This window comes from Sus scrofa, chromosome 15, assembly GCF_000003025.6.
Source record: "Sus scrofa isolate TJ Tabasco breed Duroc chromosome 15, Sscrofa11.1, whole genome shotgun sequence".
Taxonomy (NCBI): domain Eukaryota; kingdom Metazoa; phylum Chordata; class Mammalia; order Artiodactyla; family Suidae; genus Sus; species Sus scrofa.
Window position 1 is genome coordinate 7,360,590 of NC_010457.5, and position 72,089 is coordinate 7,432,678.

A 72,089-nucleotide genomic window follows, 5' to 3' on the forward strand; every position below is an offset into this window, starting at 1 on the left:
AACATATAATTCCTCAGAGTGATCAAATAGGGGAAGTTGCTCTTAACACAAATATTTTAGCTACAAATGTGGATTAAAGGAATTATATTAATAGAATACATTTCCACCTGTAATAAAGATATCCAAGCACTGATTAATAATGGCTACTAATATCAGAAAAAGGAAGACAATGAGGCATTGTTTGACTCCTAAGAGGAATGCAATACACATCTCTGAAGTAAAGTTGCCAAAAAAATATGAATCTAATCATGCCAATAAGTCCCAATTTACAGGAAACAGAAGAGACCAAGAAATATGTCAAAAGATAACACAGAAATGTAATCATTAAAAATCATAAAATTCACAAGAAAAAATGACCCAGTTTCTTCACCAAATAGATGTTAAGGGAAAAAAAGAAAGAACAAAGGAAACCTATGCATTAAAGACATTTAAGGGACATATTCACCAAGAGCTATCTGTGGGCCTGATTAGGATCCAGATCCAAACAAATTGTTTTAAAAATACATATGAGATAATTGGAAAAATCAGAACCCTGACTTGATACTGAATAATATGAAGAAATTTTGTTAAATTTGTAGGTGTCAATAATATTACAGTTGCCTTCTAAATAAAAAAATTAATATCTTAACTTTTAGAGGTATATTTGAAAATACTTAGAGATGAAATTACGTAAGGATTTGCTTCAAAACAATATTATTAAAACAAGATTAAGTGAAGACATAGATAAAATAAGACTGGCCATGAATTGATTGTTGAATTTTGATGGGAACATGGAGATTCATTACATTCTTCACCATGTTTTACATATATATGAAATATATAAAATTCAAATTGATGTACTTGTGAATATAATAAGTTTTAATTTTTTTATTTTTTATTTTTTATTTTTTTTTTTTTATTTTTGTCTTTTGTTTTTTAGGGCAGCACCCATGGCTCATGGAGGTTCCCAGGCTAGGGGCCTAATCAAAACTGTTGCTTCTGGCCTACGCCAGAGCCACATCAATGCCAGATCCAAGACACATTTGCGACCTACACCACAGCTCACAGCAACACTGGATCCTTAACCCACTGAGCAAGGCCAGGGATCAAACCCACAACCTCATAGTTCCTAGTAGGATTTGTTTCCCCTGCTCCATGATAGGAACTCCCTTAAAACTTTTTAAAGTCAAAATTTTCTCTTTCTCTTGTTCCTCTCTGCCGATTTCTGTGAGGGCTCATAGCGACACCCTCCCCCCCCCTTTTTTTTGGCTTTTTAGGGCCACACCTGTCGCATATGGAGGTTCCCAGGCTAGGGGTCAAATCAGAGCTGCAGCTGCGGGCCTACACCACAGCCACAGCAACTCAGGATCCCAGCCATGTCTGCAACCTATATCACAGCTCAAGGCAACACTGGATCTTAACTCACTGAGGAAGGCCAGGGATCGAACCTGCATCCTCATGGATCCTAGTCAGGTTTGTTAACTGCTGAGCCACAAAGGGAACTCCCTTTTAGCTTAGAGTTCTTTTAAAGTCTAGAATTCTTTTAAAGGCTCAGTAGAAAAACAATCTAGATTGTTTAAAAGTCTAGAGTCTAGAGTCTTTTTTAAAAGTCTAGAGTTTTTAAAGTCTAGAGTTCTTTTTTAAAGGCTCAGTAGAAAAACAATCATCCAGAAATTTCCTCCATCAGAGAAAGGGGTCATCTGAGTAGGGGTCACTTTTGCTTAATTCTTTTCCTCTCTCTTTCTCAAGAAGGTGATCCTTAGCCAAAGATGTCATTTGGCCCACTCTGAAATATGCTAGAAGAAGACATATATTTTTCAGCCCTGACCTTACACAGCCTAAAAAAGTGCACACCCTTCAAAACTTTAGATTACACCCTGTCACACCTCTTCCTCATTTTTCAACTTCACTTTTTATCATCCTGCATTTTGACATCATGGACATTTACAGTTATCAGCAAGGACACAGCCTTTCTCCATGGTTACCGTAAATTCACTTTATAGTGTGTCTACAGAAGAATCTAAAATCAGTGGCATTCAAGCTTAAATGGGAACTTAGAGATCTTTGGGTCCAATCCCTTATTTCTAGGGGACAGTAAGTTAGGTTCTGAAAGGGGACAGGACCTGAAAGGAAGTGCCGGATGTAAACATTCTAAAATGACAAACACAGCTTTACTCCCCAATTCTGTATCTCCAAGAACAGAGGATCCCTCAGAACTATGATTTTATGATTCATTTTAGCCAATGTATCCCCAAAACGTACAAGCGTCAGTGACCTAGCTGACTCCCTTCGGGCCACCTCTTCTTCCCAGCCTGGGGTGATGGCACTAATCATCCACAGCAGCAGGTCCCAGGGGAGCAGAAGAGTTCGGGGACTCGAAGGCACCTTCAAAACCTCAAAACAACACATGGCTCTCACTGGTCACCTAACGGATCTCTTTGAAAGCAGTGCAGGGAGGACCACACTTTCTTCTGGACTGGAAAACGCCATGTGTGCTTTGAGCCTATAATGCAGAAGGCTTCTTTTCTCTTGACACTCCTTTAGTCCTTGCCTAGATTCCTTGACTTTATTTCCAGTTTCCAAAAGCATTCTGTTAAAAAAAAAAAAATTACCAGGGCACATTTTAAGCCCTCTCTTTCTCTCACTTGACACTCAACAGATACAAAGATGAATAAAATGAACATCATTAATCAATGCTCTGGCATCAGTCATTTCGGAGTTGAAACAATTGACAGCTGAAACTAATGTTAAAATTTCTCCTGTGCTCATTTCCTACAAATCCATAAAAATGTTCTGATCCCATTCTATAAGTTTTATAGATTTCCAAGAATAATAATTCTTCTTATTGTTTAATAATATATTTAATATCTTATTATTAAAGAATACCAAGAATAATAAATGAATGGCCCATGGTCTCAGATTTGGTGAAGATATTGCCAAGAGTGAAGCCTTGAACTGACCCTAAACCCACTCCTTTCACACAGAAGAGAGAGAAAAAGTACCACAGGGTATCTTTCAGAGGTCAGAGGAGGGATGATCTCCTTGGGAAAGGGCCATCAGGACCTTGAGGCCATTTATTCTTTAATTCCCTTCATGATTCTTCTGTGAAAAGGCCAAAATAAGTTCTGTGTTTTGCAGAGAGGCCTGTAAAATGGCTGTGGGAGAACAGACTCAGAGTAAACCTGATATTGGGTGTGTATAAATGTTCATGACTCTGCTGTTTAGTGTACATGAGTCACCAGAACACGGTGAGGCTCCAACATAAACCATGTCCTCAGGCCTCACCCCGAGTCCCTGCCACAAGCTTATTCACACATGATGTGCTAGCCTGGCACCCAAAACTCCCAAATCATTCCGTGAGTCAGGGCTCATGACGTGGAACACTTCAGACTTGCTATCCGAATGTTTGGCCATCATTTTCTTAATTGAACCTATGAAAAGAACATAGGGAAGGTGAGGGGGGGCAAGCTGTTACTTATGCAGGAGAGGATGTGAAGCAGGACCAAAGCCACCAACAAGAAAACATTCCAAGTTTAGCTTCCCTTGTGGGAGGTCAAAGGCTCTGGAGCCAGACTTCCAAGTCCTGAGTTCCAAGCCCAGCTCTGCCGTTTAGCGTATGTGTGATATTGGACATTTCACCCCTGCCTTATTTCCTCATCGGTAAAATAGAGGTAAAATAGCAGCATTTAACATATAGGGCTTACTCTCTTTAAAACAGTAAGACCAAGAATGTGTATATAAATAAATACTATTATTATTTTGCCTTCAGAACACCTTCCCTTTAAACCATCTACCTTGTGGATATATAAACCATAAAGTTTAACCCATTAACTCCCTGCAGCAAAGGTGATTGGAAAACTGAATTCAAAGAGCTTTAACTGCAAGCTCATTCAATATTTGATATCTGGAGTTGGAGAACAAAATAAGTTGGAAACTAGGAACCAATATAATCCTCAATGAATCTTCAGGGAATTTAAAACAATATCTTTAATCACTGATTTCTTCATGGGATTCTATCTTAGAACTATGTCTAGGTGTCTGTACTTTAACTTTTAGGTTCATGAGCTTATTTATCTTCTCGCTAAAGTTCAAAATCTAATTTCTAACACAGGTTACTTACTGTAATAAACTCTACAAGCTTTAAAATGACAGGTTGAAAGATACAATTTTTTAGAGTTATGAATTAATAGCCATATATGTCAAAGACTTTGAAAGTGCCAACTTTTTCATATTTATAGATATATTATTGAAATGATAAAAAATGAACTGCGGAAAGAGGAAAGAACTGAGAACCACATATAATGAATCAAACATACTTAACAAGACATGTACAGACACTTTGGTGTGCATCTCTTTTATTACGTTACATTAATCAAATACTGCTAAAGACATCCATCTGAGCAAAGTGTCACAATGATATTCTATAAAAACATTCTTTTGAAAAGAGTCTGTCCTGACAGCCATATCAACTATATTGTCTTAAGTGATTGTCAGACTCACATTTCTCAGAAATTAAGACAATTTATGTTCATGCCTCTTGAGGTATCCTTCTCCCTCCACTGGCTTCCTCCCACCCAACCCCCACCAAAGCTAGTTTTTTGAAAGAAAATAATTGAATTGGAGAAAATGCATAAACTCTGATAAGGACTCATAAAAACCTGGGTGTAAATGATTGAAAATTTTCTTTTGAAAGCATGATACCAATTCCTCTAGTTTTCAAGTTTTCACAAATTAAAATTCTGGTTATTTAGCAAAATAACTTATCTGATCTCAAAGGGATTTTTTTCCTAACATAGCAGAGGCCTGACAGTTGCACATAGTTATGATGAGCTAGCTTTTCATTTTCATGCTGATAAACCACCTAAGTATTGCAATTTTTATATGTAATTGTTCATAATGTGTGTTTGGATTTCCCTGGTTAAAGTCTATTAAAGTCCTACTTTATGGAAAACTAAATCTGTCACTTAATGTTCTATTTAATACTGAGATGAACACACATGAGAGCAAGTAGATGAGGAAGATGAGTAACATCTAGATATCTGTAGCCACCAGACTATGTGAAAATCACAGTAAAGTCCTTTCAGTTGTAGTCAGATGTTTCAGAAAAAAATAGCAATGGTCTATTAAAAAATACAACTTATCTTTAAATAGCCCATGTAATTCAAATTATATATCCAGGAAGAAAAATAAATTATAAAAAAAATTATATATCCAGAAATATTTATAGTTTTCTATACCCTGGGTTTGCTTTCGTCCTTTCTAAACTAAACTGGACCTTCAAACAATTTAGGTGCTGAATTATTTTTTACCCTGAAAAAAAGAAACTTCAAGGAACTTCAAAGAAATTAAGAAGTTTATCTTAATTACTATGCAAGTGAACAATCAGAATCCCAAAACTAGAACCAAACAGCAGAATGTGAGACTGATTTTGGTATCTTTATTTTAAAGAGAAACTATATACAAAATTGATGGCAGGTAGAAAGAGGATAAAGATGTCCACAAATTGTTTGGTCTTATATTGGAAAAAAAAATTGTAAAGGGACAAATTATTCCAATTATGTTTTTGCTTTTATATAGATTCAATTTTCTTTTTCAGTCTGAGAATAAAGGTTTTGGTCCTTATATTCTCTTTGCCCCCTTCTAACAAAAAGCAACTACTTTTTCAGTTTATATAGCTAGAAACCACTCTTCTAAAAGCATAGCAAGGATGCCTAGAAAGGAAATCATAAATATAGACATGATAATTTTTAAGACTGAATTGAGGCCCTCTCCAAAATCTGGCTCTTGGGCTACAGACACCTGTGCAAATTCTTTATCTTCTGCTCCTTGGCACATTCAGAGTGATCAGCCCCTTTACTGCTGTCACTCCCACACAAACTTAATAAATTTTCTCTATGCATAACTAATCTCTATTGAAGTTGATCTGCCATATGATACTAATTCATATGTGAGTGAATGATAACCTGGATTTTAAAAAAAAAAAATCATCCTCATCATTTTGTCTAGTAGGCCAAGCCCCAAAATGAAAGCAATATCTCCCTTCATATATTACATCGAAAAGCTAGATTTATTTTACTCTAATCAGCTTTTCAACTTAAAAAAAACCTTATATAGTTGCAAAAGTATTCTAGATGTTGCAAAATGATTTTACATAATACTTTTTAAAAATTTTTCTTTTTTTCAGTAAAGCATGGTTGGTTTACAGTATTGTATCAATTTCTGCTGTACAGCACAGCAACCCAGTCATACATATATACTGTATATAGTTCCCTGGGCTGTACAGTAAGATCTCATTGCTTATCCATGATAAATGTAATAATTTCCATCTACCAACCCCAAGCTCCCTGTCCATCCCACTCCCTACTCCCTCCTCCCTCCCCTTGGCAACAAGTCTGCTCTCCAAGTCTGTGAGTCTGTTTCTGTTTTGTAGATAGCTTCATTTATGCCATATTTTAGATTCCACATGAAAGTGATATATATCATACTGTTTAAGTTGAAAATGAACTTTATTAAGAACATTTACTAGTTTTCTTTAAATATTCTGGAAAAGCATAAAAGGGCTTGAATTCAAATAAATATAAAGTATATTTACAATCTGAATTTTAATGAGAATAAAATATGTATCTGCCTATTGAGTCCCATGACAACAATCTACTCATCTATGTTATATGAAAGATTAATAAAAGGAGTAATTCAACTATTTTTTCTAACCCCAAGCACAGTTCTACAAAGTAAGTACATCACCCTTATTTTACTAGCTAGAAAACCAAGACTGAAGAAATGGAATGGCTTACTTAAGGTCGAGATGATAATGAGTAGGCAGGGCCCAGATCAAACAAAATCCATGCCTTATCAACTCCTCGACTGTGTTTTTGGAGGCTTTGGGACAGCTGGCCTTAGAGAAGTCAGTGGGTTCTTAATAATGACTTGTTAGAACCAGTCAGGGCTCAGAGAGGTGCTTTTAAAAGTAAGTTTGAACGAACCCCACTGGTTTGGCCCAAGGAAACCCTCAAAACATAGGGAAACCTCAAAACCAGGCAGATTTTATGTGAGGCCATTTCCTAAGAAGTTCTTTTCCAAGCATTTGGGTGTAACAATCACGAGAAAATTGTAAGAGCCAAGTAACACTTGTTGTATGTTTGAGTCTGTCTTTGTTTCTGGTTTTTTTCCCCCTTTTTACTAATCTAACAAGATGACAAAAAGAAAAGGTACCAAGAAGAAGTAATTTAAAACAGAAATCATCAACTAGCTGCCTGTGGCCTGAAATCAGGCTGCTGATTTTATTTCACTCAAAGGTTTAAATTTTTTTAATTAGTTTCAATGCCTTAAAAATGAGATATTTTTCCATAAAGTTCCATATTTCTGGTTCCTCAAGACTTTAGGAAAGCTGGCCACTCTGAACCCACATTCTAGCAATTGGCTGGAGCAAAATGGCTGTGGCTCAAGTTTAGAGAGGCCACATACTGTCCAGCTGGCCATTACTTCCTCCCTCCTCCACCCACCTCTCAATATGTTCAACTGCATTACTCTCTTGGACCTTATATGTATTTTTATGCTTTAAGCACTAATCTAAAGCATTTGTGGGATCCTTAGAGAAGTGATCCAGTCTCACTCTTACACAGGCTCCTTGCTCAGCTTTTCTTGCTTCAACCCCAACACCTCCCCATGACACTGGGGAATGATCATGAAAGAGAAAGGAGGCAGTTGTAACAGGGAAGTAAAATCTGGCTTTGAGTAAGTAATTCGTGCTTCTTTTCTAACAAGCTGAGCTGCCATTCTCTCTCCATCTCAGTTTTCTAGTGCGGAGGCTGAAACTAAGAAAGCTGATGTGATTCCAAAACAGCAACAAATTTCTCAACAGGCGCCATCTATCCCAGTAGGAGCAGCAGGCAGGTAGAGTAACCTGCCAATTCTCAATGCCTTTCTAGAGCCACTTGGGGAAGACCTGAGGGTAAAATAAGCAACAGTTGGGGAGAAATTCTGTGCAAAAAGATATTCCCTGGTTGAGTTCCTCCCCCTTTTCTCTGTTTGCCTCCTCATACCCCCCCACCCAAGACTTTCCCACTCACCCCAGGTTCTGAAACAGAGCAAATACTCAGAAAAAAATTGGCAGGTGATTTCAAGTCATTACCTGCCTTCCACGCTAATTACAAGCCATTACCTGCCAGCAGCATGCGGTTTTGTACAGTTAGTGAGACACAGGGAGAGTCTACTTAACTAGGATGGTTTTTCTCAGAATAAGGAATGCCAGCATTGGCAGACCTGGGCCTCCCAGTGTTACGTAACGTTCAGCTGGCATCCATTCTGGAGGGATCATCCTTGAAGAAGAACACATGCACATCTTGTATGGAAAAGGCCAGAAGAGTAGCCATAATTCTCTGCCATTCATCATTATTTGCCTCAAATTTCACATTGTTGTATACTAAGGGAAAAAAAAAACCCACAAATCTCATTTTACAATTCTTCCTACTGTAATGACTTTGAAAACATAGAAAATATGGAGTGAATACAATTTTATCGCTTTAAAAGTTCATGTTATAAAAAATACGCCTTTAGATTGCCATTGCCGTCTCTTACTACCTATCAATAAGATAAAGTCCCATTACAATCTTAATTTCCACTTACAGAATGAGAATCGCTAATGTCTGTAAATTATGCACGTCTCTATTAAATGAAGGTCCATCACAAATTGTCATTTCTAATCCATACTGTGTATAAATTGTGACACAATGGATAATTAAAAATTATAATGCTTTCCAGTTACTTTTTAAATTATAAAGAGCCCAGTTCCGCTGCTTTCATTTTTAAGTTTAATTTTATTTTACTGTTCTCCAATTTAAGCACAAGAAATGTAGAAATTTACCAGCTTTTAATTGCCCTAAGTTAAAAACCCCATTATTTTTCTCTTCTGTATCTTGGCAAGGAAAACAAAACATACCAGGTATGTCACACATTGTATTTTGCCTGAACTTTGAGGATAATTTACAGGATTTTCCAAAATGACACTTCCTTTTTATTCAGCAGCTTGAACATAAAGACAGAACACTCTTCTGACTGCAAATATAGCAATTATACCAAGTTATGCTTTGACACTGTTACCACAGGCAAGTGGCCAAAGAGCATCGGCAGTCAAAATATCTAAGCAAGCTAACAAGCTCCCTTTACTCTCTACAGAGCGGGAGAAGAAAGGGAGTCCAACCCCTGAGAGATGTTAAAATGAAGGAGAAAAAAGGCTGTTGGTGTTTGTTAAAGAAAATGGTGTCAGTGTCTTGGGCTGATCAAGGTGTAGAATCTGAGGCCCTGACAGATGCCCGGGCCTACATTTGACAGGAAGCCTTTTTCCAGGTCAGATCTGCTTGATGATCTCAACTAATGAATGACTCGGGCCTGCAAGACTTTGCGTTGGAACTACACCTTGCTTTCATGGTGTGGTCATACTGGCCTGCCCTCCCTCTCACCTCCCCTCTCCCCGGTCTCTTGCAAGATTGCATTTTGCCTCTTCCTTTTCCAGCTCCATTTTAGAAAATATCACCACATTTACCACACAAAAGACATTGAAACTAATTAAGTCAACTCCAAAGAAATATTATAAATCATTTTGCTTTAGCCAGAGATATCAGATTTAATTAGGGGATCGGTGTGGATAGGGTACAAAAACAAAAGCTATCTCCTGTTTGAAAAGGTTCAGGCCCTATTGAGACCCAGTCTTCCCACTATGACACAAATAATAATTGAGCATTCCTTTTAAAAAAAGACAGGCATGAAAAGAGTTTTCTCGTAGAGACAAAAGCTTTCAACTGAGGTTTGTTTTTTCTTTTTGCCAGGTGATTTAAAAACAAACAAAAAAACCCACACCATCTACAAAGAAATAGCTATAACCTACGTTGATATCACCATGACACAGAATACAAAGTGGTTCTAACAAGCATAATTTTTGCAAGTGATTAATCAAAATCTATTTAGCCAGTCATCTTCAATGATTATCAGCAGACTTGCTTAATAGAACAATGAAAATCTCTCATTTTTCTGCAGGTTACTCATAACAGTTTCTCTTCAGCATATAAAACAAAAGGTTCAAGTTTAAAGTTAATATAGCAGTTAAAAGATCTAAATTTTAAAGTGATAGATTTCTTGTTCATAAGGAAAGTGGAAGAAAAACTGTAGATTCTACTTGGCCTCACTTCAAGCACAGCATTATGGACTAAAGTAAGCCCTGTTTCTACCACTCTCTAGGAAAAAATATGTTACTTTGATATATTGGCAATAAATAACGTAGGGTGGGATAATTTTTTTAATCAATCTTCATCATGAATTAGTTGCCAATCTCCAACATACAGCTATGCTAGATCTTGAAAGAAGTGCTATTCTTTTCAAAGAAAGTTTACTTCTATCAAAATATTTATTGGATTAGAAGGTGAAAATGTGATGCAATTTTTAAATTTTCATATCACTGACTTATGACAGCCAGACTTCTTATGACAGTGGAAATTTATGTCACTTTCATCTTCACTCCTACTCTGACACACATTCACATACAAACACACACATATAGAGATTATAAAGGAAAACAAATACATATTGGTTTCCACACGATAAACAGTGGATCTCTTTTGATTCTAACTGGCGTTTATGGTTTAAATCAGCTCTGAACAATGGTTTTATTACATGCTGTTGTTAAACAATTTTCCTAGAATTTTTACCCAACGAAATGTACATAACTTTATACGATGGAATAGTCTTAAAGCAAGTCTGAAACAGTCATACAAGTTACCAAAAAGGCCAATGCAATATTTCCCAAGTTTAAGTATACCTCAAAATTCCTTTCTTTAGCCCTTAAAATGCTGAAAGGAAAATAATTTTCTACGTTGGCATTTAAATGGTATCGTTCCGTGTGAAAAGAGTTACTGAGACATTTGTTGGAAGTCAACAAAAATAATTTGGACATATTTTGAACTTATTTTATCTGACTCCTCGACATTTAATTTGGTGTGAAAAACGGCAACGGTAGAAAACAGATGTTAAGGGGCCAAGTATACAGCAGAGGTCAAAACAAACATAAAACACCGCTTCCATTTCTAAAAGAGGGGAAAAAAATGATTCCTCCAGCAACAGGTTCTATGTTAAACCTGCTTTTTTATTGTTCTGCTTGGGATATCTGTGGACTGCACAATGCAATGCTGTCTGCCGTGGAGCAATACCTCTCAGCACTGGTAATTTAAGACTTTCTTCTCTGTAATACACTGAACCATCATAACCTGTCTCTTCCCATTTAGTTTAACCTACAACCACCACATACTGATTTGGCTGTGTGTGGCTTTTTCTATTGCCATTTATTACTCTGCTCGACTCCTGAAATTCTGTTTGCAATTTAAGGCCACAAATTAGAAGCGTAAGTCATCTGTTTCCTATAATCCCCCTGTCAGGACTGGAATCGCATTTGGAGCTCAGCACTGAGTCTGGGCCTGGGCCCTTACAGACTTTCTGATTGGCTGGCCTCTCTAAAAGCTGCAGGGAAATAAATAAAATGCTCTGAAAAATAGAGCTTTTTACCAAAAAAAAAAAAAAAAAAAAAAAAGATGAAAAAAAAGAAACTGCGTTTCAAATGTTTTCTTCTCTCTTACATAATTATCAAGTCAATTGTTAAAATGGTAGAGTTCCCGCCTACCCCCGCCCCATGCACAGCAGAACTCAATATTACTTCTTTAAGGACAAAATGCTAAGTATTTAAGATTCGATGTGGGAGAAAAGTATACTCCTGCTTCAATCAGCTATATATTTTTGCTGCATATAGAATATCTTTTTGAAGTCCTGCTATATTTCTTACAAAATATTTTTTTTATTTGTGGATGTAGTAATTAGCGGGGTATATTTAATAGTGTCATAGAGGTTTAACTAAGCCAAATATCTATGAAGTCCTAATCCACTCATTCTACCAGGCTTTCTCTTTTAACGCATTCTGGCAAATTTCACTTAGTACCCTTGGATTTTATAGAAAGGTTTCAAGACAAAAAATACAAAGTCAATTTCTTTTTAAAAGATATTCATCTTTTGAATAACATAAGAATTTCAAAAATTTGAGACTATGACTATTTCTTCTTCTCTTTTTTTCCCTCAGTTCATTTTAATAGAATTCATACTATCCATGCTGTGGCTTTAGACACTTTTAGCATTTCATATTTTTAAATATTTCCATTTTCTTTCCATTACACTTCAAGTGTACAACATATCAGATTATATATATTAAAGACAGACAAATACATAAGAGGAGAGAACTATAGAATAGCCACATCTAAAACATATTCTGAGTTCTCAGTATAAGTGTGAACTGCCATTGGGTTTTTAAAAAACCCTTAGTTAACAGGAATAAAATCCAACAGACTGATTCATATGTATTAATATACTTATACCAGCTATACCTGGGCCAAAGTTTGGAAATAAATGGATCAATATTAGCTGAATGCCCCAAAAGCAGAGTTTGTATTTCAAAAGAAAACAAAGTTTAATGGAGAAAACTATGTATGTGATGCACACTAAATTTTAGGCAAAAAATAATTAAGTTAGAAAAATTAAAATGGTAATATTTTTAGAGACAAATGATTTTGAGAATAACAAAAGAATTTAAAGAAAAGCAAAAGAACCATAATATTAAATCATTTTAAAGGTATGTGATTATTTGCAATACCACTTCTGGAAATGTTTTATGCTTCTGTAACTTAAATTTGCTTTTCTTTTTCTTTTTTTTGCATCAATTTTTGCAGTCTGTTAGTCTATAGTGTGGCCTGTGATCTCTGGTTATTTAAAAGAAACAAAGGAGGAAAACTCGCCAAGACGTTGAGGTTTCAAAACACACACACACACACACACACACACACACACAAATAGCTACTGTATATGCGCACACTGATTATTTTCTAAATTTTTTTTCAACTATACTTTCTGTGTTGCAGATTTATTTAATAAACAAATGCATCTTCTGGGCCCATAATACACAAATGCATGCTACTGTTAATTCATTTACAGAATGCGCCGTGATGGCCCCTGAGCAAAAGAGCAATCTTGTTATAATGAATGTGTACTATTCTTAATAAGCACACTGTAGCAACGACCGGCACTGCACACAAAAGCACACCCAAACCATTTGGTTTGTTCCCAGAGCTCGGACACCAGCGCCACTATTAAATAGCTGTGCGCTGGGAGAGCAATCCAGTATTGGCATGCAAATGAGCGCACGAAGAGGCCAGATGCTGCTCTTTAGAAAGGAAAAGTGCCTCAGCTCAAATTTGGGGGGGGGCGAGAACCTGTGAATGTTACAGGCAGGGCAGACTTGAAATTGTGCTCCATTATCTCCCTGAAAAGGGTGGGACTGCTGTTGGGATGAACCTCGAAGGATGAATAGAACTTTTTGCAAACACGTGAGCATTCAATGGCTCCATATTTCCATGGGTCCACTAGAGACTGCCCACCATGTTTTGGGGTTTGGTTTTTGTTTCATTTTACTTTTTAAATATGTTTGGATTTTTTCTTCTTTTCAGATCCAGAATGTCACCTCAAGTGTTAAAAACTGGAGAGACTTCGTCTCTGCTTTTTAAGTTGAAAGTATCATAATTCATAGGCGTTCAATGATTCTCCAAAGTTTTATCATTGCAAATAAAATATGAAGTTGTTGAAAAGAACATGGATTCTTTTCATGAAAAGAACCAACTCATCATGCATGCTACTCATCTGTGTTCGGTGAGTTTTGTATGTTGCAGTGGGCTTATGACCCATTAGACTCTCTACTTTATCTTATCACAACATTTGACTGCCTTGAAGAGAGAGTAGGAGGGGAGGCCTGTACTCAAGAGACGGAAACTGGTTTTGCGACCACTTTGGTAGAGTGTTCCAATCAGAATCAGGGTACTGTTTTTCCTCTTGGGTCATTTTTCATTTTCTTTTCTTCTCACTATTTAGGGAGTCATTGATTTATTTGATTTCTTAAAGATAGTAGAAGATGATAAGGCTTGAAGTCATGAGTGTGTGTTTTGAGAAAAGGACTAATGAAAATGAAGGAGGAACACTCATACTTAGTAAAATTCACAAGGGGAGATAACAGATTCCTGTGACATAGTTAATTAAAATATATAAGTATAATATGTCCCCTTTAAAATAATGGCATTCTGGGACAGGACCCTCCCCTACCCTCATTACTTATCAAGTAATAATAGAATTTACTATATATCTTATTCCTCTAAACATTTATTGGAAACCTACTATAGGCTGGACAGTGCACAAAGCTCTAGAAAGAGTTGCATGTCACAAAATTAAAATAGCACATAGTAGTGACCGAATCTACACATTAAACCTCCTGATCATGGATTATTAATTATAAACCTCACAATCAATATATCTTTCATGCAGAAATACTGATTTCAGTAAAATTAGAAATGGATATGTGTGTGAGTATGTATGTGTATACACGCTATCTATATAATATATAGGGGGATTGTGTCAGGTTGTTTTTTTTCTAATTGATCACAGCAGTGTCTCTACATTTCTGAGCAGCCTTTTTCCATCAATTGGTCCATAAAATATATCCATACATTTAGTAAATATTTACTGAGCACCATATTAGTTTCCTAGAGCTACCTACATGACAAAGTATCACAAATTGAGTGGACTAGAACAACAGAAATGCATTCTCTCACAGTTGTGGAGCCTCGAAATCCAAAATCAATGTGTTGGCAGGGTCACGCTCTCTCTGAAAGCTCTAAAGGAGGATGCCTCCTTGTCTCTTGCAGCTTCTGATAGGTACAGGCATCCGTGGCATGTGGCAGCACAACACCAATCTCGGCCTCTGTCTCCACATGGCTGTCTTCCCTCTGTATCTATGTGTCCCTTCTCTTTTTAGAGATACCAGTCATACCGGATTGGGGCCCACTCTAATTCAGTATGACTTCATTTTATCTTGATTATATTTGTAAAGACCCTGTTTCCAAATAAAGTAACCCTCATAAGTAGTGGGGTTAGGATTTCAACAAATTTTCGGGGGACACAATTCATTACATGCTTTTCCTAAGGACCAGGCAGTTGTACTTGGGAATTTTACCACTTTCTCATGGAAAAACCCTATGAAATCTGTTGTGGAATTCTCTATAAAAATGTTGTAGAATAGATTGTTAGTTCATTATAGAGAGTCTTCCCTATTAAAAACCTCAGGGAAAAAATGTTCTCAGGACTCAGTATGAGGAATTATTGGGTTTTCCTCTCCAATTGTCTTTTTGACATTTTTTGACATTTTAGCTGAATTGGCACCTAGCGAGTTCAGAATCAATTTGGACTTATCATCAATAAGTGTATAATAACCTCATAAATGTATTTTATACAATGATTTTCTCCAGTTCTGTCTTACTTTTATTTTTTTTGTTCTTTCTTTTTTTTGCTTTTCAGGGCTGCACCTGTGGCATATGGAAGTTCCCAGCCTAGGGGTCGAACTGGAGGTACAGCTGCTAGCCTATGCCACAGCCACAGCAATGCAGGATCCAAGCTGCATCTGTAACCTATACCACAGCTCATAGCAACAGCAGATCCTCAACCCACTGAGTGAGGCCAGAGATCGAATCTGCATCCTCATGGATACTAGGAAGGTTCTTAACCCACTAAGCCACAACGGGAACTCTGATAGTTCCATGTTTTTTATCTTATCAATGTATTATTGGAAATGGCATTAAATGACTAATTCTGGAGCAAAGCCAGCTACAAGTAAATGTTTAAATTAATTAGGATAAACCCAAATTAATTAGATTCCCCTAAAACAAACAAAAAAAATTTAATGAAATATACTGTGAAAAAGAATACATTCTGAATACTAATTTGTTTATGCTCAATGAGTGGGAATAATCAAATATAACAATATAACATAAGACATCTTTATTTAAGCTAGGTTGAATCCTCATGAAATCTGAAAGACTGAGGGACATATTTGAAGCAACAAAGTTTCTGAAAATTTCCATATGCTCATAATGAATGAAAAAGATCGCTTGCTTCAGATATCTATCTGAACACTGTCAAAGAGCAGAAGGAATAGACATTGTATTCTTAGAGTCAAGATTAATATCAATTGGTACAGAATATTTCAAGATAGAGTGAGATCTAATAACCCACCATGATCAGTACTGAGAAAGGATGTCTCATTTTCAACTCTCCATTATTAAAAGTATTCAAGCAATAGCATATCATGAGTCAAAGATCTGAAATCATGAATCCCAGCATTTGAAAAGAAGTTGGCCCTGAGAACTACATTTCTTTCCATCCAACTCCTAAATACTTAGATCAGTGATTCTACAGATGGTTTATTTTTATTTTTTAAAATACTGCATTTAGTTTATTATAATTGGACCCATTTAAACAGTTCCAAAATTTATAATAATTCCACATTTAGAAGAGTTGGACATAGTAATGGGTCTCCCTAGGCACCAGCTATACACAAAAACTTTCTTTCTACAATCTTACTAAAGAACAGAGCCACAAAACCTAGAATTTGGAAAAGCAAGCCATATTTCATTTCATTAATTAAAAAAATAAACAACTGAAATTTAGAGAAAATTATGTGTCCAATGACATACAGCAAGTCCACAGCATAACCAGAATTACAAGTTAACAGTCCTGAGATTGTGTGTGGAGATGTAGCCATACTATTCTCCAAAGAATCAGAATATTATGACAACCATTTACCTAACACTCAATTCGAGCTCTCTGTGGCCTCTCCTTGTGCAATCTCCAGTCACCTAAGTTTTGAATCCAGTCACTAAAAGGTATACAGCAACCCTGTGACTCTTTGGGTGAAAATGGTGGATGTGGTTCCAGAGCGTCATAACTTTCAGACCATATCCATTCACCTTGGTCATGACTCAGCTTTTCTCCAACTTACATACCCTTGGGTCAAATTTCTATATGATAGAAGGGCAGTATTTTGCCAATTATCTCCCTATAAACTGTCTACTAGGTTGTGCTGCCCTTTTGATTCTTAGGTTTTTCTTTCAAATGCATGTACACTCAGTTTAGTAGATGAAAGCATTATTCCATATGCCCTTTCCTTGATAAATGAGAGACTGCTGGAGTTTCCGTCGTGGCTCAGTGGTTAACGAATCCGACTAGGAACAATGAGGCCTTGCTCAGGGGGTTAAGGATCTGGTGTTGCCATGGGCTGTGCGGTGTAGGTCGCAGACGCGGCTCGGATCCCACATTGCTGTGGCTCTGGCGTAGGCCAATGGCTGCAGCTCCAATTAGACTCCTAGTCTGAGAACCTCCATATGCCATAGGCGTGGCCCTAGAAAAGACAAAGAAAAGACAAAAAAAAAAAAAAAAAAAAAAAAAAGAGAGAAACTATTGCAACAAAAACTGAGCAGTTCTTCCACATTATTTCTGGCTTTACTAGGGACATGCTCTGTAACTTGATCCAAATTATTCACCCTTTCTATGGACAGGGTACTACTTCAGTGGTAAACTAGATGTTGTTAGTTTCACCAGTTTATATTCAGGAAACCCTGAAGTCTGTGCTTGAATGTTCCTATAGACAAACGAAAAAATTATCATTGTTGTTGTTTATGACGAATACTGCTGCAGAATTTGAAGATTTAAGATCTCCCCATGGATGTTGCAGTGGCCTCCAGAACCTGAGATCTAATTTTAAAAGAATTAAATTTCCAGTCTGCTTTACAGGGTGACTGTGAGAACATATTCTGACAGGCTGTTGTCTTCCGAGGCAAAATCCAGACACTGTAGGACAATGCCACAGCTTGAACAGGGGGTGACCCTTTCCCATTCATCTTAATGGAGTGTTAAACTTGAAGCCTAATTAGGTCCACTTAAATGCCAACATTATTATACTTTTCTCTGCTTATCTTCATAGCAGAAACAATCAACTAATGCACTCATTTAATCTGAGTGCGTGCAACGATCCCATCCAGACACCCTGTCATTTTGATAGCCTGCTTTGCAGTCATAAAAGTACAAGTTTTAAACTTGCACTTTGGTTGTTTTTAATTATCCACATAATTAGATTACTTTCTATTACCTTGAAATTTTAGAGGTGAGACTGTATCCATGTATATATGATGTCTGTAAGGCAATGGGGCCTGTTCACTCTTCCCATAATTAAAAACTGGTATCAAACTTGTTCCCAGGATAACAAACTAAGGAGACGTGTTAAATGAAAAATTCCATTCTTGTCCCTCAGAAAAGGCTCACAACTTTATAGTTTATCCACTGAGTGTGTACCTGAGCTTTCTGCATTCCCTATCCGATTCATAACTGCTGCCTGGACTCAATTTTAATTTTTTAATTCCCACGACAAGCCTTGGAAAAAACAGAATTAAAAATATAAAATCCACACTTGCCTATTTTTTACCTAAGAGAATCCAGATATAGACCTTCAATTCAAAGTCCTGGACTACCTTGTAAAATATCTTGTAAAAGTGCATTTATTTACTCATGGCTATAAGGGGATTAGTCTGTTTTTCTTTAATGGTCTCTGACCAAGTTGACATACAAGAAAATTTTTGGAAGTTCATCATTCAGGCTTGTACATAGACAATGGTAGTGTCTTCAAGACAAATTTTTTACCCCTCTGCCTAAACACACTTCCACTTTGGTCATACTTCATGTACCCCAGCATCAGAATGTTACACACGTTAGAATGTTAGAGAACATGAGGCCAGGAGAAACATTTTCCAAAGTTGTCTGTAATAGACATTGCTCGTGCCCACCTTGGTTTTTCAACCCTTCCTAGACACATAGAAGACTATGCCTCCTGGTCCCCTCTTGCATTTAGGTAGAACTGTGACTAATTCTGGCCAATATATTGGGACAAGGCAGTCACTTGAAGGAAGAAGTAGTCAAGAGTCTATGCATAACCCCCGATGCTCTCTTTCTCTCCTTAGATAAACCCTGAAGTCCTATGTTAAGAAAAGTGCCTTGAGATAGAAGCAGCCTGGAATGCTTGATGCCCCCATGGAGAACCCCTGCAGAGACATCTGGACCAGTAGAAGGTTTAAATGATTGAAAATAATATTATTTGGTTAACTACTAAGATTTGTTGTTGTTTGTCCCTATAACCTTACCTAGCCACATCTAATCTAAAACAATGTCTCAGAATTGATCTCCAAGCTAAACCTCACTAGGTGGACAACCACATATAATTGTCATCACTGCCTTCTTTCAGCTTCAAATACAAGAGAGTTAACAAAGGGAGATGGGAAAGTCACTCTACACAGTCCAGCAAGCTCTGATTTCACCCCTCATCTTTGATTCTCTTGTGTCTTATACTTTGATCTTGAAAGAAGTGAATTAAGTCACATCACAGATGTCTCTTTTCCATCCAGAAAGTGACTTGGAAGGCAGCAGTCATTCAAAATGCTCAGGCCAATTTCCAGAGACAGAGAATTAACATTTAAAGCCAGAACAGAGTCAAAAAGGGCTGCAAAAAAATCCCTTAGGTAAGCCCCTAAAATTCAGGTTTGCATTACCCGATCAGGCACCAGGGGCAAATGGCCATTAGCTAGCAAAAAAAAAAAAGAGTATTATCCAGAGAGCCATGGAAGAGGACAGGAAAAACAAAAGTTGTAAATAATCTTTAAAAGAGGGCTTATGTTAATAAAAAATATTGAATTATATCTGAATTGAGCTAAGTGGCATTTTTATTGAGTCTTTTAGATGGTACTTGCAAACATCTAAGCTTTTAAAGTTGCTCTGACAACTTTGAAAGACAACTAATTTTATTTTAACAAGAATGTAGTTATTGTGTTTACATTGTCAGATCACATGGTCCTAAATGGTTTCTGACTTCAGAAGGAGTTTGCTTCCTCCTTAGAGACTCTATTCTACAAATTCCCTAGCTGACCCATAGATACTAATGAGCTCCAGCAGAAGCAGGAAAAGGGAGTCTTAGGAAAGAGTGAAAGTTTGAGGTAGAGATAGAGGTGAAAGTACTGTTGGTGAGGACTGAGCAGGCTGCATGGTTAGGATGCTCTGTGAGTGAAATAGCAGGATCTCTTGGCTGGTACAAAAGATTGCCTAGTAAGACCATGGGCATAGTGGAAGGCATACTCACACTGGAGTCATTTGGACCTGGGAAAGCAATTTTCTAACTTGCCAGCTCTGTGACCTTAGGCAAGTCAGTCATCCTATCAGGGAAAAAAAAAAAGAATAACAATACCTACCTCACAGGGTTAGTGTTTAGATTAAAATTTAAATAGGAAAATAGTTCCAAGTACACTGATCATACATAGTAAGTTTTCAGTTAATATCAATTCTTATTAGATTTGCCTAATATGTGAATTTAACTGATGTTAATGAAGCCATATGTAAACAGCCAATAAAGATAAGAATATTATAGGTGAGTCTCCTCAATGATTGTGTTTCCCTAAGTGAGGAGAGATAAATCTGACGTTTCTTCAGTTGATTTCAATTGCTAAATGGCTCTCATAATGTGAGCATTTCCCAGTCACATGTGAGTGACATGATAAATGTTTTTAGGATAATTTTCACCATTTGAAATTTTACTCCTAAATACTGCTTAAGATACAACTCTACTGTATTAATACAGTAAGGAATCCTTGTATTCCAATTTGTGAAAGGCCACTCACAGTTTCACTAAGAATAATTTTTATTTCTTCTCTTTTCCACTGTGAAAAGTAGCATGGTGTTGCAAAGAATATAGCCCTGGGGTCCGCTGACAGGGTTCAAATTTTTAGCCTCACCATTGACTAGTTACATGAAAATAAGTCCTGAACCGCTTTAAATTTCTATTTCCCCATCTATAAAACTGGGATAACTTCAAAGGAACATACTGAGGATTAAGTAAAATAATACCCACAATGTGGCTAGCAGAATGCAAGCAAAAATACACTTCCTAGCCCATAAATCCTAATATTCCTAATGTAAGGTTGTCAGAGCACCAAATTATTTGTGTGCATTTATCTCTCTCTCACTAGCTTATACGTTTCTTGAAGGCAATGACTAGGATCATTCACACTTTCTACTCCACATCTCTGGAACGACACATTAGGAATACGGCCATGGCAGGAGGAACCAAGAGTGATCGCTGCTTTCTGAACACCCATGAAATAAACAAAACTATATTACTTCCTGGAAGTTTAAAACAGTCCTCTGTGAGTACCATCTCTATTCATTTATCTCAAATTCTCTCCTCTGTGTACTCCAAAAGGCATTCATCCTACCATTTTAATACCGCTTTTTCCAAAGTCTCCAATGAAATTTGTGTCACCAAATCCAATACCCTTTTCCCTGTTCTCTTACTCAGTCTCTCAGCACCACTCTACACAGTTGACTATTCTCTTTTTCTTAAAACATTTTCTTTTCCTAGTCTCCATGACATCATGCTCTTTTTGTCATGCTCTCATGGCTTTCCTCTATTCAGTCTCCTTTGCTAACTCCTCCTCTTAATAAACATCTAAACTTTATAGAGTGACCAGCTCACTCCCACCCTCTATCTACACCTGCTCACTAGTGAGCTCACCCATTCATTTACTGGATTGTGAGCACCATGCAAATACTAATATATTCCACATCTTTATCTCCAGCCCTGATCATTCCAAAGAAATCCAGACACATATAATCATTCTTTGAGGGCTCCACTTGTATGTCATATAAATGTTTCAAAATTCTCACACATAAAAGAGAAAATTTTATTTTCTCCCCTCACCCCAACTGACTCCTGCCCCAGGGTTCTCCATCTAAATAAGGAGCACTATTCTCCCTGGAGATCAAGACAATAATCTAGCACAAATCTTCTCAAGCTTTAATGTGTATATACGTCACCTGAGGTGTCTTATAATTCAGGAGGTCTGAGTGATAGTCTATGATTCTAATTTATATCAAGTTCCAAATGATGTGATCTTACTGATCCTTGAATCACATTATTAAATAGCAAGGACCTTGGAGATAATTCATAATTCCCTAATGCACATCCCCACACAGATATTCAAAAAGTCAGCAGCACTTAACTGACCACATTTCTTCAGAATCTATTTACTAACTCACAACACTTGGTCAATGCCACCATATTCTTTCCCTATATTACTATCAGGGATTCCTAACTAGTCCCCTGCTTCTCCTTTGTCTCTGTAGGATGTTCTGCCCATTGAATCTTTATATCAATCACAAGAGATTACTACCAGCCAATGGCTTTTTTTATTACACCTACGATTAGATCAGTCCTTTAACTTCATTTGATATCTCTCACTTTCCAGTCCATGATACTCTTGCCACACTAACAATTCCATTCCTTAAACTCGCCAAGCTCACCTTGAGGCTTTTGCACTAGCTGCTGCCTTGCTCGGAAGGCTCTTAGCCCTTGATCTTTCACATAGCTGGCTTTTCTTGTCAATCAAATCACAGTTTAAATGTCATCTCAGAATAACCTTCCTGACCATCTAATTCAAAATAGCCACTCTGTAAGCTGTCACTTGATATCAAATCACTGTTTTATCTCTCTACATCTCACTTATTTCTATGTGATATTTTTCTGGATTATTTATTTATTTGCTCATGTTTTGTCTCTCTACCTCCCCCCTTCCTCCCTCAGTCTCTCTCTCCCTCTTTCTCGCTCTCTCCCTCCCTGTCCTCCCCTTCCTCCCATCCATACTAACAGGTTAGCTCCAGGAACTCCTCCACCAATTACTTTTAAGAGCTTTACTTGACTGACCATGTAACTGACAAGGACTTAATCTCTAAAATATACAAACAACTTATACAACTCAACAGCAAAAAAAAACCAACAACCCAACTGAAAAATGGGCAAAAGACCTGAATAGACATTTCTCCAAAGAAGATATACAGATGGCCAACAAGCACATGGAAAAATGCTCATCATCATTAATTACTAGAGAAATGCCAATCAAAACTACATGAAAAAATGCTCAACATCACTAATTGTTAGAGAAATGCAAATCAGACTTGCCAGAATGGCTGGCCACACCTGTCAGATGGCCATCATTAACAAGTAAACAGAAGGTGTGAAGAAAAGGGTACCCTCCTACACTGTTGGTGGGAATGTAAACTGGTACAACCATGGTGGAAAACAGTATGGAGGTACCTCAGAAAAGTAAATATAGAACTACCATATGACCCAGCAATCCCACTCTTAGGCATATATCCAGACAAAACTTTCATGGGAAAAGACAATGCACCTGAATGTTCATTGCAGTACTATTCACAATAGTCAAGACATGAAAACAACCTAAATGTCCATTGACAGATGAATGGATTAAGAAGATGTGGTACATATACACAACAAAGTACAACTCAGCCATAAAAAAGAACAAAATAATGCCATTTGCAGCAACATGTATGGAACTAGAGACTCTCATACTAAGTGAAGTCAGAAAGATAAAGACAAATACCATATGATATCACTTATATCTGGAATCTAATATACACACAAATGAACATTTCCACAGAAAAGAAACTCATGGACTTGGAGAATAGACTTGCAGTTGCCTGGGGGGGAGGGAGTGGGATGGACTAGAAGTCTGGGGTTAATAGATGCAAACATTTGCATTTGGAGTAGATAAGAAATGAGATTCTGCTGTATAGCACAGGGAACTTTATCTAGTCACTTTGTGATGGAACATGATGGAAGATAGTGTGAGAAAAAGAATATATATATATGTATGACTGGGTCACTTTGCGATACAGTAGAAATTGACAGAACACTGTAAATCAACTATAATGGAAAAAATAAAAATCATTAAAAAAAGAAATTCCAAGTGTGCAGTCATATTTGAACTATGATATGTATTTTACCCAGTTGTTCAGTGAACCAAATCTCAGTAACCTCAACATGTATTCAATTCAGACAGATTTTATATTATTAGCTACACAACCACGGCATCTACCTGCTTTCAGTTTTGATCCTAGAAATATTTCTGTGTCAATCATCACTAGTTTCAAGATGAGAACTTACACAATTTAGTGGTGAATGAATTAGTGGTGAGTGAACTCGTTCCCAGCATTGGTGGCTAAAATCTATGGAATCACTATGGACACATGTTTTGTTTTTATTTTGAGATTTATAACAAAAGCAGATATTATAGGTTGTTTGTAGGTCACAATTTTCATGAGTTGCTCTAGTTACATGAAGAGACAAGCCCTTTTTATTACTACCCACCTCAAGTATATTTGTTGATTCCTATTAACATTTCCCAACTATCAAAAAGAGAAAACATTAGACTTATTATGCGATGTTATATTAACAGAGTCATAAGTTGAGGGTGATATTATCACAGAAGGTTGAGATGAAGAGAGGGCAGAGAAAACTCTAGGAAACTTGAACAAACTGCTTGGTCACCCCTTGGTTTTATTTTGGGATTGGGCAACTAAGAATAATGTGTTAGTGTAAAGTGAGAATGATGTTAGAAAGTTGTTGCTTAGATTACCCTGATACTTTCTAGAGTGTCACTGATCCTTACAGAGATTTTGTCTTTTTATCAATCATGTTATGCTCTCTCTGTTGCAAAAAACTGAAACAAAAGGAAATATTAATCCTGTTCCTCAATGTCAATACTATGAAAAAAATTCTACTTTACTTTAAACTCTGCCATAATTGTAATATCATTTTACAGTTATATACAACTTGATTACTAAAGCATCTCTATATGCATATAGCACATTTTAGATTTTAATAAATATTATGAATCTGTGATAACAGAACAAAGATTATTTTCTCCATTTGAAACGTCAACATCTGAGACTCAGAGATGTTAAGTGGCTTAGTCAAGACCACAAAGCTAGTTTGCAAGAAGCTAAAGGCAATTCCAGATCTAGCACTTTTTCAATTACACTATACACACTTGACTACAATTCCCAGACATCCTAGGAGGTGGTAGAAGAAGTCTTTGTTCAATAATGTAATGTTACTTTATCTTTATTATGCACTTTTTTTAACCATAATGACAAATACTGTTTTAAAAACTATATTCACTAACATGAGAAATCACCTTCTGAAGATTGAGGCCCATCCCACACTTTGCAATGTTTCTTATCAGGCTAATGTAAAATGCTGGCGATGGCAACAGCAGGGAGGAGAAAGAAGAACATTTATTACATGAAGAAACAGCACATATTGATTTTTCTTTCCATTGTAGAGACAGGTAATACAATTTTATTGCCTATTCAATATGAAAATAGGACTTAATGGAGTTATGGTTTATGATTTGGGCCCTCTGTCTGACTTCCTTTCCAACAATACCTTCTTCATCTCAGAGTCTATCCTGGGACTCTAGGTAACCAGATAGCTAGAAACACTCATTTAGGACCAAGAGCAACTGGTCCTACAGAAGAAGAGATGGAGTATATGAAAGAAATTAATGAGTAACGGGCCACTCTTTACAAGGTGTTCATCTACAGTAACAGTACCTGAAGAACACTGGAGCTACATGCCACAGGGGCTGTCCCTCATAGCACAGAAGAAAAGGCCACACTGCCCCAGAAAAAGTGATTAACAGTCCAATGGTCATGGCAACTTGAGAATGTATTACTTGTGGCAATTTCTTCCAGGCAAGATGTAGTCTCAACAAGCAGGTTAGTCAGAATTATTGTTAACTTCTTGAGTTATTTTCTTAAAACCAGTTGTTAATATTGTTGGAGACAATTTTCCATAGGTCTCTCACTTTCTGCATTTCTTGCAAGCAGAAGCACTGATTTCTTTTGTTTCAGACTATCTTTGCAAGGATACTTGTAGAGTGAACAACACAGAAGCTAGAGGCAGTATCTCCCTCATAAGCAGTGATCCAGCAAACTGGTTGCACAGTGTTCAACTTTCAGGTTCCCTAGGTGCTCAGAATTCTTAAGAATTCCCTAGAGATTTCTATCCCAGGTTACAACCTAACTGTATCTGCAGCTGTCACCTGGCCCTCTTAGGTTATTCAGTAAGAATGGGCACTAAATATGCCGAAGTTTATACTGCTAGCCGAGTCGTGAATAATAAAAACTTTGTTTCTGACCTAGGTCTCTCTTGCTGACCTGGACTTGAAATGACCAGGTAAAAATAACAGTATATAAGAGTTGTGGTCATTCACACTTGGTTTTTCTAGGTGAATTTGCTACATTCAGATTGGTGGCATTAGGCACACTTCCCTGTTAGAGATTAGTACTAGCTTTTACAGTTGATCTTTCCTATTGCTGGCCTGATGAGCAAGTTTTCAATATTGTTCGCCTAAAAAGTGAAAAAATTAACAGAAAGCATTTAAGCCAAAACTTTAGTTCAATACTGAAATAATGCCAAGGAATTATCCAATAATCTACACGTTTGCCTGTACAGACTATTAGGAAATAAATTTCGTACATAAATTATTCTGACAAACCTCGACTTCCTATTAAGCCCTACTCCACCACACATTATACACAAAATACACATATTTCTGGGAATTCCCAAGGAATGGCACTCAAGTACTCCATTCTTTCAACGTCTACCATGCTCAGCTCTGCCTCTAACAAGATTCTTGCCACTCTGACCATTTAGCTCTACCACCTCTCTTGATGCAGAAGGGTAGTTCTTCACTGGTGGTAATCTGTATCTCATGTGACACAACAAGCCTCACCAATATCCGCAGTTCAAGTGCTAGGGGCCAAGTTCCCTGAGGGGATCTCGCTGATGGCCACTGCTGCTCCTCCCCCTACAACCTAAGCAGCATAATCCTTTCTGCTCTGATGTTGATGGAGGAGGGGAGGTGGGTCTCCTTCTATTGTGATATACTCCATGCTAACTCAGTATTGCTTGGGCAGCAAAGTTCTTCCCAGACACATCCAGACCAGATTTAAATATGAACCACACAGGATCTTTCGTTTCCTCATCTTCAGTCACTCATGGATCAGGCTCCTTACACATAGAAATTTTTTCACTTAGGATATGTTCTTTCTCTGATTTCTTGAACCCTCTCCACAAAGACTCCATGTCTCCAATGGACCAGACATGCCTGAACCCACAGGGGTAGACACACTAGAAAATAACTGCCTCCGGCATCTGCATGGCTCCTTTCTTCACCTCCTTCAAGTTTGGCTCAAAAGTCAGCTTGTCACGGAGGTCTATCCTAACCACCCATTAAAAAAGGTTAACTTCCACTGCCATCCCAGCTTATCCCCTTCCCTGCCTTATTTCTCTCTGTGGCACTAATTACTTCCAAATGCATTAGAAAGTGGATTTCTTGTGTTGTTATTTACTTCCCACACAAAAATATGAGATCCAAGATATTAAGAGTTTTCATCTCTTCAGCTCACTCGTGTGCTTAGAATGGGGCCTAGCACCTAGTTGACCCTCAATAAATATTTAAAGGGTCACTAGACTGAATCCTAGACTCAAGCCACATGTGTGATGTGCTCCTGATTCTCTCACATAAATCCCACTGGCGACATGTGCATTAAACCTGATACCCACTAAACATACTTTGGTTGAAAAGATAATTATGAATAATGATGCAAAGAAGATATACCCCACTTGAAGGACCACATAGTTGGATAAATACCAATGATTCAGTCTCTCCTGGTTTGAAATGAGGGCATAAAATACAAATACCTGTAGCCTGGCTTCTCTATTCTTTGTAATGATTAGCCATTTTAAAATCCATATACTTCTTCTACCCAGTAATTCTTTTTAATCCCTTTCTTTTTTCTGCTGCCACTTAAAATTCCTTCAGAAATGAATTTTAACTACTGAAACTCTCAAAACTCTCATGTGATTCAAGATAGGCAGTTAAATGTCACACTGAGCTAGACAGATTATGTATGTGTACTAACTACGGGGAAAATTAGTAAGAATATGCCCGTGTATTACATAGGAATAACGGGTCAAAATGAAAAAGGAAGTCTTGATTTGGGGTTCACAAATCTATGAGGCAATACTGATGGGCAGGTAAATTGCTACAAATTTTTAGTAAAGTATTTCAAATATAAAAAATTCCTTTAAAATCCTCACTTATTTGAATGTATTTATTATACTTTTAAATATGTATGTAGAAGGATGTTCATGGAAATGTTATTTGTAATGAATAAAAGTTGCAACCAACTTAAATACTCAATCATGAGGGAATATTTAAATAAGTTGCATTCTTATTATCCTGTATAATAGAATACTATTTAATCGCTTAAAATTGAAGATAATCTAGAGAAAGTGTTCTCACCACACTGAAAACTATAAGCTATGTACACATTTATAAAGCATTTATTTATATTTTTCAAAGAATAAATACATAAATATATCCACAGGAAAAAAAAAATTGTAATGTAATTTGCAAGTACTTAATGGTGACTACTTTTGTCTTTTTCCATCTGGGCTGCTATGGGTGGGTGGCTTATAAACAATGAAAATTTATTCCTTACAGTTCTAGAGCCTGCCAGTCTCAGATTAGGGTGCCATGATGGGAGGCGAGGAACTTCCTCCAGGTCACAGACTTCTTGTTTTAGCTTCCCAGGGCAGAAGGGACTAGGGAGCTCTGTGGGGTCTCCTTTATGAGAGCACTACTCCCATTCACATTAGCATTAGATTCATGACCTAATCACCTCCCAAAGGCCCCACCTCTTTAAATACCTTCACGTTGGGTCTTAAAATTTTAACATATAAAATAGAGGTGAGGAGGTGAATGGAACACAAACATTCAGATCGTAGTAATTTCTGATTGTGGAATTAGAAGTGATTTTACAGGTAACTCCTAATATATCAAAATATTCAGTTGGCACTAGCCACCAGGTTCATAACTGATATTGATAGATAGCCAAAACATTTCTGTAACCAAAAATTTGGGGCAGTGAAATACCTTTAGATTTTGATGCCAAATACATTGAGCTGACATTTAACAAATTCTGATTTGAATCAGGTACTGTACTGAATACTTTAATCCCTTGAGGAAGTAGGTATCATTGTCATATGTTCTAGATGAGGAAACTGAAGTTTTTAAAAGTTGAAATAACTATTTCAGTATCCCATGGCATGTCAGGGGCAAGGTGAGATTCGATTCAGAATTATCTGTCTTTGGAGTTTCTGCTTTTAAACACTGTGCTCCATTAAAAACAGTTGAATATGATCCACCATGAGTGAGCTTGTAGTTTACTTAGGATTATTTGCAGGTAGTTTCACATTCCTGATGGTAATTACTATTCATATCATTACTATATTTTAATTCTTGGTCAGATCATCACTGTCTCCCTCTAGGATAAGTATTTTGGTTTCTTATTGCTGATAAAATATATAGACTACTTTGGCTTAAACAATCACAAAGAATGGGGATATTGACAGTTTTAGTCAATTGTAAATAAACATTAATTAAAGACTTCTTTCCCGGGGGGGGGGGGGGAGAATCCCTTCAAAAAGATACTTTTTAAACAAAAACTAGTACAAAATATGAAGTTGGAAGACTAGAGTTGATTTTCTGATAAATGAAGAAAATATTAGAATCAAGGCCCAGTCAAGTTGGCCTTCAAAAAAACTGACAGTTTCATAGACTCTGCCTCTGAATGAAACGTTGAGAACTCTCTTGGCACTTCTCCCAAATATCCAGGTAAAAGAGGGTACACTGATTATTTTAACTAAAACAATATGCTTGTACATAAACGTACTTTAGGTCCAACCAAATATAAAGCTTATCAAACTGCCAGATCAAGAAAAAGACAGTTTTTACCTGAGCAGAGAAACTAAGCAAACTGCACAGACCTTACAACCTAAGATATTCACAGTCTCATATTGCATAGAAGAAAGTTCTAGATTAAAAAAGAGTTCCCAGAGAGAACTCTAAAACATGCAAAATAAAGAGAGGAAGAGCTTTACAAACTATATTTAATATTAAACAAAGAAAATTAAGAGTTTTAGCTCAATTTTTAGAAAAGAATAATTTCTAGAAAAAAATTCACATAAAAGTAAGGTACAGAACTGCAAAGTTGAATCTTAAAAACAATGCTGCCTCTTTAGATAGTAAACATTTTAATAATCCCACAATTTAAAACTGCCTTAAAAGGACAAGCTCCAGGACTTATCAAAATGTTTATACCAGTTTGTTTTTAAGGAATCCATATGTTTAGAACTTAGTGTGTTAAATATATGTTGTTGTATTCCTTAGATACACTCTTAAAAAAAAAAAAAAAAAAGGCTCTCATGATTTTTAACCTACTATTTTGTTAACAGATAACATCCTTAAGTTTAAAAAAAAATAAAGAATGTTCCTAAAATAATGTCCCTTCCCCTGAGGTACCCCTTGGAAGGTAGCAGTCAGTAATGCAATCAGATAACTAGGGCTATTTGAGTTGCCTGCCAAAATATCGCTCATGACTATTAAAGTATGCTGAAAAACATCATTACATCAATGATAGAAAGGGCATGATTGTTCTTATTTCTGGAATTCTTCTGATGTGAGTCAATTCACTGGGTGGGATTTCACTGGAAAATGGCTTTAGGAATATATTAAATGAAAGAAGGACAGAACCAAGCCTTCAAACACAGACATAATGGAAAACCATACAGACTTCACCCAGCAGGCAATGAAAGAGATCAAATTCAAAATAAAAGTTATAGCTATAAAAACTCTAATTTTCTGTGCAATTTTGATTTTTATTAATTTTAACATCACTTCTTAACAGTCCAAATAAAAACATTTCACCCTCCACATACAAAAATTACATGATTTGGCTTTTCATTTCAGACCAAGTAACATAAGATTAAAGAAAGAACAAGAATATGTGATTAGTTTAAATATTGTTTTCATATTTTCCCCAAAATCCAAAAGGAACTTAGGAATTTGGATAACTTGGAGATAACTTCTCTCCTCTATAGCTCCTTTGAGATGGAGACCACATCATCCAGGTTATGATTACTGAGTCTATCTACTGAAACAGTTCTTCTGTTGACATTTTATTCTTTTATTTCTTTGCTTAGCCTCCCCACCTAAGTTAAGCTATGGAGTATCTTTTATCTCCTTATTCCCCCAAAGGGTTTAGTATAGATCCTTATTCTCAGTGAGAATTCTCTATGTATCTGTTAATTTCAAATAGGTTTGAAATGTTGTTTTTGTTTGTTTCAGTCATTATGGGCTTTTTGGGTTTTTTTTCTTGTTTTTTTTTTTTTTTTTTTTTTTTTTGGCTACACCCACAGCATGTGGAAGTTCTCAGGTCAGGGATCCAAACCCACACCACGGCAGCAGCCTCAGCCACTGCAGTGACAATGCTGAATCCTTAACCTGCTACACCACAGGAATATTCAAAAAAAATTTTTTTTTAATTAAGTGATGAGCTCTCGGAGTTCTTATTGTGACTCAGCAGGTTAAGAACCTAACATAATGTCCATGAGGATTTGGGTTGGGTCCCTGGCCCCACTCAGTGGGTGAGGGATCTAGCATTATCACAAGCTTCAGCATATGTCAAAGATGTGGCTCCAATCCAGTATTGCTATGGCTGTGGCACAGGCCTACTGCTGCAGCTCTGATTCTAACCCCTAGCTCAGGAACTTCCATGTGCTAAAGATGCTGCCTTAAAAAGAAGAAAAACAAAAAAAAGTTCAGTTCTCCATGCCTAAATAGACATATTATTTGGGGTTAGGAATTGGAAATTACTTGTTTAATCCAGTAAGTAACATATTGTTTAGTCTAATAATTTTCAAACTTTTTTTCATAAAAGGAAATCTTGTTCAGATATGTAATGATCAACAATGAAACTGTTCTGGTTGAAGTCCTGGAGAGGACTGGGTGAGAAATAGGGAGATAGAGAGAGGCAGAGGTACAGAAGAACTGAAGCCCAGCCAGCTGGCTCTCTACCCACCATTGGACAAAGGCCACTGGGCCTTCTAGCTACTCTAGAGCACTGCTTATAAGCCACTAGTTTAGTCTGTTGCATAATTTCTTTTAATAAAAAGAAAATATCTGCTTCTCCCTCTTGCTAATTCAGCAACAGAAATTAAATCCCATATTTTCAAAGTCTATTATAAACATATGTTGAAGAAATGAATTGATCAAATGAATGAATACTTATAAACTTATAACCAAACTGAATAAAATCTTTATTATCATTATCATATTTTCTCTAGCTGATTTGAATGGAATATGAGAATCTAAATATAATTGGAATTAGAGAAACGAACAAATGAAAAGGATCAACTAAGATTGGATGCCAACATCTGAAATATTTTTAAGTTATTTTACACAGTAAAAATTTGTACACACAGCATTCTTTCCTATCTATGGTAATGAAATGGACTCCGGGACATATGTATGTTTCTATTGCCCTGAACCCATGCCTCCCTCTTTTGGTAACACAACTCATTTTGGTTTTTTCCCTTTTGGGAGCTACCCTTTCCCTATGTAATCTGTCTTGGCAATCTATCCATCAAAATGTCCCACCCAGTCCCTACCCACATGCCTCACGCCCAGCCCTGGCGTAGGCACATTACCCAAGCACAAGTCAGATCCTCTGACTCTAGGATATGAAGCTTTTCTGGGATGAGAAGATATAGTAACAACTAGAGCTTCTCTATCTACCCCTGGGGCAGTGAAGACTCTCCATTAGGTGCTGCTACTTGAATCCCTTCAGCTATGCTGGTCCAGAGCTTTCTAAGCCCTCATTCTTCAGCCTCTTCTTTCTCTCATGGGCTACCTCCTATCTTTCCAATAACATTCATAGTTTATTTACTTATGTATTTATTTTTCTTTATTTGTCTTTATGTTAATCAGAGTCTATTTCTGAAACCCCAGAACACTAAAACATACTGGGGCCCTAAGTGTTGATAACACAGACAGAAATTCACATGAAGCTTAGAAAGGAGTTCCCACTGTGGCTCAACAGTAACAAACCCAACTAGTATCCATGAGTCTGCGATTCAATCCCCAGCCCCACTCACTGGGTTAAGGATCTGGCATTGCCGTAAGCTGCAGGGTAAGCCACAGATGTGGCTTGGATCCCATGTTGCCATGGCTGTAGGCCAACAGCTGCAGCTTCAATTTGACCCATAGTCTGGGAACTTCCATATTTCCATATGCCACAAGTGTGGCCCCAAAAAGCAAAAAAAAAAAAAAAAAAAAAAAAAAAAACGAAGAGGAAACTTAGATCAACAAGGTCATGTTCACAGGCCACAGTAAAATAGATCCCAAACTCTCAACTTGGTTTACGAGGATTCTCAATATTATTAAGTTATTTTCCAAACAATGCTGTAACAACAATGGCATCCTACAACCCAGTCATATGCAAACTAAAGACCATTGAACTGAGATCAAGAGAACAATTCACTGTGTAGTTTAGGGAAAGTTTATAAAAACTTTTTGAATCTCTATTTCCTTATCGACGAAAAGATTAAAGTAGATCTATAAAGCCTCCTCTAGTTGTGACATCCAATGAATTTTTAAGTTTACAAATATAAAATAACACACACAAACTAGTGATTTTTTTCGTACATCCTCTGATAAAGTCCCTGCTGTCTTACTTCAATGCAATATTTAAATTTAACACCAGACTCACCCAGGATCTGCCTGTGCTGTGGTGTGACTTTCCTCCAGAGCTCTGTAGAATCTCTTTTTTGTGATGGAAATCAGTGCTACTTTCTCTGTACTCACATTTTCCCTTTTCCATTCTCCTGTGTTTGGGGGGAAAAAAGTTATAATTAGAATCAAGAAAATACTGTAAGGATAAATACAATGTATCTTGTTTTATAAAAGGTCACTCTTTTGAGCTATCAAAGCCCTTCATAACAAATACCTAATTGATGGTCACAGCCTCCTCTGTAGGAATAAAACACTATGCCTGGTTTACAGATGAAAAAACCAAAGGGGGAGTCAACAGAATTTAGTTGACCATCTCAAATCTAGAACTAGAAATTCAGGGCACATCCATTTTAGAACATTACGTGTCGGAGTGCTGAATTAGCTCAGTTTGTTGTAGATGATTTTAATGTTGACTGAGCAATATGTGTAATACATTTATAATGAAAACAAAGTGCAAGACATATTCAAATAGCTAAGAGTCAATCCTAAAACAAATAGTTATTACAGTGGTTTTCAGAATAAGTTCTTTGGTGACTAGTTGATGACTTCGATGAAACTCCCATGTAAGTGTGGCAAGGCTAATTTACTGTACAATTACAGAAAACTGAAATAGAGTCTGCACTGAAGACTAAGTTATGCATACTAATAGTAAACCAATACTGATAAGTGATAATCATAACAACTACATATCACTCGGGTTTTTTTTTTTTTTTGGCAGTTGTAGTAATTTATTTTTTTATTTTTTTAATTGTTATTTCCCCAATACAATTTTTTTTTCTACTGTACAGCATGGTGACCCAGTTACACATACATGTATACATTCTTTTTTCTCCCATTATTATGCTCTGTCATAAGTAACTAGATATAGTTCTCAGTGCTACACAGCAGGATCTCATTGCACACATCGCTCATTTTAAACTAGAAACATGCTGCCCACCAACACCACCATGTTTCCCAAAAGTGTTCTTAGATAGACTGACCCAGGATGAGAAAAGAATCTTATAAGCCTCAGTCATTATTTAATGTCTCTTTAGTATTCAATCATCCACTCATTAATTCAAAAAAATATTCTATGTTCCAAGAAGTATGCTAAGTACTCCGTTCATGAAATCTCTAGAACTCATCCTTTCAACTTGGAAAGCATAAGGAGCCCAGGAGAACGGCAATCAGTAAAGGACCTGGAAGGCTTTTCCTGACTTTAACAGCATACCTTCATGTATTTTCCCTCTAATTATTTGGTGGAATGACTGAATTTCCTTAGGAGGGGTAGTCATCAGTGACTGATGACAGACTCCTATGGAAAGGTCCTGTGTCATATAAGAATTAAAAGGCCAAGGAACCTGGTAAACTCCCAGTTAAAGATTTTCCAACTGCCATTAGACTTCCAAGACACAGCTTAGGAGACATGGCACACATGGCCTCATATCAAAAGGGAAACACTCTTCCCAGCCTTGAATACAAAAGACAAATATCTTCAGGTGTACACAGGGAAGGGAAAGGAGCAGATTTCCATACTTGCCCTTCATGGGGCACTAAACTAGACTCTTTCAATCTCATCACTTCACCTTCTACTATCCCCTAATCAGTAAGATTTTTCCTAACCACCCTACCAAAAATTGAAACCCTCATATAATATATATATATCATATAATATATATCATATAATATATTAATATATATCATATAATATATATTATATGAGGGTTTCAATTTTTGGTAGGGTGGTTAGGATAATAACCACCCTACCAAATAATATATATATATATCTACAAAACAAAACAACACCAGACTCATAGATTCAAAGAACAGACTGATAGTTGCTGGGGGTGGGGGGCTGGTTAGGGATTGGGCAAAATAGGTAAAAGGGATCAAGAGGTACCATCTTCCAACTATGAAATAAATAGCTCCTTGGATTGCAATGTACAGTATGGGGAATATAGTCAGTGACATTGTATTAACTTTATATGAGGACAGATGGTAACTGTACTTATTGTGGTGAGCATTTCATACATAAATGTCAAATTACTATGTTTTACACCTGAAACTAATATAATATTGTATTTCAGTTAGACTTCACATGAAGCCCTAGATAGCTCTTAAATATTATTTACACACATGTACACAAATATTTTTGTATATTGTATTTATGAAAAAAAAAGTTTAGCTACTGTATTTTAAAAACAAAGACAAATGTATTTAGATATATTTATACTGCATTTTCTCAAAGCTAGATTATAAAATATATATCCATTTTTTTATCTTTGAAAATTCAAAACTAATGTCTCTCTCACTCTGCCTTCAACTTGTAAAATGACATAAAGTAGAAATGGCTGTACTGAATTATACCTTCGATAAAACAGCCTGTTACTTTTCTTTTTAATTAACAGGTAATGAACTATTTTGTCTATTTATATAGACACATAAATTTCAAGCTGTCATTTGTTTCAAACTGATTAAACAACATATTCATATTTCAAAGATTATGAAGCTTTTCCTTGGGACTGTCTTTTTATCTTTAAAAGAAAACAATGCTAATAGTTTCCTTTTTCCTATATTCAACGACTATTTACTACCCCTTCTTGATGTAAGCTTTCAAAATACAAGGAAAGTCTGGCAAGTTTTCAATATCCTTTTCGAAAGTCTGTCTTAAGCACTTGTATAAAAGCATAAAGAGCACTTCTTTGGAAAATTGATAATGTCCCACATTCACTATTTGTATATTGAGTACTGTCAGCTATATTTAGTGTATTCATTCACTGAAATCTGTCCTGTAAATCTATATGCAACTGATTTCAGGGAAGCAATGTGATCAGAAGAAGTCAAAGTTAACATAACAATTCCTTTTCTACAAAAAACAGCCCAAGACATTATGGGTCCAAATTTCAAAGCAAGTTACTGTATTTGCAAGTTTTAAGTCACAGTTGGCAGTTTTTCCAAACACAGTGGTCAGGAACTGAAAAAAATAAACATGTGTTTCCAGGATTTTCTTTTCACATGCCACACAAAAAGTAATGTTACAACTATGTTTTCACTCACTTTAAAAAGTTCTTCTTAAGGAAGAAAGTTTTGCTGATTTGTGTTATTTTAAGGTAGATTTTACAAAATAACCTTAAGGGGCAAGAGAAACATTACTTTTACTATAAATGGAAGTTTAACTTCTCCAAAGGGATTTCTCAAAAAATCTGATCTATCATTATGCAGTGATATTTTGTACTTTAAATCTCATACATAAATTCAGAGCAATTAGCACTTTCCATCTTCCAGGTGCCTTAAACAAAATGGAAAATAAAAGCATCAAACTATACGCAATTCTTAGGCAGCAAGTCTAGAGCTGTTCCCATTTTGCTGACAGAATAACTGAGATAAAGTAAATCTATCAATTTCCTGAGGCTTAGCAAAGTCTTAGTAGTTGCAGAAGGATGAAAATTCACAGGTGTGGTTCTTACTCAAGACAGAGGAAACAGTCAGTCATAAAGCAGGATTTTAGCAGTCCACCAAGGCCTTCAGACCCAAAAATATCTCTACTGCTAGTAGGCCAGGTGGCACACATAACCACTCCAGCTTTCCCACCCCATCTAAAAGTGTTGTGTTGAAAATACTGACCTATTAAAATGTAAATACCATACTTCAGAGGAATGACAATAACTAACCATCAACTCATTAGGAGGAATTTATATCTCAGCTTCCTAACAAAGACAAGGAATGACAGGGAACAGGACCCACGGTAGAAAGTGACTTGGGTGGAGAATCAAGGATAAGTATTCAGTGTGGAATCCTTCTTAGGGAGACTGGATTCTCATAGAGACTGCCTTGGATAGTGGGATGGCCCTAGCACACGCATGAGGAGGGAGAAGATGAAAGAATGATAGAACAAAACATTCTTCTCTGAGCAACATGGGTGGTATCAGGAACGTTTGTAGGGGAGTTCCTGTTATGGCTTAGCAGTAATGAACCCAACTAGCATCCACGAGGATGTGGGTTCGATCCCTGGCTTCACTCAGTGGGTTAAGGATCCAGCATTGCCATGAGCTGTGGTTTAGGTTGCAGATGCAGCTCAGATCCTATTCGACACCTAGCCTGGAAACTTCTGTATGCTGTGGGTGCAGCCCTAAAGGGGGGGGGAGGGGCAATGTTTGTAGGGAAAATATGGTTGCAAAGAGTTATAAAACACAAGGGGAAAAAAACCTGTGCCAGCAACTGCACAGGTTTTGGTATTTACTCACATGAGCTGAAAACTTACATCCACACAAAACCTTGCACAAAGATGTTGATAGCATCTTTAATCATAAACACCAAATTTGGAAGCAACCAAGATGTCCTCCAGCAGGTAAATAGATAAATAAACTGTGGTACATCCAAATAGTAGAGTATTATTCAATGCCAAAAAGAAATGAGCTACTAAGTCATGAATGACATGGAGGAACCTTAAATGCATATGACTAACTGAAATAAGTCAAAGTAAAAAGGCGGCATTCTCTGTGATTCCAAGTATATGACATTCTGGAAAAGATAAAACTGTGGAAACAGTAAAAAGAGCAGTGGTTGTCATTGTCATGGGTCTGGGAGAAAGAAGGATAAATAAGCAAAGCACAGAAGATGTTGAGGGGAAGTAAACTACTCTGAACGATAGCATCACAGTGAATACATGTCCTTAAACATTTGTCCAAACCCATAAAATGTACAACACCAAGAGTGAACCCTAATGTAAACCATAGACTTGGGGTGATAATGACGTGCCAGTGTAGGTTTATTTGTTGTAACAAATGTATCCTTCTGCTGTAAGATGTTGATAGTGGAGAAGCCTGTGTGTGGGACAAGGAGTATATGCTAATTCTTTGTACTTTCCACTCAATTTTGCTGTAAACCTACAATTGCCCTAAAACTTAAATTCTATTTTTTAAAGAAGCTACTGTTTAACAAACTTATCTAGGATGATCTTTCTTAATCTTTACCTTGTTTTTGTTTTTTGTTTTTAATCTTTTTTTATTGTTGTTGTTGAGACTCCAGTGACAGCCATACTATATTCTTTCCCCATTGGAAAAAAAAAAACAGTACTTCCACACATTACCTCAAAACAATGCATACAATTTCAGGTGTCCACAAATTCCCTGAAAGGCTCCTGTAAAACTAATGCTCATTTTATTGCATGCTAATAGATACCAGATGCTTTGTTAAGCATTGTATTACGCTCCATCATGTTTCATCCTGGCAACAACCTGATGAGGTAGATACTTTCATCCCTATTTCTTTGTGAGAAAATTTAATTGCAGAAAGTTTCATTTGGGGTTTTTTGTGTTTGTTTTTTGTTTGTTTTAATAGCTGCTGAATGTTCAAGCTGGGACGCCAAACCTAAGCTGAACCCAAGGAGCATATTCCTAACCATTCCCTATAAGAAAGTGGCTCTGGTGGATCTTGGACCCCAACTAAGCAGCCCTCATCCAGCAAGGGGTCTCTTTGCCTGTTCCTAAGCTCCTATTCTTCTGTCAACATAACATTTATCTAGGACCAGTATGTGGAGACTATACAGACTATGTACTTAAAATAAAAGGTAATAATTTGCTGCTGGTTCAATTTCCACAACAGACCCCACCCTACCCCCCACCTATCCGGCCATCGGCCATCGGTGATGGGCAACAGCAGGGTTTCTCTGTAAGTGTCTGAGCACAGAGGACTTGAATCTTTGCCACAGAAATGAAAAAGGCTGGGTCAGCTCAGCATGAGTCTCAATGTTGGTGTCTAATAAAGAGTATTTCATAATCAGTGCTAATACATAAACCATATGTATTTGTAAAATCTGAGTAAAATGAGTTAAATATGAATAAATGAAACAAAGGACAAAAATAAAGTCCAGATTCCTTCATAAGGCACAGGTGGAGCCCTCATAACCCCTTTTAGCCCCAACTTTCTGGCTCTAAAGTATGGGGTCTTTCTCTTAGGTCAAATCAAAGATACAGAGCTCTCCTCTCAGTATCCTAGAAAGATATCAATCAGATCGAGGTGTGTAGAATAGAATACATTATTTCCCCTTCTGAGTATGTTTTCTTTCTTTTCTTTTCTTTTTTTTTTTTTTTTTTTTTTGGCTGCACTTGCACTTGTAGCATATGGAAGTTCCTGGGCCAGGGATCAAATCCATGTCACAGCTATGACCTACACCATAGCTGAAACAATCTTAGATCCTTAACCCACTGCACCACAGTGAGAACTCCCTGAGTAATCTTAATTTTTAAATCCTTTTTTTAATTGAAATATTTTTGACTTACAAAATTGTATTAGTTTCATGTGTACAGCAGTGATTGTTATACATACACATATGTATGTATATATATATATTATTTTTCAGATTCTCTTACATTATAGTTTACTAAATATGGTTCCCTGCGCTATATATTGGCTCCTCCTAAGTTTTAAATCTTCGCAAATGAAATCACAGCCCATCCAGTCAAAACAAAAACACAAACATGAATGTCATTCTGAAAGCTTTTCCCTCTCTCCTTCCCATTATTTAAATTTTCATCTTTTTTTTAGGGCTTCACCCATGGCATATGGAGGTTCCCAAGCTAGGGGTCAAATCAGAGCTACAGCTGCTGACTTATACCACAGCCACAGCAACATGGGATCCAAGCCATGTCTACGACCTACACCACAGCTTACTGCAACGCCGGATCCCCGACCCACTAAGCGAGGCCAGGGGTCAAACCTGCGTCCTCATGGATGCTAGTCAGATTCATTTCCACTGAGCCATGATGGGAACTCCCCCATTATTTCAATTTTCAAATGTCCTGTAGATTTAACCACTGAAACATCATTTTATGTCTCCCATTATTTGTCAGGCATGTTATATTAGCCTCCTAACTGATCTTCCTTCCACCAGCCTTAACTCCATCTCCAAGCCTATTCTCAATACTGTCAAAAGAGTTGTACATTCTAATGTATGAATTCACTGTTCTCCTACTCAAAATTTCAGTGTTCCCTTATTTCTTCCAGATTGTTTCTAAACTCATCAACATGTTATAATAGGTCCTAATTCCCACAGATCTCCACTCTAAACTCCACCCACACCAAATCATGCGTACCATCTTTCTTCTCAATGTATTTTCACAGAGCATTTATCTACCCATAATACACACGACCCCCAAAATTCTAACCTCTCACCTACTCCCGGCAAGGGCACCACACCAACTCTATCACACTGCCCATAATTCCATATTCTCCAAGATTCAACTCCGGTATCTTCTACAATTGCAAATCTTTTTTTTTTGAAAGCCCAACCTAGATCAGGAGTCTCTACTTCTAGATGATCTAATGGGCCCACCGTTTGTTAATGATACCAACTAGGAGGGGCACCAAAAAACCTGAGAAAACAAATTAATTTGAAACCTTTTTTGGGGACAGGGGGGAAAGCAATGAAATCCTTGGAATAGGCAAAGTCAAAAATTTGCTGGTTTTCATTGAACTAGTTTTAAAGCTCTCCATTATTTTGTGTTTAATTACAAAGCAGTACAATATCATCTTTTCAGTGGCACATCCTGGGTATTCCCATCTGTAAGATACCCTCTATAATTTCCACATTCCTTGAACATCACCCCAAGCGGAATGTGAATTTCTCCTGAAAAGGAACTGTGGCTTTCCTTTTTAATACCCAGTGGTCATTAAGATGCCTGCCAAATACTAGGAGTTCAATAAATACTTATAAAGAGAAGGAAAAAGAAAGGAGTAAGGGAGGATGGAAGAAGAGAGAAAGAAAAAATAGGGAGGAAAGAAGTTCCTTCTAGCCTTAATATCCTATGCTTCTAATCCTAAAACTGAATTCTCAATGTCCCCTTTGCCCACAAAACTTTGATAGCAACATAGAGGAAGACAGCTTTGAACATGGGCAACCCTGAAGGAGGCTAAAATAAGTCCTTATCAAGCCCACACTACTATTAAGGATGAGCTGATTGTCTCTTGGCTCTAAACTAAAGAGGGTTTTAATGCAAATCCAATCTCAATTTTGACCATCCACAGGATAAATAACTAGTCACTATCCACCAACTTCCTTGACCTGCCTGCTTCCTAATATATACCTCAAGGGAGTTCCCTTCCTGGCTCAGCAGTTAACAAATTCACTCAGTGGGTTAATGATCCGGCGTTGCTGTGAACTGTGTAGGTCACTGATGCAGCTTGGATCCCACATTGCTGTGGCTGTGGTATAGACCGGAGGCTTCAGCTCCAATTTGACCCCTAGCCTGGAAACCTCCATGTGCCGAAGGTGCGCCCATAAGACAGCAAAAACAAAACAAAAACAAAAACAAACCTAACACACAGCTCAAAACCCTGGGCTACCAGGATCTCAGGTCTCGGGTACAAACTAGAGGATCCCAGAGGCTGGGCATCTCTACATAACAGCTTTCAGAGGAATCTTAACCTGAAACAATCCAGTAAATGGTCCAAAGTGTGGGGTGTTCTGCTCACACCAAACCATGGGCAATGGCGTACTTCTTCTACCCTATTTGCACAATGACAAAAGCCTACGAATATAATAGGTAACAGGGCCCTTTCTTCCATTAAAAAAATAATAAAACGCTAAACCAAGACATATGCTAAATGAGAGCCAAAGTATTTTTGAAAAGTTATAATGAATTCTTATGAAAGGAATTATATTATGCATAATATAAACATCTGTATTTAAGGAAGATAATGGTTTAGCTCCAGGAAATAATAGCTAAGCAGTGATGAGTTTAGCAAATGTTTTACAATTAATGGAAATAAAAATTACATATTATTACAGTTAAGGGATGCTAAGAGAATGGGACAGGAGGTAACTCATACCAATGGACTCTAAAGTAAGAATTAAAGGTTCTATAAAACAGACTCTCCCTCAAAGATGGAAACTGCAAAAAGATCAAACTTCTTAAAGTTCAAAGATGCTAAATTCTACTATTTAAACCCATTGCATATGTAGTTACTGGCACAGCCATTCCTTACCTTAAAGTCAGTTTGCCTCTTAAAAATGAGATATTTAAAGGCAGACTGTTGGCCTGGTGTCTTGGATGGCAGATCACAGAGTTCCAAAGCCCTTAAGACTCTGTAGCACTAGTTCTTACTAAGTCATAATTAACTTCATTGGGAGTTACATGATAGCAACTTAGAACAGAATTTGGCCGAACATTTTTAGTATTCTTCCACTTGGTAATTACTACCTCAATGAGAATCTCAAGTAAGAAACAGAGGGCAGAATTTGGCCCACAAAGAGAAGCACATCAAGTAACTGGCCTGATTTATAATGCCAATAATAGAGTATATTAAAATTTCCCATGAAGCATCCCCATCGGCTGGTTGATTTCATCATAAATGTAAATTCAACCAAAATGACCACTCAGATCCTTTACCAAGTCTCCATGAAGAACAATGCATAGGGGAGAATACGGCTAGGGAATGGCTCCATATAACCGATTACTACCCTAGAAGGGTAATTATGTAAAAACTAAGTAAAGGCTAGATGCTGCTTGGCAGTGTAACCACATAATAAATTCTTGTTGATGTAAGAAATAGGAGCCATCACAGCACTAGTCTGGGCATTAAATCTCTGAAGAATAAGATTTAGGCTTAAGATCTGGAGTTGTGTTTCAAAATAAAAAAACCCAATACGAGACTCAGAATGATAGCTATAATGATAGGTACGTATTAGAACTTTAAATTATACAATATGTAATTTTTCATTACCATTAATTGTAGAATATAACATTTCCTGTAATTCAATCGCAATTCTTTATTCAAAAGTGTTTATATAGTGCATGACTTGATTTTTATCATAAAAATGGAGACCTTTTCATGCTTGCTTATTTTAAATTATAGTATTTATCTGTAAACAAATTTTAGGGAATGACCGATTTGACAGTTGAGTTTAAAAGACAATCAAAAATTGCAAAATGAGGAAGTTCCTGCCTTGGCTCAGCAGCAATGAACCCGATTAGCATCCTTGAGGAGGGGTGTTCGATCCCTGGCGTTGCTCAGTGGTTTAAGGAGCTGGCAGTGCTGTGAGCTGTAGTGTCGTTCACAGACACAGCTTGGATTCCCTGTTGCTGTGGCTGTGGTATAGGCCAGCAACTACAGCTCCAAATGGACCCCTAGACTGGGAACTTTCATATGCCATGGGTACAGCCCCCCCCCAAAAAAAAAGTACTCTTGTCTTTACTACCTACGTTCTTCCCAGTGATTCATCTGAGGCACTAAAGGAGATAAGTCATTCACTTCCTGAGGGCCAGCTCATATTCCCCTTGATGTGGTGTCCTGGCCAGGGTTTTAGATGCACATCACTTCAACTGAAGAACATAAACTGACTCTTCCTTAACCTCATTCTTGACTACTACCCCCCCAACCTCCAGCAGCCCTTGCTTGTTAATGGCCACAGTATTGAGAAACAAAAGAAAAATCATACCAATACATCCTACAAAGTAGAGCAGACTGCTCTCCCATTGGCCGGCCCATCCATCAATGCGCCATGTTTGTTAACATTCTGAAAGACATTTGCGCAGAGAACAAATTGACGGAGCCCATGTTTATATCAGAAATTTCAGAAATGGCAAGAGATTTATTCATGGATCTTAACACCCATTCAGACTGTCATAAAACACAAAGGACCAGATTCAATAAAAACTCTCTCCAACTTACACAACACTGAAGTCTGTGTGCGCCTTCAAAACAAAATCAATTTTTCCAGTTTTGCAAAGGGCTGTTCAGACTTCAGTAGCATGAAAGCCAGCTGGGGCATTTCCTTACTCATCCCCTAAATGAGTTTCAAAAGTAGTTTTGAGGACCACATTTGATCAGAAGAATTTGCATGTTTTTTTTTTTCTCTCTCTCTCCTTTTTTTTCTTCTTACATATTTCAGAGTACATCACATGGAGAACAAACAACAGAACTGCAGCATATGTCTCATGCAGTTAAAAGCTTTAAAACTGGCCCGTAAAACAGAATTCTTTGGTACACAGTGAAAAATATTTTTGATTCCATAATCCATACTGCAGTAAAGTTGGGTATAATCATTTTTAAAAGTTGCTGTGTCCATGGACAGCTGTTCTTCATACATACTGGGAATGTTTCCTTTACATTCCTAAGGACATAAGAGTTTGACATGACGCCAATACCTCTAGAAATGGTAAAAACTAAACACACCCCATACTGATGCTTTTACTCTCCCAACAAACTTTCTCCCACAACTAAAATGTTAAAACTTTTACCCCACAGCCCACATTCTGAGATTAGTCCAATAACTAATGTTCTGTCCAAGTAAAATACATTTTGTCATAGCTTGAAAATGTTACCTTTCACAGAAGTATAGTATTTCTGACCAGCAGGGAACATATGTCAACATTATCTATTATTACCCAATGTCAGGACCAAAAAGGGAAGGTGGGTGGTGGATGTTAATAACGACTTAAGCGATTTCTAAAAGAGGCATTTGAGAAGTACAAAGCCAGAAGTTTCAAATGTTTTGTCTTATTTTCGCTGCGTCAGCAACCTGCCCCCACCCCCAAGAACAAATCTAGTGCTGCCTCCGACCCAACGCCTAGTTCTCTTTTCAATTTTAGCCAACGCTTTGCTAAGCTGGAAAGTTTGAAAAATACCCTAGAAAACTTCTCCACCAGAAATGAAAAACAAAAACATATGACTAGCAATGATGAAAGCAACTCCTACTCGCTAAGAAAAAGATTTTCAATCACGGAAGCACACAGCTTTTGGATTTGAAAATTTATTTTCATTTTTCAAGTTACTTGTCTGGTGTTTAGATTTGGGGGTTGGATTTCTTGTTTGACCTTGGGGGAGGTAGTAGGAGAAATGCATGTTGGGAGTGAAATTTAAGCCATTTTCACAAAGGTAAGCAGAAAGCACTCTCCTCATCCTACCAGGCTGCAGAGGAGACAATAACCATCCCCACATCAGTATGGGTTTCCCCTGTGAGAAGAGCTGAAAGTCATACTCCACAGTAGTCCACAGGAGGAAATGTGTCTCCCACTTTTCCTCAAGTTCCATCAAGATGTGGCACAAAATATATCCTGAACTTGTGGCTCACCATGCTCCCTATCTTGGGCAGCCACAACCATGAACTATGAATGTACTTGGAAGCACCGTTATTGAAAGCATTTAAGTTCTTATTATTGCTTTGGGCTATGTGATTCTAGCCAGTGTTTCTCACAAAGAAGAAAAAGAAATTTGAGTTCTCACTTCACCACAGGCACACCTTGGGGAACAGATTACTCTGAGCCATAGGTAAAGACATAGGTCCTAGTGGAAGCCTGGAACATGAACTAGTGGGATAAAATGCCCCCTGAATCCTAGAGATTTGTTCCCTTTCCATCAAAGGCATAGTGTCTTGGGATTCTGGGCCTTGAGGCAAGTAGGTTCCTCTTCATTCATCTATTTGGTTACTATAAAAATGAAACTTTCCCTTTGAAGAAATCATTCAGCAAATATTATAACATAAAAGCATCTAAATAAATACCTCATGCTAGGAGACTGAGAACTACCACTCAACCCATGGCAGAGCACATGTCACAAGACTGTGGAGGAAGATAGCAATGCTTACTGTTTTGACTTTTGAAGGAAGTTATTTTAATTCATTCTTCCTCATCTCAGCTTCTGAGGACAGAAGTCATGGAACTCTAGGTTCCTTCTACTTATATAACCAAGGCAAAAAAAAAAAAATTTTTAATCCTACTACTTAGGTAGTAAATATTTCTACTCAAACAGTATTTTAATTGCTAAGTGGCATAAGTCCATATTTATCCCACAACTGAATGATGGATCCAAAACAATCTAATTGTAGAAATATTCTGCTCTTCATGTGATGTGACATTGCCCAATGCACCAAGAAGAGGAAAGTGCTTTGAGGTAATTCTTCCAGGGTTGTAGGAGAGGTGGAGGTCCCTTAGTTACTTCGGTTCATCGTTCCCTGTCACCTACTCCTCGGGGACCATGTTTGTCATATGGGTGAAGTCAGGGGTTTGCTTACGTTCACAGCAGAGGAAAAAGTTAACGGGCTACCTCTCATTTAGAACATGACTTCTGTGACGCTCCACCTGAGCTAACAAACCACAGACGATGTTGTACAAAAATAGTACTAACCTAGATAAACAGTGTCCGTTCAAAGAATCATTAAATGTTGAGATGGAAAAAAAAAAAAAAAAAAACTTCAAAGTTCAACCTCCTTATTTTTAAAGATGAGAATTGAAGCCAAGAGTGTTTGAGTGATGTGTTATATCATACATTTAGTAGGTGCCCTGATTGCATTCCATTTCATCATGACATCACAGGAAACTCAGTAATAGATTAGGAAGCTAGGTCCTAATCCCCTTAGGGCAAGGAGAGTTGTGTAGCAGATTGAAAAGGGTGATGCGGGAACCCTAAATGAGCATGCCATTTACCTGTGCTTCTTCACCTATGATTTGGGCACTTTTCTGCAAGTATTTTTTAATTCAAAAAGAAAGAAAAATAAATACAGTAAAAAATACATATTTCTAGTAAAAAAAAAATCTGTAGATACAAATGTTTAAACTAAAAAACTATGTACAAAGGAAGGTTGATTTAGGTTATCATTTCAACCCAAACATTTGGAAATAAGTTTAATAAGATAAACAGTAATATGTGCCTTTAAGATAATAAACATTAATAAAATTTTTCATTTGAAATATACTAGTCAGGTTACATGACATTCTATTATCTCATTTCCCTTGATCTTTAAAAAGATCTGCTCTATAAGGAGAAAATTTATTTGTATCATCATTTTATAACTATGAAAACTAGAGTTCAGAAAGATTTATTAACTTGCTGAAGGTGACAAAGTCTACTAGCAGGCTGGTAAAGCCTGAAGGAAAACCTGGGTATTTTGACCTCTGCATAAATAGGTGCTCTCTCTACTACAGTGTATTACCAGTAACACTAACATCTTGCTTCTGTGGGGATATAGGACATTCTCATGCCACACAAACGCATATCAAAGATTAGGCATTTTAGGGATTACAAACATGGAATGGAAACTAATCTTCAAGAAATTTGTTTTTTCATAAGGAAGTGAAACAGCTTAGTTTTTAAGATAGAAGTTCAATCACCAGAAATTAATCTTTGGGACAATTTTGTCTTCACTTGCATTTTGAGGTGGCCAGAGCCTAAGAAAAGCTGAAGAAGCATTTTAGACTAAAATTGCCGAGAACTAAGTTCCTTTTTGAGGCTAGAAACATTTTTAGGGGTGGAAGTGGGGGAAGAGCTGATTTTTAATTGTTTCTCTCTGCTGGTGCATGACTCATGAGCAGACTTTATGCCTTACAGAGAGGTTAATAGGCACTAAAGAAAATAGCACTATCAATTTTTGGGTTTTTTCACAATTTGGAATCTAAAATATGTAAACGATGTATAATCTCTACCATACTCCACCTAGTAAAATTTGCAGATTTAAAAAAAAAAAAAAAAGGCTTGGAAGAAATGAGAAAATTAAAAGGTGAAATTATGTCTGGGTCTTCTACCAATAGCATCTGAGCAGCAAACCTGGTTGAACTTCAGAAGCTTTTCCAGTTTTAATGGTGAGCCCATTAATTTGTGAGGTAGTTTCCTGGGTGAAAGGGTTACATGTTCTGCTTCAGAGTTATTCTGGAACCCTTTTCTGGTTAATATCATCACAATTCAAGCTTATTCTATTGGCTTGTGATTAATGGATGACATGTGCCTGAATTTGGGTTAAGTGTTAATATACCATATTAGACTGCAACTGACAGGCTCCCTTCTTCAATTTATTTCAGGCTTCTTGCAGAACAATAACATGTATCATCATGGATCCAGATTAGCCAAGAACAGACAGGGGAAAAGATTACGCCAGATTAATATAACTGAAATAATCAGGGTATGGTAGACTTTAGTCAATTATTTTTGACCCTCTTATTACCAATTTGGAGCACCACACAGTCAGTATGTTTGGTTGCACAAGAGATATAGCTGTAAAGGTGTAAAAATGCCAAGTGATAAACTACAACCAAATTAGCATGTAAATTAGTATAGACTTTCTAAAGAAAAGGGCACTAACATGAACCAAGAGCCTAAAATCCATGTGTATTTTTGACTCAGCAATTCCACTTCTGGAAATATGTTCTAAGAGAATAATCAAGAGTATGGACAAATATTTAGTTACATGGAATATTTATGCCAACCATATTTATAATCTTTAAAAGATGAGAAACAACCTAAATGTTCAATAATAGGGGATTAATTAAATAATGGTACAGCCAAAATAAAAGGTGTTGTGGAAGAATATTTGATTACATTGAAAAAAGAATGAAATAATGCCATCTGAAGCAATATGGATGGACATAGAGATTATCATACTAAGTGAAGTAAGTCACACAGAGAAAGACAAAACATCATATGATATTACTACATGTGGAATCGAAAAAAAAAAACGATACATAGATATAGAAAACAAACTTATGGTTACCAAAGGGGAAAGGGGTGAGGGATAAATTAGGAGTCTGGGATTAGCACATATACACTATTATATATAAAATAGATAATCAACAGCACTAACTGTATGGCACAGGGAACTCTATTCAATATTCTGCAGAGACCGGAGTTCCCGTCATGGCGCAGTGGTTAACGAATCCGACTAGGAACCATGAGGTTGTGGGTTCGATCCCTGGCCTTGCTCAGTGGGTTGACGATCCGGCGTTGCCGTGAGCTGTGGTGTAGGTCGCAGACACGGCTCGGATCCCACGTTGCTGTGGCTCTGGTGTAGGCCGGCGGCTACAGCTCCGATTAGACCCCTAGCCTGGGAACCTCCATATGCCGCAGGAGCGGCCCAAGAAATCACAAAAAGACAAAAAAAAAAATATATATATATATATATATATTCTGCAGAGACCTATATGGGAAAGGAATCTGGAAAAGAATGACTATTTGTATATGTATAGCCAAATCACTTGGCTATACCCCTGAAACTAATACAACATTGTAAATCAAGTGTACTCTAATATGAAATAAAGATTAAATTTAAAAAATTACACTGAAATATATTCAATTTGTATTCTTATATGAAGAGATTTTTTTAATTACAATAGGATTTACATTTTTTAAATGTGCAAATAACAATATAGATAAGAAATGTTTGGAAGAATGTGCACCATTAACAACTATAATTTTTAAATTGAGGGATTGTGAGAGATTTTTAATTTTCTTCATTTTATATTCTCTACACTTAATAAATTTTCATAATGGACATGAATTACTCTGGTTAAAAGAAGAAAAACAGATTTTTTTTTAAATAAAGAAGAAATGGCTACCACCATGCTACAGAACCATTTGCCCATGAAGCAAAAACAAACAAGCAAAAAAATGTTATAGGCAGATTATCTAAGTTCTTTTCCATTTAAAGTGAAAATCCCTTTCCAACAAAAATTAAAATAAAATCCAATGGTTGTTTTTAATTATTCTACTTTTCTGTGACCATCCTATAATATCAAATAATTAAATTATCTGAGGACAATATTGAAGGTATCAGTTTAACCATAGCAATGTTGTTCACTGGACTACAACCTTAATATTCATCCTGCTGTTATGAGTTTACATAATCTTTCAGTGTCTCAGTTTAATTACTAATAAAAAGGGGACAGGCTGTGAGTCATACTCAGCTCATTGAAGAATATTACCCCAATCAAACCAAAACGATGCTTTAATTTCATTTAGTCCTAGTTCCTGCTTAGGACAGAATTAAAAACAAATATAGAGAAAGAGAAGGAGAAAGTGAGTCACCTAATTTACATCTAACATAAAGCAAACAAATAATTCTTTAGTATCTGAAGTGCTAAATTACATCAGCTAAGAAGCAACTTCTTAGTGGAAAATCTTAGCATTTTTACTCTTACTGAAGATTTTTTACCTTGTCAACTCAGAATCCACCTGATTTTGAAAAAGAAAAATCTTTTACTTGGAGACAAAGGTAAGCCACAGTATACCTCAAACTAATTAAATATGAATCTCTTCTGGAACAATGGTACAAAGAAAAAGGCAAATTATATTTTATAACTCAGACAAAACACTCATCCACCAAAAGAATATTGCCTTCTTTTAATTATTAGAATAAATCATTCCATGGAAAACTGTATGGCACACAGTGAAGATAAGAATATGATAAATATAATGCAAAACAATAAAAAGAGATAGATTCTCTGTTCAAGCAAACTCATCCTAGTTACAAGTGAAACCCTTGAGGGACCACATACCAAGGCACTTCAGAGGCCCAAAATGTCTATGGTACCTCACAGAAGACCTGAATATAACCTATTCTGATTAAGATTGACCCAATTTAATTTTCTGTAACTTGCCTTTTGTAGTATTCCAACTAAGATAAAATATTTAAAACTTTTTTCTCAAAAAAATGTATTTGTTAGGAGAAAAGATGTGATAGATATTTCATTCACTAAATGAATTGAGTAAACATGGGGATGGTGGGTATTGCTTGACCAGGCAGAATATTAAGCATTTGGAGGAAGAGCAGTAAGTTGGAGCACAGCCTGGGATGCTGCTTGGGTTTATTTTTGAGTAGTCTCCCTTTTTCCAGAGAGGTTTGTGCACTGACTACTCAGATGAATTTGTAGAAGTTTGTCATGTCTTTAGTTTTGAGCCCCACAGCAGATCCTTGGAAACTACACTTGCAAGATATCAGGCTACCGTGTACTTTTAATTAAAAGAAAGTAAATAAGATTAATACGCTTTTATTGTTTACCATCCCAATGTTCGTCATGATCCTTGGATGAAGTCTCTTTCCATCAACAGATCTGCCCAATCGATGATAAAGTTCTCTGGCAGTGCTCACTTCTCACTTTTCCTAGAAGTAACTTGGCACTAGTGACTGGCTTGCTATTGTCCATAACTTCCTATGAAGTTCCTTCTTCAGGCTCACCTTCCAGTACTACCATTAGCTCTATTAAATGGCACATCATCATTGGAAGTATCCCTTCTTGAGACATATTTCCTTTATCACCAATTTAGCTCTCTTTAAATTTCTATTTGGATCTCCCACAAATAATTTCACACCACTCTTTATTCTTAACTGTGAACAGAACTAGACTCTGTCCACTAAACTACCTCCCAGTTAGGGTACTCAATGCCTCTCATCACCTCCATGGTTCTTCCAGTAATATCTGGAAGGCTGTGGGACTTAGGAGAAACTCCCAGTTCTCTGGAGCTACTAAGCTACTAGTGTACTTTGCTCATCCTCCTGAAAGACTGGCACTCCTGATGCAATAAAAGAACACAGATACATGAGAAATAGAAAATCTCTAATAATAACACGGTTTGCATAGGAAAATCAAGAGTGTAACATTTGACACGAGCTAACACACATTTCTAAGTCTGTTCTGATACAACAGTATGATGAGAAAGGAAAAGACTAAATATAGAGCATATTTTGCAAGAATTTTGGCCATGAATATAAATGATGAGCAAAGAAAGGTTATTTAAGGATAGAAGAGCTGAGAGAATTTGAGGTGATGTTTTCATTTATGTTAATGCTCTTTTCAGATAAGGGAAATATGATTATCTCCGCAACAATATTTGCAGCTACCATTTAGTGAATACTCTGTGTCAGGGAGTTCTTCACATAATTTAATCTAGACAATTGTCCTTCCTTATTCCCATTTTTGGGGTAAGGAAATCAGGATTCAGGGAAATTAAGTAATTTGTCCACTGTCAAACAGCTAGTAAATGAGAGTGTCTTATTCAAACTGAGGTCTACAGATCTTAAAGCTTGTGCACTTCCACACAAATGAAGGTAGTGAAAAGAGAAAGCTAGGGCTTCAGAGAGGAGCGTGCAATTGTTTGAATAAATAAGGCTACAGGAGAGACTAGAAAAATTGGATTTAAAACAGAACTATAGGAGGAAAAGCATGTCTTGGAAGGGAAAAACATACTTCTCATAGACAAAATGAAGAAGTACATTAAAAATTAAATGATTCTATATTTGAAGGTGACTTTACAACTAAAGTGGTATTGAATGATCATCCAGAAAGTTAAAGTTTATACAAGTCTTTGAAGCTAATTACCTGCACTAGATGATGTGCTAAAGCTTTGTTGAAGAGTAGAATTTGGTGCAACAGTTCTATGTTGGACATCAGCCAGGCCACTTAGTTACTGATCTTATAATTAATTTCACTAGCTTTCCAGGCAGCCTCACATCACAAGCAGGAACAAGAAGTACTGCATTCCTTAAGTCCATATGATACAGTCCACACAGTAATAACTACCACACAGTGGTCCTATGACATGAGCTTTAGACTGTCAAGAGACCTGAGTTCTAGCTATAGATTTACTAACTAATCTTGAGATGCTAAGAAATTCACTTAACTTTATTGTGACCCATATTTCCACTCTGTGTAGGAGGGGATTATTCAATAAATATTCATTGAAATTATATGATGTAGCAGGCACAATTACATGTGGTACAGAGTATACTCTATACCCAATGTCTCCACTCTCCCGGAATTTACATCCTAGTAAGGAGTAGCAGAGCCAGAAAAATCCCCCCAAAATTTAAATCAATAGACAAGGTCTCAGAAAGTAATCTGTAGAAAATAACACAGGGAAATGTGAAAGAATATGCAGCAAGGAGATAAATTTCAGGCTCTTACCATACTAAAGCAAGAGGGGATAGTGGCTCTTAGAAAAATACTGGATATAGACAGGATAACAAAATATTAAATCTACTAATGATTATATATAGAGTGGTACAGGTAATAAGGAATCAAGGATAAGTTCCAGGAGCTTTCCTTTTCAAAACCTACAAAGTTGAGTTTGGCATTTACTGAACTGGAGAGAAATGGTGAAGATCAGGTTTGAAGGTTGGTAAATCAAGAGTTCTCTGAATTGGTTATCAGACATTGCCCTACATGATTTCTGAGGTTAACTCCAGTTATAACATTCTGTGCCTCTAGGCTGTGATCAGATAGGCTATTTTAAGAGATGAGGGATGCTGAGAAATAACTTACCTTTATGTCAATGCATGACTGACTGAGGTAGAACAGAAACGGTGGCCAAGAGAATCTAAGACATACAGAAAATGTGTATGAACCCAGTTGGTAAAATCATGAACTAAAAGTGTTTAATTCACAGAGTATTAAAATCAAGAATAGGATAAAGAAGAAAATTGCTGATCTAGAGCCAAAGTTATTGGAGACCTAGTGCATTGCCCTGGTGATCTATACAGGTTATGCAAAAGATGACATACATCTGGAAGATACAAGGGCAGAGTAAATGTGGCAGAGACCACTCTTGGCCACTGGTTTATGCAAGAGATCTTGTTGCCTGTGTATCTCAAAGAACAAACGAGTTCAGAGACCTAGGAATATGCTTGGGTGGGTTTAGTGTGAAATCTGCCATTTTATTTTGTGAGGGCTGGACTTATCACCTCAGAAGTGTGAAAATAGGTGTGAAAAACATCCCCCTTTCCCACCCCATTTCTTCTAATAAGTACATTCTTCTTAAAAGCCCTTTACTCAGATTGCAAACAATTCCCATAGCCCCATATCCCCATGGCTATTCTTCATCATCTTCAAGAGAATTGCCCCCAAACTCCTGGGATCAGGTATGTGGTGTCATGATAAGTTCAGGGAGATATGGGGTTACTATGGAACACACTTTCATGTCACTTTGCTACAAATTACTACACTTGAAAATACAGAGTTGAAGCATCTGTTTCATCAGAAGATGGTTTCGAAATGTTAGGAAGCATGAGGACTCTTTCTGCCCCCTTCTAAGGAACCATGATGCCAAAGTCATCACCACTGTAACATGAAAATGTAATATGTGGTTCTTATGTTCATGTTCAATCTTAGGGAAGTGGTGCTGGTTATCAGTGAATGGAATCCCTACAGATTTATCCTTCCTGGAGGCTGGATCACAAATTGCAATCAAAGCTAGTTTTGAAAAATTTAAGCAATTATGATGGCGGAGAAGAATTACGTGGCCAATACCAATGTGACCATAATAGTTTCATTTCAGCACTAGATAGCTGACATTCAATAGCGTTGGAAAAGGTAAAGGGCGTTTCTTCACAGCTTTTTATACTTGGTAAGTGATAGGTCCCACCCAATTAGAGTTCCAATTATTTTAGATGATAGATTTTACCAAAAAAAAAAAAAAAAAAAACCCAAAAAAACACACACACACACACACACACACAACCTCACCTAAACCACTACCTCATGTATTTCTATCAACTTTTAACCTCTGTTTAAAGGTACAGAGGCTTATATACCCACTAAAACCATTCCCTGGCATACTTACATTTGTAAATACATTTATCTGATAAATTTGTTTTATACCCTTCTTTCCTACCCACAGAAAATCCTGGCTTCACTATGTTTTCCCCTCTCCTCCTAATACCATCCACTCTCTGATTCTATTCTTTCTAAGTTCATATACAAACAGGTCTCCATTATAATCAAAAATATATGACTCAGTATTTTAAGCTTTCCATCCTCCATTATATTTAAAAATCCTTTCTTCTCAACTTCCTTGTGTCAGTAAAATGAGAATATTTTTTAAAATATACATACCACAACATGCTTATAAAGTAAAAACAATATTTAGTATATTTGGATTTGTTTTACTAATATGCTAAATAGTCCTAAATGCCTGTCCTCCTTTATGAGTTGCCAACATCACAAGTTATGTTTCTGGTTTTTTTAATGTGAACTTTTAAATAAGGGGACTCCAGAGTTCCCACTGTGGCTCAATGGGTTAAGAATATATACACAATGGAATACTACTCAGCCATAAAAAAGAATGACATCATGCCATTTGCAGCAACATGGATGGAAATAGAGACTCTCATACTGAGTGAAATGAGCCAGAAAGACAAAGACAAATACCATATGGTATCACTTATAACTGGAATCTAATATCCAGCACAAATGAACATCTCCTCAGAAAAGAAAATCATGGACTTGGAGAAGAGACTTGTGGTTGCCTGATGGGAGGGGGAGGGAGTGGGAGGGATCGGGAGCTTGGGCTTATCAGACACAACTTAGAATAGATTTACAAGGAGATCCTGCTGAATAGCATTGAGAACTATGTCTAGATACTCATGTTGCAACAGAAGAAAGGGTGGGGGAAAAATGTAATTGTAATGTATACATGTAAGGATAACCTGACCCCCTTGCTGTACAGTGGGAAAATAAAAAAAAAAAATTAAAAAAAAAAAAAGAAGAATCCTACTAGTATCCATAAGGATGTGGGTTCAATCCCTGGCCTCGCTCAGTGGGTTAAAGGACCTAGCATTGGCATGAACTGTGGGACATGACTCAGATCTGGCATTGTATGGCTGTGGTATAGGCTGGAAGCTGCAGCTCCACTTCAACTCCTAGCATGGAAACTTCCATATGCCATGGGTGCAGCCCTAAAAAGACATACATACATAAATGGACTCCTGCAAGCCTTTAGCACTGTAATTCTCTCACCCAAGAAGTCACTATGTTGATGTTTCAACCATTGACTCCAACATGTTAGGGAACTTTCTTTATATACATTTTAGTGCATTTTCAAGTCTCAAATTACAAACTTGAACAGATACATTGTGATAAGGCCAATGCACACCATTTTGCCTCCACATCTGCTCACTAATTTGACAGTATAAAAGTGTTAATGCTAACTTTATTTTGAATTTGTTTATTAAACAGTTTCTTTCTCCTGGTCAAAGAATCTTACTGTAGATTATTAGTAAATTCTTTCACAATTAGAAATTAATTTAAGAGACGATAGCTATTAGGAGGAAATAAGCGATCCATGTCCACTCCAAGTTGTTGTCATCTCTTCCAATTCATAACTACTGAAGTTAAATCTAAAATGTGCTTTAAAAAAAAAAAGAAAGAAAGAAAAAAGGACAAAAGCCAGAATGCAGTGGTTGAGACATTCGGATCAGTAAGGCTTCCTAAATTTACTGTCCTACAGATTTGTTAAAATACAAATTCTACTCAAAGGGTACTTTAGTCATCAAATCCAAAACCTATTCAAATTAAAAGGACAAAAATGAGATCAAAACATAAAAACTCCACAGCTTCATTTAAAAAGTGATATTTAAACTATGAAGGATTTCCTGTTCTTGTTTTAAATAATTTCGTAGTATTCTTTTTGTTCTTGGGTTACTCTATATACCCAAATAATCATGTATGTAAATGACTCAAAACAACAGTGGATGCCACTGACAATGTAAACATTATTGTTTATCCAGAAGCATTATATGTTCATGCAAAAATGGCATTAAAAGCTTGTGGTCCGATCAAAAAACCACAACTATAATTGTTTATTTATACAGCTCACCATCACTCCGTAGTGTAAGTTTACATTTTTTAAAAATTTCTAAACATTGCTGAGTTCATCCTAGAAGAGTGAAAAATTCATCCTTCGCCTAAATGATTAAAGACAAACAACTTAAGTCTACGCATTCAGCAGGATGCTTTAATATGGAAATTATTTACTTTGCCCAGGCTTATAGTTTTCATTTTGATGCTGTCCTTGAAACTCCATGATAACAGGGCCATTCAGTGGAATGTCTGCATTTTTTTTCTTTAGTTCAGGGCAGCTGGTTTCTTTCCTCTCTAAGCAGAAAGCTAAAGTATATTTATCACTCTAACAGTGACTCAAAACAAACAGGAAGTCTTCATCAGCCGGCTCCTGGGCATAGCTGATATTAGGTACTGGCAGAAAGGAAACAGAGACTTCATTCTCTGGGAGTCCGACAGAGTGTACATGCAGATGCAGGCGATAACAAAGTTAGAGATGCTCCAAATGACCACCGTGTTCTCCAAGATTAAGTGCTCTTGCAATGCTCGCCAGTTCTCAGACTCTTCGAAAATTCCTCAGGAGTTTTCCCTTCCATTTCAGTTTGAAAGAGTAGTTTGAACTGGATACCACGAGCCTTAGAATCCTTGTGAACCTATGCGCCAAAGGAAACCTGGGAGGGAGCTATTCTGGGAGATTTGGCTTTGATCTGGTTGCTAGGAAAAAGCCCTGCTTTTGTCTGCAAGTATTCTGAATGGCTCCTTCAGTCAGAATGAGGCCTGCAGGTCACTATCTGAATTAAGTGAAGAGGATTTTTTTTTTTTTTTAATGCTAAAAATGAAGTTGTCGCTGTGTGCCATAATAAAGCCAGGGAGAGCGAACCATGGTGCTGAGCAATGGCAACGGCTTTCTGCTACAACTTAAATTCCAAGGTATACTGTGAAAATCACTGAAGCATGCTCACAGATCAAATATATGCAAATATTCCTCCGTGGCACATATGTTCCTAGAGACCTTCACCTTCAGCTTCTATTTCAAATAAAACCTGTTTCAGATGCAAAGCCCACTTTGTTTTTATTAATATAAATGTTCACTCACACAACTTTTTTTTAACCTTATAAATACAAAGAAAGGTTAAACATTCACACCTAACTTTTTGCAGCTAAGCTAAACTCAGAATGGATTAGACGACAAAGTACTGATACCAATTCAAAAATTATGAGACCATATGCTTTGGGCGACGGGGGGGGTCTTAAAATATTTCTTATATTTGTTGACTAATCTTCTTGTTTACAATAATGTTTATACCTTTGTATAAGGACTTTACAGCCACTATCTAATCTTCACAGATCCTGGTGAGGTAGAAAGGGAGCAAATCTTATCTGCATTTTACAGATGAGGAAACAGAGATGCAGGGAGGTTGAGTAACAAGCTCACATTTTAAGTAGCACATTCTGTCCGAATGCAAAAATGATGGCAGAGTACAGGCTTTGTTTTTACAGGACTGGGACTAGATTTTCACTCATCTTCACTCATTCACTCATGTGTTTACCAATCTCCTTTTAAGACCAGCTTCTCTATAGCAACTGTACTGAGTCTCCATACAACCTGTTGGAAAAAGTACACAGCAAAGTAGTCCAGGTGATGATCACACCTTTGACCTTGATACTACTGGCAACTGGTGCCAATGAACTGGCCCATTAGACTGAAAGCCTAAGTAGCCCAAAGCAGAACAGGACTGATCCAAAAGGCTACTGCTCCCTCGCTGAATAATTCTGGAATAAGAAAGAAGGGGCTATTTTTCATGAACTTATCCAGTTTTGTTCTCCCAAGTTTGAAATGTATTTTCCATTCCAAACCCCAAATCCTAAAATGTGGATTATAAATACAAAAATATAAGAGAGTTAAGAGGTAAACTACATGAATGAAAATTTAACTACAGTAAGAAATGAATGAAGGAAAAGTATACAGAGGGTGAGAGCTTTAGGAGCTCAGCATCAGTGCTGAGTGGTTCTTCACCTATATTTGTACCCCTGGTCTAGATGGTAAAGATAAGGAAATATTAAAATGAAAGGAAGAGTTCCCATTGTGGCTCAATGGTAATGAACCCAACTAGTATCCATGAGGAAGTGGGTTCAATCCCTGGCCTCACTCAGTGGGTTAAGGATCCAGCATTGCCATGAGCTGCAGTGTAGGTCACAAACATGGCTCAGATCTGGTATTGCTGTGGTTGTGATGCAGACAGGCAGCTGCAGTTCTGATTTGACCCCTAGCCTAGGAATTTTCCTGTGCTGCAGCTCTGGCCCCAAAAAGACACACACGCATAAAAGGAATACTTTTCAAAGTAGTGTTAATATCTCTTCCCCCCCCCTTCAGCTTTATTTAGGTACAATACAAATCCTCTTTTAAAGAAAATATGGACCATTATTCCTCTGAAAAAGTTGAAAGGAAAACATATGCAAGACTACTGGAATGTTAATCAGATATAACCTGTCTTCACCAGGTGACAGAGGATAATCTCCCAGAAAAAAAGTTGATCTATTATTTGAGAACAACTTCAGAGGTTTCAGAAGCCTGAAGACAACCTCACCTATCTTTTAGAATGCAAATTTCCCTGCAGAATACCAGGTAAAAAACTCAGGAAGCCTAAACCAGGCATCCATGACAAAGACAAAACAGAAGTGTTTTCAGGGCCCCATAAACTCTTGTTTACTCACTTAAGTCTCTTTTCAAACTGCATATATACCATTGTAGATGTGTGAATCATACACCTGTGAACACTACAGAAATGTCCTTAATTCATCTCCAAAAAGCCACAAAGCCAATCCAGATTTCAACATCAAATTGATGGATCCTGAACTCTCTCCGTCCAAGAGAGTATTCTAGTATGTTGGGCTCAACTCTGAATCTGGAACGGGACCAAACTGTTTTCCTGGATCCACGAAATGACAATAGGCTAGCAGTACCAATTAGCCAGACCACATAATGGTTCCTTGGGCATTGCCTAAGACCCCCTACTGAGTGGGACCCAGACCCTAGGGCTTACTGTGCTACCCTTGTTTATTCACCACTGCCTTGTATAAATGTTCCAGCAACCCAAGAGAATTTGGCATTAATTTCTCAGTGTGTCACCATGGCTAGAGCTACGCAAAAGCCAAAAATGAATTAGGTACATACAGTAAGTTCAGGCACAAATTCAGCAGGTGAATTTATTTGCAAATTCATCTTTTGATCCTTCTTGTTTAAGATTTCTTTAGAGACATAGAAGATAACTTTATCATTCTTAAAGAAAAGCAGTATTTTATTTCAATATTTGGTTCACAGCCAATCATATAAAAAACACTTAATGAAAGAATCCCTTTTTGAAGTTATTATGCATTTATTACAGGATTATCGATTTCCATAATGAGAATTGTATTGTTAGTATTGGGTTGATGTGAGACAATTTGTTTCCTGGAGATTTCTCTATCATTTAATTGAGTCACCTTATTCCTTCTGCCCCAATACACAACTGTTCCTATTATTCCTTGAATTCATTTGTATAAAAGCCTTCTGCAAAAGCCATCTTTCTGGATCTACAACCTCCTCTCTGAGCATTTGTTAACACATTATATTATACTAAAGTGAATCCACCCGCCAGAAATTAGACAATCTATCCTGGTTTTAATATTTTTTGAAGGCTTACAAAGTGCTAATCGTTAAAGCAGTGATTCCCAGACCTGGTTTTGTGATAGCCTGGGGTATCTCCAATTACCTCGTAGATCTTGAAAAAGCAAAATTCCAAAAATTTTTCAGAAGAAAATTAATTATAGTTTTATTTACTTTGAAATATAAATATCTGCCATTGGAGGCAGAGAATGTGTCACCAGTGGGACCTGGTGGGCTGGAACATTGTGGAAAAAAAAACAAGCAACAATAGCCCATTGAAACTCCTCAAAGCTCAAAATCATTACGCTTTCCCAGGAAAAAAAAGAAATGCTATTCTTATTCCTAGGAACTTGAATTCTAACATACACCTTATGAGAGGCACAGAAAGTAACTAGGACAAAACCCATTCCAGGACATTTCCTCCAAAAGAATACAAATAAGGTGTGTCACACATTTCCATGAATAAAATAAACATGATAATATCTAATAATACCATTGCACTATTATATGTGCCTAAATTACAGTTGTACTAAGAAATGAGAAAATCTCTGGAATAGGACCAGGATTGCTTTTTAATTGTCCATTAGAAAAAGCAAAGAATAAAATCGCCTGCAATGATTTCCTTTTGAGATCATTCACCTTTTTTTAAAAAATACAAAAATCAAAAGCATATTGAGACGCATGGTGAGGCTGAGCAATAAAACCGAAGCAAACTGTCTCTTTTCCATAGCTCAGGCTCAGCAGCTACAGCAAGCCCACAGTGCCAGCTTGAGACTGGCAAGGCAACTAGCATTGCACAGAACAAAATCTCAGTTTCTCAGTTGCAAACTGATTCTATAGAGGACATCTCTCTCTGCCTTCACCTTTCTTTCTTTTCTTCTGAATTGAGGTCTTTCCACTTAGGTCTTTCTTTATGTGAGATGCTTCCTAAGCCAATGAAAAGCAATGACAATTTTATTTTCACATGAAGATTCCTCTCCCAGGGCCATATTCCATGAATGAATGGCTTGTAGGACACATCGCTAATAATAACCTCCACTAACTGTGCCAACACAAGTGTGAGAAAAGCCTGGGGAATCTAAGGCTGGCCAAAGGAATTCTCCCATACCTGTAGCTGCTGACTCCTTCCAAGAAAGCTGTTGAAACTGCCTGCTTATTTATTTGCTTATTTGCCAGGAAGGTGTTGCTTTTTTAAAAAAGTATAAACAAACCTCTTTCTTGTATATACAACCTCTTCCTTGTCTTGAAATCACTACTTCTACCAGAAAATAAATGTGTAAATTTCATCTGTCAAGATACTGGGGAACTATACTGGACAAAACATACCAGTATTTGTTGAAGGAACAATCTTATACCGGTTAGGAAAAGGAACTGGGAACAAGGAGGTCATTCTAAGTGTCAAAAAATCAAACACTTCAGAAGCGATTGCCCACGTCACAAACTCATCTCTTCTGACCTCCCCAACATTTGTACTGTGAGTGTTACTGTCACTGAATTGCCTGGATTCCAAAGAGCATTCTGGCTGAGCTCTCACCCAATCTATGGATTAACTAAGACTTTTTTCTTTTAAATCTCAAGCTTGTTTTCCCTCTGCAACACAAAAGGCTTTTAGTCCACCTACCTACCATCAATAAACTGGTATGCAAAGAAGAAAACAACTTAGTTAATTGTTGAAACAGAATATAATTGTTTAAAATCCACATGATTTATTCCACAATTTAATTCATTTATTGGATAAAACATAAATTCTACCCACTATTCAAGCTACCCTCACTCCCATTCTTTTCTTTCATTCTTCATCTATCTAACAAGTATTCATTGAGCAACTACTACATTCAAAGCCCTTTGCTGGGCACTGAGTTGGCAGCACTAAATAAGATAAAGCAAGTCCTGTCCTTTGGAGCCAAAATTCTCTGAAGAGAGTGGAAAGAAAATAGTCATGGACATAATATTTCCAGTGTGTTGTCCAGGGAAGGGATCTCTAAGGCTAGGATACTTATTTGAGCTGACTTTCTGCTGGAAGAATAAGCCAGTCCAAAAAAAAAAAAAAAAAAAAAAAGTAAAGATGTCCTACGGTGAGAATGAGCTTTGTGAATCCTGGAGACTGAAAGGGGGGAAGGCTGAAGCATAATGAAAAGCCAAATAAGGTACGCCTGGAAACTTAAGGGACTTGGACATTGGAATTTGTTCTAAGTGCAGTGGGCAGCCTTTGGAAGATATTTAACAAGGAAGTGACTTGATCTGATTGAGGCTTTCAAACAGCAGAGTGTCAGCTCTCTGGGGAGTCTAATGAAGAATCAAAGCAGGGAAGATTCAGGATAAATTTTAGAGTTAGAGGAAGAAAAGAGATCAAAAATAACTGTCATGATTTTCACTTGAACAGCTGAGTGGGTGGTAAGCCATTAACAGATGGAGATGATTGGGAGAAACACTTCTATTCCTCTTCTTTTAGGTCTGAGAGGTAGAAATTCACCTATTCAACTTTGCCCCTCTGCATCCTTGAAGGCATGAAAAATGGACTGTTAGCAGCTTTCCTTATTTTTTCATATGTTCTAGTGGTTCTATTTAAATCACAATATTCTAGGTTGCTAGTGTCTTTTTCTACTCCATGCCCATCAACGTCAAATCCTAGTTTAAAATCCAGTTCCTCTAAGAAGATTTTGCTGATTGAAACTCTCCTCATAATGATAACTACTTATTAGTATTCATTCTTTCCGGTTTTATTATGAATCTGTTACTCTACTTCATGTGTAGCTTCTGTTAGGTTTAGAGCAGATTCCTTGGCCATCCTTCCATCCTTTCCCCAATGGCCCCACCTCCCCACTGCATCCTTTGTGTATTGTTTCCCAGGCCTGAGCTCTGGCCCCTCCACAACTGTTCTCTAACTGGCATTCCCCCCTCATAGTTTTACCTGCCTCACAATCCAGTCAATCCTTTACGACTCAGATTAAGAGACCTCTTTTAAAACAAACAAACCAAAAAAAACATTTTTGACCCACACCCCAGTCAGAGATGATTGACCTTCTTGGGGACAGAGATAATTGCCCCTAGGAGGCAGTGGAGGGTAATGGCTGACATTTCAGCTCTGGGGTCTGACTCTTCGCTCACAATCCCACCTCTGCCATGTCTTAGTTGTGTGCCTTTGGGTAACTTATTAATACGTACAGTGCTCTACTGCTTCATCTGGAAATTTATTTGGGGGGAGGGAGGAAGTAAGAATACCTGCAACTCATAAAGTTGGCTTGAGGATTGAGACGACACACCTAAAATATGTCACACAGCCAGATACATAATAAGGACTCTTCAGTGTTAGGTAATTTTGCTATTTTCACTTCAGCATTCTTTGGCTGTCTTGTAAAAATAACAATCAGTTATCTTTAATCCATCACACAAAAAACTTTCTGAGGATATAATGCTGCCTTCTTCATCTTTGTAGTTAGTATTGTATTTTATGAATATTTTGTGATGAATAAAGGCTTTATATAAAGTCAACAATGTTAAAGATTTTCATTTCTTTTGCCCAGATTGATTCTTCTTAAAGTATAAATATGATCTTTTCATTTCTTGTTTTAAAATTCCATATTTCCCAGTATGCAGATATACTGTGTATATCTGCATTATATATGCTGTGTATGTATAGTACACAGTCTATATTTTCATTTGTTTTGAATTATCTGAATTAAGAAACTCCTAAACAATCAATACAAGTAATACATATATCACACCAAATTTGAAAAAAGGAAAACTCTCTCTTCATTTATCCTAAACATAGGGAATTATCTCAGTAGGGCATCAACCCAGCTTACAAAACTCTTCAGACCTCTGAAGACCCAGTATTAGGCAGGAGGTTCTTGTTACTGACTGGTGCCCTTTCATCAACAATTAATTAATATTTATTGGACAAAGTGTGGATGGAGCACACTTTGCTCTGTGTTTTGTACACATTTTCTAAATATAAAAACACTATCTCTGTTCTCTTACCTGTCAAGAAAGACAATACTCATGACCATTAGAGATAATAAAAAACATATGTATCTCTACAGGTTTATGAAGACTGTATCTCATCTTATAGAAGAAGGGAAACCTTCAATAAGCAAATAGATCTTGACAGGTTGTGACATTTGACAAGGACAGAGTCTAGCAGAGAAATAAAGGGAAAGAATGTGGATTGGAAACTTAATCAAGGGTCAGCTGTAACTTTCTTTTTAACTAAATACAACATGCAAAGATAGGGATAAAAATTAGATTAAAAATACACTTGGAGTCTCTGCATCTTTCTTCACAAAATACCACTTAAGCTAGAAAAGATTTCCAATAGTTTCTAGTAAACATAATGTTATTATATTCTTTGTTCCTAGATTATCTTTTATCCAAATAATTATAGATGTAAATTACACAACCCTGCCTAAAGGATGTCATTTTTCCCTAGTGATGAGTTCGTATCAAAACTCCAGAATAATTATCCCTTAATATACCCCATTATAGTTTTCTCCGGTTCATTCACTTTTTTTCCTCTCTCTTCACCTTTCTGTCCTTCATTTCTTCCTTCTTTTCTTTCCTTCTGAGTTTTCCAGCATTTGTGAATAATTTGGTCAACCCTTCCAGCTCACAGTCTGTGTCTTCAGCCACTAGTCAGCAGCTATATTGCATTTCACTGACTAAGTTACTGAACTGCAGAAGTTCTTGTCTCCAATACACACTCTTCTTTTCTGGTTGAGTTATAACATATACTTTTTTCATCAACCTCTAAAAAAAAAAGTAACAAAGACTCCATTCTTACACACGAACTCAAGAACCCAGGATAATTTCTCATGTAGCATCCATTTAAACTCTCAATATCCCCATGTCACAATCTAACTGCCTATGGCATATCCTGAATTCTGATAAAACTTGGTCCAATTTCTGTAAAATTCATCTGTCTTGATGTCTGATTGACAAACTACCTAAAATACACTCAAACCGAAACGAGTGGGTAATAAAACCACCCAGATAACCACTGTTCAGTTTCTTAGTTTCTACATGCTTCTTTATATGCACCCACTAGTGCCTCCTTGGACTGCACATTTGAATTAAATAAAATTTTGGCCTACGTCTGTCTGCCTCATGCATTATTTCTCTGCTTAGCTACTAATAGTTATTTTCCATCAGCATTTAAGTTGGCTAAATGGCAAAACTCATAATCTCAAGCACAAAACTGTTATGCTCTATCTGAAAGTATAGGACATCTAATTTTGCATCCCATATTTACTCCTCAAAAGAGCTGTAAGAACATAACCACTCTTACCTTTCCTGCTTGTTTGTTTTTTAAACTCCAGCCTCAACAAAACAACATATGTTAAAATCAAGGACATTCATTTTAATTCACAAAATCAGTCTTTGCCACTGCATTGTTTGCCTTTTTGCCTACTGAAGAAATGGAACTTGGAGAGTAATAAATGAGAGAGGACTCAGGCAGGAAAGACATTATTTGATCTAATAACAGTGTAATAATAGAGCTCTTTCCCCACATGCTTCAAAACTGACTCAGAATTTAGGAAATGGAGTGCAATTACTTTTTTAAGTGGGAATTTAAGTAGAAAGCTGAAAAGTATAACTACTTTATTTTTAAGTAGTAAGCTTTCACAAGGATGGATTTTGGTCTGTTTTATTTTCTGCTGTTTCCCCATGTCTAGAACAGTGCCTGACACATGGAAGGGGTTCGCTCAATAAATAAATATCAAATGAATGAATTACTTTACCAAAAAAATGTTGAAACTTGTTTACTAGCTGTCAAAAGTAGGTTCCTTCATGCGTAAAATAGCATCAACTGTGTAATTTGCCCCCACTTCCTCCTTTTCCAGAAAGCCAACAAAAGAACTGTAAGTTTTTACCTAAGGATCAAAGGTGTCAACCTATTGGCTCATGCGCCTTTAAAGTCCTGGATAACAGTCTTTGGTTATTTTTAGATAACTTCTTTTGTTTCAAGCTTGAAAAGAAGTATTAACAAAGATCAAAAAATAAATCACTGATTCAGAGCAGGAAAACGCATATTAAGAAGTTCAAAATATAGTATGTCGAGGCTGTGAGCTAACCTTCCCAGAATACAAGTGAGATCCAGCTTTAGACTCTAATGCACTATATTGGTCCCACTTGGGACCCATCAACATAAAAGGAATTAAGAGAACTCGAAGAGCTGAAAGTCTGAAAAGGAAAGAGGAAAACAATTTAACAATTTTAGAGTGACCCACACATTCTCAATGCCTAAAACCATAAGCCAAGAGGCAGAAAAATACAACCAAATTGTAATAATGGTTAACTCTAGGTGATGGGACTTTGGGTGAGTTTATGCTTACCCATAATTTTCAGAATTTCCAAACATTCTACAATAAGTACGTATGACTAGCATAGTCAGAAAGAAAATAATATGCATACTTTTTAAACCAAGAAGAAAGCCAAGGGTAAAATCATGCAATACATGAAGAAAAATTAAAGGATTAAGATTACAGTTGGCCCTTTGTATCCCTGGGCTTTGCATCCAAAGATAAGAAGGTCAACTGTGTTCATTGTACTATGTGTTTTGTGGGGACAAGAGCATCCTTGGAGTTTGGCATGGGGTTGGGAGGCTGGGCTCCTGGAACCAACCCCCGGCAGATCCCAAGGGAAAACTGTATATTTATAGTAAAAGAAGAGGAGGTACAGTGGTGACTTAACAGTCTTCATTGTTTACAGCAGTTATTAACCTAAACCTACTGCAAACCACACAGACTAATTTTTTGTTAAAATAATAATAATATATACATATATATGTGTATGTATAAATACACACATAGACAACATACACACATACACACACACATATACATCCTTATGGGAGTAAGACTTTTAGAAAAAAGGCAAAGGCACACAAATTATGTAGAAAAAAGAAAAAGCGTCCATATAATTAGGATATCGTTTAAGGCAGTGACTCTTATGGTGATGAGATGTGAAAATGAAGAACACAAACAGAAAGGAATATGCCTTCTCAAGGGGACATCAAAGAATGTCAGGGAAAAGAGACATGTTTGAAGCAAAGTTTGAAATAATCAAGGCATACCCATGAAAGTGTCCAATGTGCGAACATACCTTCAGGAGAAAACCGAGTATCCCTAACCTACCATCTTCAAGGTGAAGGATTCTGGATAACTCAAGACAACACAGGAACAAGCAGTTTCACCTACAAGGTCATTAGAAATGAAAGGTCTTGTCAAAAAAAAGAAAGGACAGAGTTCCTATCGTGGCTCAGTGGTTAACAAATCCGACTGGGAACCATGAGGTTGCGGGTTGATCCCTGGCCTCGCTCAGTGGGTTAAGGCTCCGGCGTTGCCATGGGCTGTGGTGTAGGTTGCAGATATGGCTCGGATCCCACGTTGCTGTGGCTCTGGAGTAGGCTGGCAGCTATAGCTCTGATTCGACCCCTAGCCTGGGAGCCTCCATGTGCCACGGGAGCTGCCCAAGAAATGGCAAAAAAAAAAAAAGGAAAGAAAGGACCCAAAAGTAAGCTCACTTTGTTTCACAAAGCTGATTAGCTTTCCTGCTATCTGTCTATCTTCATCCATATTATCTGGGAGAATACAACTCCAACCTAGTAATCTTTTTGACCCATCCCATGGTCAAGGAATTCTATTATTCTTAACAAAGCTGCCATGTGTATCCAGTTTATCTCCTTCCAGTTGTCACAGGGAGAGTAAATAAGAAATCAACAGTATCCACCTATCAAAAGGTGGCCTCTCTCAAGTATCATAATTGTTCTAGAAAGAGAGATACCGAAAAAACATGCTTCTACTCAGGAATTTCTCTACCAGCACAAATTTCAGGAATGTTAGCAGTGCCAAGGTTAATCAGAGAGACACTGGGAGGATGTGGGGTTTTCTAGGCTCTTGACATTACATCGTACAGGTAGCTGACTCCCTTTGACCTCATGACAATGACCATCCACCACGTATATCCAGAGTGGTTTGGGTTAATTCAAACTTTCACACTAGGTCTGGACCAAGCAGATAGAAAACGCAATCAAGCCTAAAGCTTCCATTCATGATAGGAGCCTCTTCCAAGCTTGCCAGTATCCTCAGGCAGGGCTACAACTGAAAACACAACCAAAGGAAGCATTCTGTGAGAAATTCAGCTGGCTTCATTCTTCAAAGAGGAATAGTAAGGATTTACCCTGCACCTACTACATGCTGGCAACAGTACTGAACATTTTACATCCACAATTTCTTTGGGTTCCTGAGGCTGTTCAGTTCCTGCTACCCTCTCTAGTTAAATTTGGGAAAATTCAAAAGTCCTTGGAAGTCCCCCATCAGCAGTAGCCACAGAGGTGTCTAGAATAAATCCAAGAATAACCTAGTCCCAATCACTCAAAGAAGATGAAGGCTACATAGTACAATTGGATGGAGAGGACTGGAAAATTGTTTTATTATGGAAGGCTTGGTGCCACTACCTTGCATCAGAGCAAATTCTGAAGGAGTTCCAAACCTGAATCATTCTCCTCAGAGTTATTGACTCACTATATTTGGCTCTTATACATCTCACTCGCCATTCTTTCCCTCCCTCTCTCTCTCTGTTTTGCTCTATGCCCTCATGAGACAGAAAGGGTGCACAGAGTTGGCAAGAGGTGACAAAGATCAAAGGGCAGCATCACCCTGCTTGTTCCAAGGTGTTAGCCCCGGGACTATACTGCTACTCTCACTTCTACCCACAAACCTTTTATTTCCTGGTGTGTATTAAACCTTGACCGGAAAGCTTTTTCCATTCTCATGCCCTACTCTCCATCCCATCTTCCTCCTTTCCTCCATCCTATTCCCTCTACCTATATGTATACACACACACACACACACACACACACTCTCACATTCACACACACCTCCCTTTTGCGTCAAAGGGCAGTGAGTACTCATCAGAGGGAAAAGGAAACAGTCAGACCTCACCAAAGCCACACACTTGTAGCTCAAGTCAAGTTCTGACTTGGTTTGGGGGGGTGTTTCAATGTATTAGTTTTATTAGTTTCACAGTCACTAATCGATACCACACAAGGATCAATTTCAAATACCCTTTCTTGAAATGGAGGACAGACGCTAAAACTAAACAGCATTTTTTTCTACATGGCTTTTGAGAATGCAGCATGTTGGCAAAAAAAATTATTAAAGTAACTCTTGCTGCCAGTTTCCCTTTGTTCTCCACATCTCAGGAACCTGCACAACTCAGCTGCATGTAAAATGATGCAGGCGCATTTCAGAGTCAGCAGCGATGCACCCTTCGGGCGGAGGGCCCCCCTTTAAAAGTCAGCATCCCTCCCATTGTGTCCGTCATACTCTCTAATGCTATTTAAAGCTGCACAGGGCTCTCTTACACCCGTCTGGGTAGCAGGCTCTCCACTCTGTTCCTCTTCTGGGCTGTCCTGAAGAGACGTGAAAGGGAAAGCCTCAAAGGTGGGAACTACACGTTTATGTAGGGCAACGAGGCAGCCATATCCTTCTGCTTTCCCCTGAAAATCAAGCCTCACCTTATCATTTCCTCACCAAGATTAACTCCTGCTTCCTGAAGAGTATTTCTGAGGTAGAAAGCAGAGGTGGTGAAAAAAAGGGGGGAGCTGAAAAGTCCAATCTGTCAAGCTCCATTTTAGAAGAAAGGAAAACTGAAAAGTGAACGTATTTAACATGAGCCATTTCCTGCACTCAGGAGGGAAGAAAGCGCGCAGTAACTGTGTGCAGGAGGAGATCCGCAGTGGTGTTATCTCTGACCTGCAGCTTAGCCCCAGTGTCTCAGCTGCCAAAAAGCTCCCATTCAACGTTGTGCTGAGTTCATCAATGCTCCACGTGTCAGGATCCTAACAGGAAAAAGCAGGACAGACAGTCTCTCCATTCAACCGCCTGGGGACCCCATGACAACTAAAATCCCCTCGCAGACCATCCATATCAACCTTCGGCAGGTCAGAGCACGCAACCCCTTCAGAACCACAGGCTCGGGCCCACACCCTTTCCCCTTGTCAACATTGTCACTTTAAACAGAACGTCGAGCCTTATCACGAAACCTGAAGTAAGTATGACAATTAAGATGGATTGCAAAGCCTGCTTGTGCTTCACAATTAACAATCACTTGGCAGCGGGTTCCACGCAACTGTTGGGGGGTATGGCAAGAACTTTATCCCTGCTTAGTGCTGCATTAGCATATTTAGTAGGCTGCAAGACATAATTCCTAAGATATGAACATATTTTTGTCTTTTTTTAAAATCTGCAATTAAGCTGTAATATGTAGGAACTCTGCACCAGGCAATCAACGTGCAAACACCAAGATGGAGTTGGGGAAGAGGAGGACAAGCGAGAGAAATGTTCCCCCAGCGCTGATAACACCCTGAACTGGTAACTGCTTCCAATGTCATGGGTTAGCTAGAAAACTGTGGCTCCTTCCTGGCTGTGACAAAATTCAGGGGGGGGGGGGTGCTGCTGGGGTTGCCCCACTGCTTCTGGCATCAGGTGATTGCTCTGTAAGAGCATAGCTACTTTCTTTAAACCCATGTATTGAAAAAAAAAAAAAAATTAGACCCAGAGATGACCCTACTGGTTCCTTAGCAAACTATGCCTTTTTCACAGAAAGCACTTTCTGATTCTCAATCTTTGAGAAATAAGTGACGCTGATAAAAATCATATTTGTTTGACAAGTATAACAACCCTTCCTCAGATTGTTCATAATTTTCCCTTACTTGCTTGCCCATCTGCCACATCATGAAAAAGGACCAGGGAGTGCAGTGCCTGGACCGGTGTCACCAAAAAAAAACACAAGCTGGGTACTGTCCCAAGCTTCTCCAGCGTGTTTACTATATATACTTGGCCTTAGAGTCCAAGCAAGCCCCGGGTGGGGGCTGAGGAGGGAAAGAAACATAGCCAGATCTTTCTAAGATAGCCAGGACTTTGTCTTTCTCGACATCTGGGTTGCAAGAAGGCAGGATATCCTGCCAAATATATTACAGCTGTGAGACCCACCTTGTGACTTAAGACACTGCAGAAGCTGAAGAGCAGAGAAGACATAGGCATGTTTTCTAGGAAGAAACTTCACCCATTTACCTCTTTTGTAAAATAATACACATAAACACACACACACACCACACACACACACACACACACACGCCTCCAGCTTAGGTGAGCAGCTCTCCAGTGGCATAAAAGCAAGCATATGAAAGTAACAAATGCAATTGAGCACACAAAGTCTTTCTTTACAACACCAGAAGAGTAGCAGATGAAAGCACCTGGCAGTCTTGGCACGCCAGAAGAAAATCTAAGCTGTGACAAAACAAAACAGGTGTACAGGTATAAAACTTTTGCTTTCTAATAATGCCCCTCTCTTCACTGGAATGCTTTGACAGGTGCAGAAGTTCAAGTTACAGTGGGGAAGTGGCAAATAAATACACAGCATTAGAGTCTGACGTGCTTGCTGAGCACCGGGGATGTTAATAACTGGCAAGGTACACTAATCTCTGATTGCAACATTTGGTTTACCTTAATCTGGAGGGACAGCTGTATTAAAGAGGGAATTATACTAATCAGTTCAAGGCCCTTGCATATAAAACTTCCCATTAGGCTTAAAGTACACCAGCTTATGCTCATTCTCTAGGAGCCTTACATCTGGTTCTGAATAAGGCTGCCTCTCATTTGC

General features: G+C 37.4%; 1 long non-coding RNA gene across 1 annotated transcript; it reads right to left on the reverse strand.

Annotated features, from left to right (window-relative positions):
• Positions 6,378–48,864, reverse strand: LOC110257201. Its single transcript, XR_002339486.1, has 4 exons — positions 44,786–48,864; positions 43,900–43,977; positions 33,460–33,574; positions 6,378–8,401 (listed from the first exon to the last, which is right to left on the reverse strand). It is a non-coding gene; the product is annotated as an uncharacterized LOC110257201 (long non-coding RNA).